This window comes from Vitis riparia, chromosome 12 (genome assembly GCF_004353265.1).
Source record: "Vitis riparia cultivar Riparia Gloire de Montpellier isolate 1030 chromosome 12, EGFV_Vit.rip_1.0, whole genome shotgun sequence".
NCBI lineage: Eukaryota > Viridiplantae > Streptophyta > Magnoliopsida > Vitales > Vitaceae > Vitis > Vitis riparia.
This window is the reverse complement of record NC_048442.1, coordinates 1,463,236-1,525,886: the sequence shown is the minus strand read 5'-3', so window position 1 is coordinate 1,525,886 and position 62,651 is coordinate 1,463,236. Positions and strand designations below refer to the sequence as shown.

The following is a 62,651-nucleotide window of genomic DNA, read 5'->3' as shown; positions in this document are numbered from 1 at the left end:
CTATTTTACGATGTTTTGTAAAATATATGTCAAAATTTAATACTTTACTTTTAATTATTTTTTATATTTATATAATTATTTTTTAAAATAACTTTTAAAAATAAATACAAACAATTGAGAATCTTTAAAATATATTATTTAAAAACATTTTATTTTTTGTTTTTAAAAACATAAAATAAAAACACAATCTTTTAGTTATTAAATATTTTTTTATATATTTTTGTTTTTAAAAACATAAAATTATTTACGAAAATAATTGCAAACAGAAATTTGTTATGTTTATTTTTCACGATAAATTCATCAAATGAAACAAGCAGGTATTTAATTAATAACATGGAGTTCAATTAGATGAAAAGAGAAAAATATGGTTGCAAGATCATCAAATATTCAATGCAAATTCACATCAAAACCTTCAAATATATTTGCATCATCAACATCTTCAAATAAAGAATTTTCCATGATGCTTTTCAACACATCGACAACTCCCATCATATGAAACGAGTTCAACATCTAATTATGAAATCTTCTATGTAGCCTCCTTCACTAGTTCCAAACTCATCTTATTAGGAGCAAGAATATGACAAAACTCATCCTATCAATTGCAGGGCGATCTTTCCCAAACTTACCTTACTAGTCCTCATGAATTTATCTTAGGAACTTGGTGAAACTTCTGAAGTACCCGTCAGAGGAGGTTTAAAATACCTGGTCCATTATCATCCCTAATTGTAGTTCAAATGCATTTCCACAAATGCCCTGTAGTCATCCAACTTCCTAATACCTTTTCCTCACATGCCCCATCAGGAATGTAGGATTAGGTAAAATCAAGATTTATCTGCAATGCTCCTTCAACTGTCATTTGAGAAGACAAAGCCCTCCATGAAACAAACCCCATAATCCAAATCTTTCATCACTCTTTTTCAGAAAAAAAAAAAAAAAAACTACTGCTTAGACCAAAAGGCAATTGCATGAGTACTTGTAGATAAGGAAGAATAACAAGCTATGCTCAGAGAAAAGGATGACTGCAGAATGTTTCACAATCAGAGTCAACTCAATTTCTGATAAAGTTTCCCACGATTTATTGGCTAAGAAGACAGAAATCCATGGCTTCTTCCATGAGGAAGTTCTGGTGCATAACTTCAAAAAGGTAAATTATTCATAAGGATTGTTCTGGTGCATATAGTAAAAAATGAAACGATTACTTGGTTCTGACCCATCATCCAAACCTTCAGTTTCGAGCCTATAGCATTTACATTTGGCAGACACTGGCATGGACCCTCAGTTTTTCTTTGGGTTCTCAGGGAAAAGCTGGCGAATGGCATCGCCCAAAAGGATTGCTTTGTCTTCACACTGGCCTGTCTTCCAGACCTTGTACTTTGAGGCATAAGGACTGGAGTCGCTCCAGCGTTTCAGCAATGGCAATGAGAATGGGCCCTTTCTTTCACCCAGAGGACCCACACAGTGCCATGCTTCACATTCAGGGGCATTCTGTGTCTGCTTCTGCTTCGCAGCCTCAGGGGTCTTTCTTCCATCATTATCATCTTCATCATCATCATCATCATCATCACTCAATTCAATGAACTTGGCTACTGGTGCCATTTGTTTTTCACCAGCAAAACATGAAGTCATCTGCCTTGACATTTTTTGAAGAATGAGGTCTGATCGACCCACAGGAGTGATAATTTGAGATTGCTGACATTGCTGAAACAGCTCTTCTGACCCAGCTGCTTCAGATGCTTCAGACAATTGCTGCTTTTCTTCATCAACTGATGAGATGCAGAAAAGAATAAACAAGATGCTAGATTAAACTTCCATTTATGTTATTGAAAGAATCTAATGACTAGAAAAAAGACAAAACGAAATTAGGAAAAGATAGAAAAAAATAAATATATATGTAGAGAAAGGAAAAGATAAGAAAAGATTATAAAATTTTTCTCTTGGTGGATTGTCCATGGAAAATTTGATGGAAAGAAAATTTAATTATTGAAAAATACACTTTTCCCAAACTTTCTCCACCTTTTCTCTAAGGAAAATATTTTAATATTTTTCTCATCTTTTCCTTGGTATTTTTTTCCTTGCCCTTTTTCATGACATCCAAACATAAAAGAAATAATTTTCCTCAGCATTTTCTTATTACTTTTCAGGAACCACACATAACCTAATGATGTTCTTGAAACAGCTCCATTTACCACAAAGTTGTTGAATTTGAGGCATTTTCATCAGAAAGAAATTGAGTTCAAGGGCATTTCTATCACAAAGTTGTCAAGTTCAACTAACATTCAATCAATGAAGTCTTATCGTGCAGATTTTGACACACACAAATGTTACATGCATACATGTATATACACATATATACACATGTTAAATGGAAGGAGTTCAAAGATATTTAGAACTAGATAGATCTCGATGACAACTTCCTGTGTCTACTTATCTTTCAGGAGTCTATTTATGCACTTAAACATATTATTGGAAAATGCAGGTTACAACAATAAATCAGTTGAATTATGAATCATTTAGTTACTATAATACATCAATAATCATTTGATTTTTTTCAGATTCGAACCAATATCAATTTTTTTGTACACAATATGAGTTTGTACTCTCAATTGACATTGGAGGGATTTCCACACATATGCATGCATAAAATATCCAACTTTGCACTTCCAAATGGAAGCTTTTGCCTCAGAGAACTCAAACACAACATTCCCTAGGCCAAGACAAAGCAATATTAGGGATATTTAAATCCTCTGTACCTTTTGTATCAGTATTCCCAATTGTCGTCTTTCCTTTCCCATTTATATCACTGGCTGAATCAGATCCAACAATCTCATCAGCAGAATGTTCCTTGTTATTTCCATCTCCTGTAAAAGCATGTACATGATAAGCTTTGTCGCAAAGAAATCTTGCAAAAAATTACAAGCCTTTCTCTTACAAAGGTATTACAAATGGAAGCTTTTGTCTCTAGGAACTGAAACATGGCGTTCCCTTAGCAAAAATAAAGGAATAAAAAGAATATCTAAACCTTCGTTATCTTTTTGAGAAGCATTTCCATCAGTGGCTTCTTTGTTCCCATCCTCATCACTGCCTGAACCAGATCCAATAATCCCAGAAGCAGAACTTTTATTGCTTATATCTCCATATCCTGTAATAATATAATGAAGTTTTTTCCTCTTTCTTTTGCCGAAAAAGAAAACATGAAAAGAAAGTTACAAGCCTTTTGCTGTTCTGAAATTATGATGGGCTCCTCCAAACAAAGACCAGGAAAATATTTTTATGAATTGCAATCAAAGAAACAGAGCCAAATGATTTTACTTTTCCAAGAGTGACTTTGGACTTTCCATTTAAGTAAAACATTTTGATGTATTTAATATCGGATCATATTTTTTACAATAGCATATATATTGTTGCACTCAGAGTGTTTTTTTTTATTCTGTAAAATAATTTTTCTCTAGATTTTTAAAATTTTTTTCAGTGATGGCTCCATTTTGTGTAATGGATCTATTCTGGGGATCAAAATAGAAACAATCCATTCGCTTGAGATGTCCAGCGTGCATTTTAGGAAAACTCTTTGTCATAAGATTTTATATCAAATGCAACAATCTATTTTATGCTAAGAAAAAAAGGCATTTAATAATGGGAATGAATATGGGTTCAAAGAGAAGGTAACAATGTAGCCAATAGAACATGAAATTGGTGTAAAGAGAAAGGCCCTGCAGGAATACAGTTTTGGATAAATATTCAGTTTGGGACAACCTCAATGTTCAACATCGGCATGGACATGAATGCAATCAGAATTTAGTTTCATAGTTTTGAATACTGAGAATGTTGTAAAAGGATTGTAAATGATTGAAAGGACAGAATCTAAAGGGGCTCCAGTCGAGTAGAAATCTTTAAGTTCTGTTATAATTTAGAAACCTAGCTAATACCTGATAGATCTTCATCTCCTATTTGATCATGGAACACAATGGCTCTATTAAATTCCAAGCAAAATAAGTTTTAGAGAAAAAAAGCAATAAAAAATAAGAACCCTTTTTGTTTTGAATAATTAAAGGAACTAATGAATAGAATTAGAATTGCGTAGCCAACCTGCAACATCTGTAACACTCATCGAAGTACCTTTTCCTTTCAATTTATCACTGGGTGTTTTAGTAGTCTCAATGAGGATCGTTCTGGGTGAGCCATTATCTACTTGTTTATCATCTGCAGAAGAATCCCCAGAAGCAGGTTCAAGCTCTTCTATATCTGGAATTGCTTTTGGAACCTCATTTAAGAGTCGGGACTGTTCTGTTGATGACATTAACAGCTGCTTTCTATCTAAGTACTCAAACAGCGTATAGCACCACACAGGTTAAGGGGTACATTGCCTTTTTGTTGAGGTAAATACATTTGATGAGTGCTAAAGACCAGTACATGAATGCATAGGGACATACAGATGTTAAATACCTATGAGTGGGTGCACACAACAGGGAAGTAACCCAAGAAAAGAAAACAATACAAACAGATATTGAGACTCGAAATTCATTAAGTTTGACTAGATGGACAGTTTGCACTGGTCACTTCTTTGTCCAACTGAGAAAGATAGTGTAGAAATAGGAACTAACTGGATTTTGTAGAGCAAAAACAAATTTGGCTTTTGTTGTCAGAAGCTTGTCTTCACCTGGTGCATACCATTAACTGAATATAATTGGTCAGAGCTTGTTCAAGAATGTTCCACTTAATTTAGAGGTGTTTGTGGGTGCATTTACAGAATAAAATCCTGTATAAGCATTCAGCATATATTAAAATCTAATATACACATTAGTTGTATATTGCTAGTTCCAATTCTTGAGTTACAACTTACAGTACAACATCAAAGGATATTCTCTCCTCCATCCCTTCTCATTGGCTCGATCAATTAGGTTTTGTAATAGAGAAATCTCTTTTCAATCCACTGTCATTAATATTTCCATACAATGCAAAGAAAAACAGAGAAAAAAAAAAAAACAAGTAAGAAACAGATATCCAAATAAATGGAATTGCTACTGCATATAAGGATACATTTAGGTATGAAATGGAAACGAAACGATTGCTTAATGTTTCAGCTAGCATTTGAACATATATCGGCTTTGAAAGTCTTCATAATCAACAAAAATCATATACAGTATAGAAATAAGATCATTCATTGAAATTCTAAAATGACCTAAGAGAAAATTTTGAAAGAACTAAGATTTAAATGCTAGGAAACAAAATGGACTCATTTTAAATACTATGTATTGTGAGATAGGAACATTTTATGTCCATGGAACATTCAAATGCTTCCCAACTCAACGGTTCAATTCTCTCCACAATTGTGTAAATGATAGTATGGAGTATTGACAGTGAGAGACAAGAATACTGCCATTTAACAATAGCACCCAAAAACAGAGAACTATGAATATATGTGACCTTTTAGGATTTCAGACACTTCTTTAACAATTTAATATGTCATCCAAAAACAATATAAGATATAGAAGGTTACTCTATCTCAGTAATCCAGTAGGCACTCCAGGCATGCAAGTTTCCTATCCATGTTCTCAAGTCCAACTGTAGGACAATAGAGAATAGACCAATGAGCACATCAGTAGCCCCATTGGGATTGCTTCGTCAACTCATATGACATATTCATGAGTTTTTTTTTTCCCTTTTTGAGTTAATTTCGCATGGGCACTTGGTGGTTCATTTGCTAGACTCCTGAGTAATGATTTTGACACTTAGAACCATTATGTTCTTCGAGAAATAGGTAAAACTATAAAAGAACAAAAATAAAATAGAAAGTAGTGTCCCTTGAGGTGTTAAGGAATCATTATATCAGGATAACATATTTACATGCTTGGTTATATCTTCATGCAGACTTCTGGCCTTCTCTTCAAGCTCCACCTGTCAAACAAGAGATTCCAATTTTTTCAATAAAAAATGTTAAATAAACCATTTTCTATAAACAAATATGTACTTGTAGCAACATTCAACTAAAAGTCATACTAACCTAAGAAATTATCCAATTTTTTCAATAAAAAAGTTAGGCAAAATTCTACCTAATGCAACCCAAAAAAAGCATTTTAATCACAAAAAGACAAGCCACCAATTTTTTTTTTATTTTTATTATTTTATTTTTTATTTTTAAAAAATAGACTTAAAAACTATTCACAGGACAGATAATACAAAATAAGAGATTCGTCTTCCTCATTTGTTACAGGCAAATTTTTTTTTTGGATGGATTGATATTTTCCATCCTGGTACATGTATTCTGAACTGTTAAATGCTTTTTCACATTGCTAGGTAATTGTGCTTGTTTGAGGAAGTAAGTGTAAACAGAAAATAGGCAGTGATTCAAGTTCTAGGGGGTGATGCTAGCAAGAAGGCTAGCATATTAAAGTAGGACAAGGACATTGTCTTAAGAGAAAAGAGCAATGCTTAAACGGGTGTCACTTTGGTAAACCAGTTTTGCTGATGTCATGGCAGAGAAAGAAGTTTAATGGATCTTCCATGCTTTCATTTCTAATTTTACGTTATGTAAAAGGAGATTTTCTTAGGCATCAAACAATTCATTAAGACCACTATAAACATGGTTGACTAAATTGGATATAGTTGTAGTAGAAGTGATGATCTAAATGCCCCTTCAGCTGCAATCTTAGAAAATCTGAATTGGAGTTTAGTATCTTGCAAAGGAGTCTTTCCATGTGCATGAATGTGTGTCGATGCAAATGTTTGGGGACTGCGCATGTTTAAAAGAAAAAATATATGTGCTTCCTACCCTTCTCTTCTCTAACAATGAGACAAAAAAATATAGCAGAGAGAGTAACAGGAATATGACTGTAGCACTAGTTCATATTACATAGGAGGATATTTGAATTTCTACAAACTCCCAGAAAAGATATTAAATTGTTCTGCATGAGAGGTCTACAAACTCCTAGAAAAGATATTAAATCGTTCTGTATGAGAAATCTACAAACTCCTAGAAAAGATATGAAATTGTTCTGTATGAGAGAACTTACAATAGTAAGTCTTTTATACAAGCCCTCTTTCACTTTCTGTCGATAATCTTCACATTCTCCCTGAAAAAAGTACTACTGTGAGTAAAGAATTATCTGCTTGGAAAAGGACAAGATGTAAACTTACCAAATCTTTCAACCACTTGAATAGGTTTAGTTTCTGATCCAATATGCTTACCACTAAAGGCGCAGTAATGTATTTCAAACTACGGATTATTTTGTTCTAGGAAATATGAAGTAGTTAATTCTTCACAAAATATGGTCAACAAGTCAGGAAACTAGGGAATGAAATGCATGAGCAAAAAAGTAATCATGTTATAAAAGTGAACATATTTTTTTTTATTCAAGAATAATGCTTGTGAGAAAGTCATGTATTTTTGACAAATATAAGGTAGTGGGCTATATACCGTATGCATGAGTGATACTAGTTTCACTATAAACACAAAGGGAGCAAAAAATTCAAGTCTCTCAAAGATTCATATTGCAATTAATTACCAATGATGATAATTCTTACAGAAATCAATCTACTCTTTAATTTTTTTTTTTTTTGATAAGTAAATAAGATATGCATTAGAAAAGGCTAAAAGCCACAAAGCATACAGGGAGTATACAAGGCGGCTACAGCCTCAAAAAAGAACAGGACCAAAAAAAGACTACCTCCCCTTAAGTGGATGCTACCCACTCCAAAAGGCCTATAAGGGAGAGAGACTCCTCGCCTAAATACACTTTGGCCCAGCTCCATAAGTTACAAACAAAAGAATTCTTTAATATCTGGATATTCAACACACCCCCCCTAAAAGCTAACCTATTCCTCTCCTTCCAAACCGTCCAAAAAACACACAACGGTATGGATTTCCAAACCTTTTTCTTTTTCTTCCCTACAAATGGGCCCCTCCAGGAAGTTAAGACCTCCTTTACAGTTTCTGGGAAGACCCATTTAATATCTACTAACCCAAAATAATATCCCACAGAGCTCTAGTCACTATACAGTGTAAAAGAATATGATTTACATTCTCTTCTTCACAACCACACAGAAGCAACAATTAGGAGTTGCACCCCTCTTATCTGGAGCCTGTCCAGAGTGAGCACCTTCCCCCACGTCGCCTCCCAAGCAAAAAAAAACAACTTTAGTTGGCACCCTATCCACCCATATGCTCCTTGAATGAAAAGCTGTGGCATTAGGGTTGTCCAACAGCCTATAAGCTTCCTTGACCCTGAATAGACCATTTCTTCCTCGCCTCCACATAACTGAATCTTCCTCCAAAGAAGGCCTATGACCCCTCAAGGTGTGGAGCAACTCCCCAACCATATCCAGCTCTCAATCATTGAAGTCTCTCACAAAGACAAGGTTCCAATCTCCTTGACCAGAATTTTGATCCCACATCTCCTCAATCGTTGCGTCCCTATGCGCGGCCATGACAAAAAGATGATTGAACAATGGGACAACGGTGTATCAATGCACCAAGTATCTTTCCAAAATTTGATTTTGGAGCCCTTCCCAACTAGAAAAAACCAGATTTCCCCAGCACCAATCAGATTCTTTAGAATCTCCTTCCAGACCCCTACTCCAACCGCCCCACTAGCCTTCTTTGACCTCCATCCATGATCCTCTTGCCCATACTTCGTAGTGATCATTGCTTCCAAAGATTATCTTTTTCACAAGCAAACCTCCAAATCCACTTGCCGAGCAAGGCTCTATTCAGAATGACTATTTCCTTAAGCCTAGCCCACCCTTGTTCTTTCTGTGCAGACCACATCCATTTAAATGAGATAACAAAAGAGCAACTGTCAAATTCTGAAAACCATATTTGAACAAAATGTTTTAATCAAGTAAATGGTTGGAAAACCATTCTCAAATTTCAATTCTTGACAACAGATAAAACTTATTGTCTAATTGATTCCAGAAACAAGTCATCCTGGTAAATTTAGAATGGGGCATTTGTAGTTAGTATTTGGTTTAGAATCTCCAACACGAGAATCCATTACCTCAGTCAAATCAAGTTCGGCCAGCATATTAATACGGATATCTTTTGCATTGGGACCTGCAGGAGAATTTCTGCATTGATTTCTTGAGTTTCTGAGTTTTCTTTATGCCTGTGAGGATGCAAAATAACAACACAAAGCAAAAGGTTAAGCACCCAAGATGGAGAAGAGTAGTTGAAAAAAAAAAAAATGGCTTTCCCATGAAATCTAAATGGAATAAAAGAACAGATTTGAAAGCATTTTCCCTTCTAGGTTTCTTCACAATGTCATGAATTGCATTCAAAAGCAATTTCGAGGAAAACTATTATCATTCTCACCAGAATAGATACAAGATATCATGTTGAGGGGGAAAATGAGAGTTAAAATATAGTGCCTAGACAAGTTCATTAGAAGCCATTAGACATCATTATTTGAAGCATCTGCGAATGAACCTAAAAAAACAAGGAAAATCAAATCTTTCCTGATATAGAAAGCATACTATGTGTCTAAGCCTACAACACATCTAACTATCATCAGAAAACCGATGGGCTTGGATCAGCTCAGGGTCCCACCTTCATATTCATCCAATAATTAAATGCAGCTGTGAAGGTGCATTTTTTCCATTTGAATAAAAAAAATCAAATACTCAACCCCCAAAAAGTTGATAAACCCATGGTTTGAATTTTTAGGGAACCTGGAGCTGCCCCATTGTTTCCATTATATAACTTCAGTAGGGAAATTAATTCTTTATGTTATCAAATAAAATGGTCAGTGGAATTCAGATTTTTATTTTTTTATTTTTGAATAATTCAGAATTATACCTCAACCAAAGCAAAGATACAACTTGATATTACTATTTAACATGAAGCATCCATCCAGACAATTACCTGTTACTTGGAAGAGCTGATGAGTCTGATTTTGAGAATACCAATATGAGTCTGCCTTCACTTTCACAAAGCTACCCTTCACTTTGCTTTCAAAAGTGTCTGGTTGCTTCAATAACTCCAGCATTAAACTCCTCTTCAAGTAGATAAGTTTAATATTTTTAGGAACTATAGCTGCAAAACGGCTCTGAGGTATCAATGGAGTAAGTTCCTTTATCTGAGGTGTCTCTAAGTTAGATTTTCTTTGCCTTTTACAGGCCATCAAGACAGTCTCATCCTTGTCTTCTGAACTGTATCTAGCCTCATCATCCTCTGACTGCTCCAAGTTCTCAGCCAAATGCCCTTCCACAATGTCATATATTTTATTTTTATTGACTGATTTCCTCCCCAAAACAGGTCGCAACCTTTCATCACAAAGAACCTTCCTCTTCTTTTGCGGATGAAGAAGATTGTTGTCATTAACATACCTACTAATGATGGATGTCACATCATACTGTGATAATTTTTGGGTTGTGTCTTGACCGATGGATGCAAGGAACTCAATAAGAACTTTTGATCCCCACCCAATAAACTCTCTCTTCAATGGTGTGGCCTTACCTTTCACTGAGCTCTTCCTTCTAACCACCCGCTTGTGTCCCTCGGTATCATCCATATCATCACAATCAGATAGTTCTAGCTGATCTTCTTCATGACCTTTATAAAGCTCATCCGAATCAGAGCTGCTTCCATAATTCTTACCTTTCTTTAATAGGCATCTGCAGAATGGACATTTTCTGCAGTTATGCCTTCCTTATCCTTTATTATCTCATAATACTCCATAAATAGGAATTCATATGTCTCTCGGTCTTTAAAATCTACCTTGCCCTGCAAACCAACAAGTACAAAATAAACAGCAATTCCAGAACCAAAATTTCATAATTCCAAGCTGGAATAATGATATTTGGGAAAGAAAACCCCAAATAAAGAAAAACATGTAGTCAAAGGAGTTTCAAGATTCTTGACAGGACCGCAAGCAATGATTCATACCCCATCAGAGTCAACATCCATCTCATCTTCAATAAGTACTGCGAGCTTTAAACAGTGACTACAGAATCCTTTCTTCCCTCTTACTTGTGCAAACTCAGAAACACTGAGGCAGGATCCACACACAGCTTTTGGACAAACATAGCACTGAAATTTTGAGGCTTTTGACAATTGAAGCAAGAATGCCAACCTGAATATAAACATTTTGCAAGTACAACAAGTACTTATTCGCCAAAGTGTGCAAGCAAGATCAATGAATAACACATTCAAGGCATCTAGATACAACATGTGCTTCAACAAATGGTAAGCTGGGTAAGAGTCCCAGCTCTCATATCTAAAACAACAAAATTTAATGTAAGCATGGTGCTCTAAACACGTTTAACATGCTTTTCTGTCAACTGCAAACTGAGGTGTAATGATATTTGGTTACCTTTTCTGCTCTCTTTACTAAACTTTTATGTATTATGATTCTTCATGGTAGGATCATTAAAAAATCCATATTTGGAATAGATCTCATAGGTGTAACATATCAAATGATGGATCAGCTACCTTTATGCATACATGTACCAAATCTACAACCATGTTTTCCTCTGAAAGTAAGGATGCTATTAGAGATAATAAAACTTTATGCAGAAGAAATCATGTTTAGACAAAAGTGAGTGACTTACTGCAACTCCAGCTTTCGTCACTCTCCAAAAATGAGTCCTCTTTTCCCACACACTGAGGATGATATGCTTTTAAACAATCCCTGAAGCAGTAAATATGATGAATAAACAGAGTAAACCATACATTTGGTGCATAAACAAATCATTGTTTTGAACAAACTCAAGAACAAAAATATGAAAAAATGAGGGGTCTGGCAACTAACTCAAAAGCAGATATATTTAGCAAGGCACCGTAGACCCATTCACGTCATTGGGAGTTATTCTTCAATGCATAGTAAAATCTAGATGAAACTTTCATCAAAAGCAACAGTATCACAACAAACCCCCTCCCATTCCTTCTTTTTTCTCCCTGGGATGGAATTGCAACAAAAAGTCACCAACGTCCCTTGATCAGGCATAGGCATGGACTGTGAACAGAGTACAGGGCTACTTGTGTAACACAGGTTTCAGCATTGGGCAGAAGTGGATATTGAACATGTAGTTTGATATGCTTTAGTGGTTGGGACAAATGTGCATGTTAATGAATAGCATGCACAGAACACCTCTTGACTTCCATCACTGAGACCTCTCTTCCCACACTGCTAAGTGGTTATCTTCCAAATGAAGCTCATACCTACCCTTACAATCCTAAAAGCTAATTCACTCCAAGACACAAACTTTATGAAAGGGAACAGTGTCAAATACCTCTCTAGTCCATGTTTCAGATTGTCTTTCAGAGCCTTCAACTTTCTAGCAAAGGACAAAACTGGAGAGACCCGTAAACTGATAGCTAAACTACCAATTTTTAACAACTCCAAACTCATGCACTGTATGCACTCGAAGCCTTGTGTTCTCCAACCTGAAAGAACCTCTCCATCTCCAAATCCTAGCCCCACCACAGTAAAAAGAAATGATCAGAAAGTGGTCTAAGAAAAATGCACTAGGACACATTTGGAAACGTTCCTCCCTATCAACCGAATGGAAAAAGTAATCTAAGGAAATAACAGATGCATATCTCAGCCACAAGACCAATTAAAAAGCCTCATCCACTGTAGGAATACCTAAAGCTAAACTCCTACATAATCAAAGAAAAACCCCTCATTGGTGAAGAACTCCTCTGAGAATTACAACTGTAAAAAAGGAACTGGACCACATTACATGTCTGTTGAGTTTATCACTGCTTTAGTTTTATCAAACCTTGAGTGAGAATAGCATCTTTTTTCAAATGTGAGGGGAGATCACTATAATTCTAACAACAAACCTCAAGGCAAGTTAGTGTTATTTTCCCTAAATAGGATTGCAATGAAATATGAAAGGCGCAAGGCGCAGAAGACTCCTAGTGCCTAAACTGCAAGGGACAACACCCAAGGAGCACCAAAGAAAAATGAGGCACAACCTAAGTTGCAGGTATAAATTTATAAAATATTGTAAATTTGGACATGCAAACATTTGTTATGCACTCATGTATCATCAAATATGACCAAAAATTCCATTCCGGGCAATAAAAAAATGAAGATTTCAAGCATTTAAAGGAAGCATCCAACCAAAAACAATGTAATAATATACAATTTCAATATACAATCAGAAACTTCATGAATAAAGTGAAGAAAAAAAACACCAAATACAATAGTACCAATTCTGCATTTTTACTGTTTGCGTGCTCAGAAACTAGAGAAAAACATAAGCACCTTTTTGGGGCACATGAAATGCAGAACCCAGTCATGGAATTCAAGGCTTGCCAATACAGGAATAAAATAAACCCATGTCAAAATCATCTTGACCATTAGAAGGAAAGAAAAATTCACCAACGTAGAAAGGACACATGTCAGTGCTAATGAACCGACTAACGAATCCAACACATCATTAACGAACACCTTGCTCTACGAATGCACACTTAACAAAAAGTTTGATCATTGATCACCAAAGATTGCTCTTTATAGATCTTACTCACCATCTAGATTGTTCAAGATTCTTTTCAAATCTTGACCTTTGCCTCCTGATGAATGGCATATTCTCCAACCCCATTCTCCTCTCTCAAACTACATCAATCTCACCTCAAACAAAAACCCTTCACCCTCCACTCAGTGGACATCCTCTCCTATTAATAACAAACACTACATTGGCAATCATCTTTTCACATGCATTGCTCCTCCAACACTAACTAATATTAGTAAACATGGAAAAAAAAAAAAAGATGCATGACACCTAAAGAACAGAAGATAGTGCTAGTAAAGAGGAAAAAAAAGGACATGATACAACTAAAGCAAAGCCAGTAAGTTACTGATGTGAGCACTTCATTCCTATAACCAGACTCAGGACATGAGAAGAAAGACAAAATTACCCTTGATACCAAAAAAATGAACAACAAATAGAGGGTCAAACCTGTCTCTACACTATGAGAATTGTCCCCTCCATCAGAAACATGGGGTGCCCAGATTATTAACCCTAATCCTCTAGAGCTTAAAATCATAATTTCCTTTTAAAAAGAACTCACTTGTAGTCGCAGACCATAAGCAGACCTCCATCTTTGCAGACAAAGCAGTAGTCTTCTGCAATCTCTTCTTTCTTTATCTTACTCCTCCTCCTCCTCCTCATCCTTTAAGCTTTAATCGTCACAACCAAACGCAACCCTAGGTCTTAAACCCACAAAGAAAAACACTGTAAAACTACCTCTACATTGCTTCATTTCAGAAATTATCAAAGACCCATTTCTAGAAAAAGGCAAAAACATACCTCCAAACTCTGAAATTCAACAAACAAAGGGCATTGACAGCGATCCCAAGAGACCCACTTCAGAAAAATGGAAAAAGAACGCCCTCAAAGCTTTACACAAGCAAGAACTCAACTACTGCAACAGAAAAGATTAAAGTAGCAGGTTTTTTTTTTTTTTTTTTGGTTTCAGAGAAAAAACTCAGAAAAGAGAATGCGAGTGGGACAGATGTTGAAGATGGGTAGAAAAAATTTCTCGGAATTTTCCATAAATAAGAAAGGGAATCGGATTATTATGGAAGTGATCCATCCCATAAAGTGCTGTTTATTAAGCATTCTAAGAGTTTGTTTCTTTAGCAAATCTATAAAAAAAGAATAAAAAAATAAATAATAAATATATATTCATGCCTTTAAAAAAAATTATAAATAAATAAATTTGATCCATGGGGTTAATTATTCTTTAGAAGTATTTTTTTTTCCCTTAGAAAATAAAAAATAAATAAGAATATCAAATTTGATTTTTCAGAAAGCAGTATAAATAAATAAATAAATAAAAAGTTACTTAATTGTTCGTAATTTTCTATTATTTTTTAATTAAAATTGTTTTTTAAGATATTGTTTTATAAAGTGATAAGTATTTTTAAATAAAAATTTTGTTTCAAATTTATGATAGTAAATCTTTTTTTTTCAAAATTAAAAAATTAAATAATATCGAAACTTTTTGTAAGTTTTCATGTTGTAGAGCGGATTTTTTAAAAAATTAGAGGATATAAAGTAAAAGAGAATTTATGTACTTTTAAAATAAATAGTATAAATATTGTGTAACACTTTAGATAGGAAGGAATTTAAGGATTAAAATAAAATGAACATTTTTATGTTAAATTCTTTAACAATTCTACTTTTCTTATTGGAAGAGTGGGTTTTTTGGGTATGGAAATGGATGGAAAATTTTCAATTTGATAAAAGAAAAGAAAAAAAAAACCACCTTTAAATAACATATCTTGCATTAACCCAAGTGACATTTAGAAGGATAATAAGAACTTTTTTTGGGGTACCTGTTCTATCCTTCCCCTAACAAGAAGAATTTGGAATAAAGATAAATCTGTTGGAGAGAGAGGTGTTTGGGAAGTTTTTAAAAACTTAAGATTGGTTTGGGTGAGTTTAAGTATGACTTTGTCTCGTTCTATCTTGATTATATGTAATTTTAAATAAAAATTTAAATGGAGTTGTAGACCCATTTATGAACCAAATTTTTTTTTTCTATTTTTTACCACCTCAGGATGAGTTGACAGCGGGTTTTTGGAGTGGGTGTAACGACCCGCACCCAACCATGTAGATATTGTCCGCTTTGGGCCCAAGGGGGCCCTCACGGCTTTAAAACGCGTCTACTTGGTCAAGAGGAGTCTCTACATATATAGCGCCAGGAACTTGCTCCCCTATCCGATGTGGGACATCACAGTGGGAGATGGTTTTTGGAAGAGCCAAGATGCATGGGACGTGTGGCAAGGATGTGACCACCTTGCCATGGTGGTGGTTGAAGTAGTGGAGTTGGTGGTGACGTCTTCTCTTAACCGGGAGCAGTGGGAGTGGGTGGAGGCTTGGATTGGAAGCTAAAGAAATAGGGAGGACGTGAGAAAAAAAAATGAGGGGCAAGAAGAAGTTTTTTAGCAGCAGGGGTGATGTCTGAAGGATTGACACAGAGAGACGTGGGGTTAAAGGGGAAGGGAGATAGAAAAAAGAAAAAAAGAAAACCAGCAGGAAAGAAGGGTGAGCTGAGATTAGGAGAGGCAAAAAAAAATAAAAAATAATGAATAGTTTTTTTTTTTTTTTTTTTTTTTTTTTTTTTTTTTTTTTTCTGTGGGTGAAAATGGTGAGTTGAGCGTTAGATGAAGGAGAGAGGGTCGAATAGGGCATTAGTAGGGTGATTAGGAGTAGGGGAGAAAATGAAAAAACAGAGCAAGGATAGGGGGATTAGTTTCTTGAGATTCAGGGTTTTGGGGAATTTTTGAGAGCTTGAGAGGAAAGAGAACGGGAGCAAAGGGCAGAGAAAAGAAGTTGTAGGAGGCGAACCATGAGTAGCAAGGAGGGGTGAAGACCGAAACAGAGAGAGTTAGACTACGGCGAGAGGGTGTTTTGAAGCCTTTCTAGGTATGGTTAATATGAATCTTATTTCTTTTCATTAATGCTTTGTTTTGTCTCATTTTCTGGATATTTTCTTACTTTTGTTTGTTGTTTGAATGTTGATTGCCTGGGTTGCATTTTGGGTTGGTGGAATCTAAATTGTTTATAAGTTTTCCATGGTTTTGGTTCATCTGATGTTCATCCTATGTCATTTTATCAAATGCAAATTCTGTTGCCTGTCATAAGAAAATAATGCCAACACCAACAAGGCAGTCCTAGTTATGCTCTCGGGCTCCACCTTTGCATGGCCGTGCGCGACCACACATGGCCACTTTTGAGTGCACCATTTTCATACCCACTATACTTGGGCACCCATGGAGTTCCCTCATTCATTTGTCGTAGCTCTACCACTTTCAGTTGACGCCCACTATGCTTGCACCACCGTTGTTAGTTTCATTCCACCATCCCATAGTCATCCCACTACTCATTCATTTTGTTGATTCCTATGGAATTTGTTTATGGAGTTTACTTTTCAAATTGGATGATTTGTGTTCTCCTGTTTTTTGTTGGATTGAATTGGTTTGGTTTGAGTTTTCATTTGGGCCTTAACTTTTAGTTCTTATTTCTAAAGTTCAAAAAATTGTTTTGTTCTGTTTTTGTTTTTAAAAAATTAATTTTAGTGGAAGTCTAGAATTATTTTTAATAACAGCCCAAAGAATATTTTTAATAAAAGACCAAAAAGTTATCTTTCAATAAGAACAATCTAGAACATTATTTTTGAATAAAAATAGTCCATAATTTTTTTATTGAATAAAAAATAGTTTAGAAAATATTTTTATTAATAAAAATAGTCCAATTTTTTTTTTATATTTTATTTTAAAAGGTTCAAAAATCATTTTTCAGATAAATGTAAAGTTATGGAAAATTCATCTTAGAAAGTTAAAAAAAATGTTTTTTTAAAAAAAGTTTAAGAAAATTGATTTTAATGAAATTTTAGAAAATTGTTTTTCATAAAAATCCAATTTTTTTAATAAATTGCACAATTTTTTTTTAAGAAAACTGTCCAAGTTTTTCTAATTGAATAAATTTTTTTTTGGTAAATAAAAATAATGAATAAAGTTTCTTTTATAAATAATTTCAAATTTTTTGTTCCTATTAAAAATCCTTTTTACTAATAAAATTGAGTTGAATATTTGTGGACCCTGCATTTTGCTCGATGAGTTTCCACTCGATGGCATGATGTTATTTATTTATTTATTTTTTTTTAAAAAAATTCTTCATCTTTTGATATCAAAGTTTAATTTTCTAAAATTTCAATTTTTGGATTTAATTTTCAAAACTTCCATTTTCAAAATTCCAATTTTCAAAACTTCAATTTTCAAATTTAATGCTCAAAACTTCAATCTTCAAATAATTTTCAAAGCTCCAATTTTCAAAACTCCAATTTTCAAAACTTCAATTTCTAAATTTAATTTTCAAAATTTCAATTTTCAAAACTTCAATTTCCATATTTAATTTTCGTAACTTCAATTGTCAAATAATTTTCAAAACTCCAATTTTCAAGCAATTTTCAAATTCCAGTTTTTTTTTTTCAAATATTTTTAATTGCACCTTAGTTTTCAAATAATTTTAAGTTCTTTTTTTTTTCCTCTTCCTGCATTGGGGTTTAGAGTCACTAAAAATCCTGTTTTAAAATAAACTTGCTACATTTCCTTTTAAGTAAACACTTTCACAAATTTCTTTGATTTTGAAATAATTTTCCATTTTTCTCGATTTTTTAAATAAGCATGAATTTGATTTTCATAATTTCAAAACAATGGAATTTATGAGCTTTGGTGGGGGCCCCACATATGAGTTTTCTCTTCTAATTGTTGATTATTATGCTTAATGAATATTGCTTGATCTTTGTCTTGCTCTTTGACATGCATGTGATAATTTTATACTTGAGCTAACCTTGTTTCCATGATAACACACTATTACTTGCCGCTAAGGTACGATCTTACTCTCACTTTGCTTGTTCTCATGCTCGATTTGTTTTATTATTCGATCATTTCATTGGTATTCATTGATTTCCTTATTAATTGTCATACTTGTCTCACCTTATTTAGTAGAGACCTGTTTTTAAGGGGCTTAGAAATGTGCTATGGTCTTTCACCGTACCTTTTTGATAAGTAATCTAACCCCCGAACCCGACTATGGTTTTCCATAAACCGTTTTTTTTAAATAAGGAGTCACACTTAGGGTTTTTTTTTTCCTTTAAAAATAAAACAAAAAAAAAAATGGCTACTCCAAGTCTTTTCTAAAAATCATATTTTTCACCAAATAAATAAAAAGCGAGTCACGCTATCAAGTGGAAACGCATTGAGCAAAATACAAGGTCCACGGGAGTGTGGTGAGGTTGGTATGAAAATTTTTCATATTTGCTCCACCCCATCCCTTTTTATTTAATTTTTTTTTTTAGCTATCGGGATAATAGATATAAATAAATGAGATAAGTTGGGATGAGGTTGACCCGTCCTAAACTTGCCCCATTGTCATCTATATTCTCATTTTCTTTCTTTACCAACACACCAAACAACCCTAACCTTAATTTAATATGCCTCTTTTGTTTTTCAAGAAAATTCTTTTCCCTTCCCACTTTATTTTCTTCCAATTTTTTTTTTTACTCTTTTCAACTCTCTCCCTCCTTTTGTTTTCATTTTTTTATAGTTAATGAATTTTTGATGGGGAAAAAAAAATGAGATGATTGAAAGAGAAAAAAATTAAGCGACAAAGGGAAGAAAAGAAGAAGGTAGAGGAAAAGAAAGTGATAAAAAAAAAGAAAAAAAAAACTAAGGTTATGACTTTTGGGTCGGTGTGAGAAAAAGAGAAATATTAGGGTTATGTTTGGTTTTTAAAAATATTAAGAAAAGAAAAAAATTGTTACGAAAAATATTTTCTCTTATTTGATCATATTTTGAAAAATACCAAAAAATAAAATATAATTAAAATTAATAACAAACTTATGTATTTTTAAATATTTCATCTTTATATCCAAAAATTAAAATAAGTAAAATAAGTTTATAGTAGCATATAAAAAAAATTATTGATTTTAAATTTATTTTATTTTTTTATTTACTTTTTCTCTTTATTTTTTTTTCCATTGTATTTTTCCTCAAACTTTTTAGGAGCCAAACATAACCTAGATATTTAACATAGTTTCACATGTTTATATTATTAAAAATATATTTTAAAAATAATAAAAAATTGTAAAATTGGAAGGGAAAAATGTGAGATTGAAATAAACCCCCCACTTATTTGTCTTACTCAGTATGTCTTTATTTACTTTTCGAAGTCTTACTATTTTTTTTATATAATTATTATGTATAGTGCTTATATGCAATATTTCTTCTAATTATTGTTGTAAGAATAATATATATATATATATATTAGTAGACAAGATTAAGCCCTAATCACTATTTTCAAATCATTTTTTTTATCTTGCTTTTAGATTAGTTGTTTCACTTTGATTTAGTGTCATAAATCAAGTTGATGTGAAGGTAATGAATGGATTTCCATATTATCTATTTAATCAACACGATGGAATAGATAAGGTATAAATGATTGATGTTATATAATTTATTCTACTGAATCTACATAATTCGGGGTTAATGATAGAAAAGATTTTTTTTTTTTCAAATGAAAGACCTTATACTTTGTACACGGGGTTTTTCCTTGTGGTTTAAATAACGATATGATTCGGGTTTTGGTAAAAGATTCTCTTGAAGCAAACTAACTCATATATTTTACATGAGACTTATACTATTGTTGGAATGAACATGAATTTGGATAGAGGAGAGTTATGCCTCGGACAAACAAAATTTAGAAGATAAAATTTGGATACTTTGTATATGGGGTTTGCCCTTATGGTTTAAATAACGATATGATTCGGGTTTTGATAAAAAGATTCTCTTGAAGCAAACTAACTCGTATACTTTACATGAGGCTTATATTATGGTTGGAATGAACATGAATTTGGTTAGATGACAGTTATGCCTTGGACAAACAAAATTTAGAAGATAAAATTTGGCGAAAGCATGGTGCACTAAAATTATGTTGCATCATATTATAAATGACTAATAATATTTCATTGTCTCCTACAATTCAATTCAATTTTTCTTGGTGAAAGAAAACAAGAAAATTCTTTCAAATAACTTATGAATTTCATTGAATTGCATGTGCTATATAGAAGTCATCAAACACTTTCTTTGGATCTCTTGTTTAAGGAAGAATTGCCAAATTTTACTAATGATAATGTTATGTTTGGTTTTCAAACGTTTGAGGGGAAGATAGAGAAAAAAAATAGAAGGAAAGAAAAATAGTAAAATTTTTAGTTGTTTATGAAAAAGTCAAAGAAAAGCAACTTATATTTAGGCTATGTTTGGTTCCCGGAAAGTACAAAGGAAAGAAAAAAAATGCTAAGGAAAATGATTTTCTCATGTTTGGTTGTCCTATGAAAAATATCAAAGAAAATCAAATATAATTAAAACTAATTAAAAACTTATGTATTTTTAAATTATTTAATCTTTATATTGATGAATTAAAATAAATAAAATGAGTTTGAAGTAACAAAAAAAATAATTTATCAACTTTAATCTATTTTTTTATTTTCTTTCACTTTTTCTTTCCTCCTACTTTTCCTTTGTATTTTCTTTCCCTTGCATTTTCCCTCAAATTTTCCGGGAACCAAACACAGCCTTATGAAAATGCATTTTTCCTAAATTTATTTTCAAATTCGATCAATTATCATTTTAATATTAAATGAATTTTCAAATACCAACTACTATAAAATGTTACAAATTGTATCATTCATATATTATAATATATAATATGTGTATTATTACTTCTTATATTATTTTTAGGAAGTTTCCAATATTTTCATAAATTTTGATAAATTTTTATTGTATCGATATTTTGTGTTAAAATATTCACTAATATTTTTCAATATATTCATAAAACTAAGTTATCAATACATTCGTCAAAACTAATATTTTGATCTTTATCCTTTAAAATCAAAGTAAAGCTTATTTTCATATATGGTATTTTCATCCTTGCCCTTTAGGATCAAAGTGAGGCTTCTTTTCATATAGATTTATCTGAACAATTTCACCAAATTGATCCAATGGAGTATGAGTCCAAGATTGCTAAAGCCACTTCCAAAATTATAAATTGGATTACAAGCTAAAAAAAGAATATAAGCCAAAAAAAGAACAAACAAAACACTTTTGGTAATGGATTATGCAAATTCTACCTTTTTAGCCTTAGAACACTTTTGGTAATGGATTATACAAATTCTACCTTCTTAGTCTTTTAATAATTCCTTTTGTAGGGAAGCCTAGACTGGAACTCAGAATGGAATTCAAACCTCCTAATAATTACTGAATAATTTTACAAGTTACAATTTTATTTTTGCACAAAATCGTTAAACTTTAGCAAGAATCTTGTTTAGTTTTTCTAGGGAATCTTGGTAAACCTTTTAAGGGATTTTTATTCAATTTTTATAGCGAATAAACTTTTTACAAGGTATTAAGATTTTGCAAGGAATCTTTTAGCTTTTGCAAGGAATCTTTCAACTTTTGTAAGAAATCTTGTTCAATTTTTCATTCAAATCATGGGCTTGTTATTTGGTCATCTACACAATCTTCCTAGTAATCCAAGTTATCAAAATCTTCCTTGTCTTAATACAAATGAGTGCATCCTATCCATGGTTGAATAAGTGCTCCATAGATATACCTTATTAACCTAAATTCATTTTTTTTTTAAATCTAAAAACTATAAATTTTCATAATCTTCCTCTTGATAGTTTTGCATGTGATATGTATGGGTTGAAAATAATTGTTCAATGGGTAGGGCTATGCCTTTTTCTCCTCTATATGGCTATGATCACATAAGGAATAAGGATAGGGGTCTTGCCCTACAATTCATTAAGCCTCAAGATGAGGATGACCTCTCAAACAATCTCAAACAATCATGTGGCTTGTAATAATTGTCCTTTTATGGTGGAAAAAACTACTCTAAGCAACCTTTTTTTTTTTTTTTTTTATTACTTTATGTTATTAATGAGATTAATTAAGATTTACACGGGGAAGAATATTATGATGTACCATGGTGCGATGTATATAAATATGTTTAATTCTTTTTGTTGTGAAAATGTGGAGTGTTTTCCATGGATGTTCTAGGTTTGGATTAAGAGAAATGTCCTTATCCAAAAGATGGTTGTGCATACTATAAAATGAGTATTTCTAGGGATGACAATGAGATGAGTTTTTCAAGTACTCGCCCCATCCCACCCCTAATGAGACGGGTTTGAATTTAAGTAAATGGGTTTATGATGAAATTGGAATTTTTTTTAAAAACCCAAAACAAGTTCGGGTATTGTCTTGTCCCGCCTTAATTGTATATAAAATTTAATTTCAAAAATTAAATTAATTTCATTTTTATTTTCCTATTTTAATATATAATAAAATACTTTTAAAATAAGTTATAAAATTATAATATTTTAATTATTTATAGATATGTTTATTTTAATGTAATTTATAAATTTTAAAATATTTCTTTAAAAAAATTAAAAAAAATTCAAAAAAAAAATTAAACAAGGTGGCTATGAAAATTTCTCATACCCACTCTGCCCTATTTAATTTTTTTTCAATGGGACGGAGATGAGAAATATTTTGAATAAATAGGGCGGGGTTGGGATGGGGGCAACCTGTTCAGAACCTGCCCCATTGTTATCCTTAAGTATTTCTATAATGTGATGGAACTGTAGAATAGGAAAATGGTTTCACTTCTACTAAGTGTCTTGAAAGTACTTCATTTGTTCTTGTCATAAGAGATCACCAAACTTGAAATTCAAACCATCCCATGTACATATATGGTTGAATACCTTATAATTTTTCACGAAAATGAGCACTCTACATATAGTCTATCCCAATTTCACATTTCTCGAGTTATTTTAGATACTTCAAAGCAAATGTGTTATTCCATAGGTTTACCATGCAATGATCAACTTAGGATGAAATGTTCACATATACATTCTTATATTTCTTTCTTTATAGAATAATAATCATCTACATTGTACAAAAATATTATTTAGGAATAAGCAAGGTTGGAGGTTGATTTCCTTGGAAATTAATACTTATTTCTAACAAGGTCGACCTAATATATAAACAAAAGTTTACTTATAATAATCATAAAATAAAACTCATATTAAACTAGTAAGGTCAACCATAAAAGAATAAGCATAGAAAGACAAGCTATTAAGGTGTCATTCGGATACACTATCTGTTGATCTTCGTGCAACGATTCCTGGTGAAGAAATTAGAGAAAAACAGAAAAAACACACAGATTTAACGTGGTTCGGTGGATTGCCTACGTTCACGAGAACAGGGAAGAAGACTTTCACTATGTGTAAAATTAAGGTTACATAAAACGGTATTTATACTAACCCTCAGATAATGAAATTTCAAAAAGACCACTGAACCGTACCTCAGGAGGACGTTGCCCTCTCACACCCCTCAACCTATCGTTCGCCCTTAACAATAAAAATACAAACTTCAATGGCAAATTTCGTTATTCCACTCCAACATTTGTCTATTTTTCTCTATATATGTCTTTCCCTCAATACAAGTTACATACTACAACACTATCTTTTTTCTATTTTAAAAAAAAAATAAAAGAAATAACAACTTGTATATATATAAAACGTAATATATCTTATGTAAAATATATAAACTAATGTTATGTTCTTAAAAATTAATTTCAAAATTCTTGAAATTTGAGGTAGTATTTATTTTTTTAAATCTAGTATATCCAAACGATGACTAAATTAAAAGAAAAAAGCTAGAAATTATTCACAAGATAGATGGTACTGAGTCATAAATATGCCCTTTCACAATTTGTTACATAAAAATGGTTTTCTTGATAATTGAATACTTTTTCTCCTAAAACATGAATTCTAACTATAGGTTATGATTTTCTGATGACTAGGTCATTTTTTTTTTGTTCGATTGCTTCCAAAGAACTTTTCATGCCGACTTATACAAAGAGAGAAAATCAAAAGCTTTGCAACTTATATGAAGTAAAAGAGATTTTTATTAATTTAATGTATTTTACATTTATTAACTACATAAAACCAAAGTAGTCATTTTACCTCAAAACTTGATCAATCTTATTGATTCCCAAAACAAGTATTTTTGATAAACATAGAATATGGGATTATAATCAATATTTGCTTTAGTATCTTCTCAATTTGGTTACTCAATGCCCTTTTTCAAGATTATAGTCGTACACTTTTGGTAATTATATCATGCTTTGAACATTTTTTTTTTGGGAGAAAATGTATATTTTGACAATAATTTTAATTCATTAATTATGAAGTGTCTAATTATCAAGTGCATCAATAGAAATATATATATATATATATATATATATATATATATATATATATATATATATATATATATATATTTTTTTTTTTTTCTATTTGAACCAAAATTTATTTTTTGGACCCTTGTCATCAACAAGAAATTCCATTACCTTCCAAATTATCATTTGGGTGTTCCTTAGACCCATCAATAACACCACCTAAGAGGATTGTTTGATATTTGAATTCTCCTACATTCCAAACTAAGGACTAAAATATTGGACAAAAATTCTAGAGAAACTTTTAATGGAATAAAAATTGATCAAAACCCGTAAAAATATTGAAAAAACTAAAAATAATGATATTTATTTCATAATTTTTTCATATCTTTTAAGACATGAACCATAAGAAAACTATCAATTTTATTGAAGAAAAACATCAAAAGAAATGAAGACATACCCATCATTATTTTTAATTTGTATTTTTAACACAAGAACCATAACAAAAGTTACCATTTTTCTTTGCCATTTTGTCCATGGGTTGTCCATCTTCCTTGCTACATCTTTGGAAAATCAACCAAATATGATGGAGGATTCCTCCCCATAACCCATATTTGGATGAAAAGAAAAAACAAAACAAGAAAAATGGGAAACTTTATTGAAACTAAGACTGACGATGTTATCTCCTAAAATGCATATGAATCCTCTCCCAATGGTAAACAAAAGGTTAATAAATACTTGTCATACCAAGGAAGAAAATATCGCCGACATATCGTGTATCGATACGATATTTCATGAAGAAATATCAATTCGACGAAATTTCGAGAGAAATCTCCAAAAATCGACGATATCTCGACGATTTTGGAGATAAATAATCGATTTTTCCCAATATATCACATGGTCAACGTGGGTCAACGATGGTCAAACGTGCTATAGTGAAGTCAATGGGCTACAACCCGCTACAGTATTCGAACCCAAACCACTTGCCATCCGGGCAAACTTGCCTTTGTTATATAATATGCACTAAACATATATATAGTTAAACTCATTATATAAAGAAAATATTAAAAAAATATTTTAAAGAGCAAATTAATTATAATTATTTTTATAATTAAATTCAAAATTTTCTTTTAATTGATTACCAAAAATATAAAAATTATATAATTTTCTTCATAGTGTTTTTAATATCATTAATAATTAATTAAATATTAAAAAATTGTACATATATCATAATTTATTTTATATTGTTTAATACAATTGAATTAAATGGATCATAATTTTAATATTAATATATATTTTAAAATTAGATATATTATAATCAAATATTATAATATTAGATGTAATTTAATAATAAATATACACTTATAAAATTCATATTTTTATCGATGCATACGATATTATTATCAAATATGATAAATCATATTATACATATATCAAATTATTTAATAAAACAACTTAAAAATATCATTATACTTCTAATTACATTTTTATGAAGTTTTTCTTATATTTTTATAAATTTTGATCACTTTTAGGCTTATTGAAATTTTTTTCCAAAATATCCGTCGATATATCTTCGATATATTTGTAAAATCGAAATATCGATATATCTGTGATTATCGATATTTTCATCCTTAGTCATACCTAACCCGAATTGGAAAGCACAAAAAATGGCAAAGAAACCTTGAAAAAAAATCAAGTGTCAGAATAAAATTGACAAAGTTAATTTAACTTTAATTTTAAAAAATTATAAAAAAATTTGTGTTTAATTTAATTTACCCTTGAACTTATGGGGTCTGAAAACAATACTTCTGGTGAGGAAGGTAGATGAAGAGTTGACTTTTGAAAAGACCCATACGCCCCTTGAACAAATTTTCATATGATGAGAGCATAGATATTAATGAGGGTTAAAATAGATATATAAACAATAAAAAGGAGGCATACAACAAATAATATGAACTACCTGTATTAGGGTCCACCCACAGCTTGTCAGCTTCTTGTAAGAGTAAGGCATGGTTGGGAAGCGAAAAACGACCATTGGGATTTCAGTGGAGAATGCCAGTGATTTCGACACTAATGATCTCAAAGGCAAATCCAATCCTAGGGAGCTCAATGTGGATACCGACCCATGTCAGTATATATTTAGCTTGAATAGTTAAAATTTTGAAAAATGTATAAATCTTAATTTATTATTATTATTATTTTTAAATCTTTTGAGTTATAATTTTAAATTTTTATAATTTTAAGAGTCAAAATTTTCAATTTTAAGTATTAAAATCTTATCGAACCAATCTAACCGGCTTCGAACCATTGCATGTGACTCACATGTTATTTTGAAAGAAAACCTAAAATATCTAGATTTCATGTTCGGATCTTATTACTATATAACCCGAATGAGTTATAATCAACCTTCAAGCTCCAAAGTTATGCTAATGCATAACTAAGTTTATGTTATAATTAAAATTGTAATTTGGACGGATTAATGACTAACCCAAATCTAATCTGAATTAAGAAACAATTAATCCGAACTCAATCCAACTTGAAATCTAACCCGAGATACTCAATCTAAGTCCAACTTAACTTCAATTTTTTGAGTTTAGGTTGTTCAAGTTAGATTCGGGGTTGATCGGATTAGACTCAGGTTGATCAAATTGCATAATTTAAAATCCATTTAAAATATTTTTTAAAAAACTTTTTAAATATATTTATATGAAAATTGAAATAGTAAATAAGACAATTTCAAGATAGTAACAAAAGAATAAACATAAACTTATATATTTTCTAAAAAAAAATGAAAAATATATGATTTAATTTAATTTAATATTTTTTCTTAAAGATAGAAAAAGAAAATGAATATTATTATATATGATAATATACATTATAAATATTATAAAAACATTAAATCGAGTTTGGGTTGTCCAAATCTTAGCCTGAGACTAACTCAAATTGAGATCGGGTTAAAAAAAACTTAACCCAAATCCAATATGAGTGTTGAAAATGATTGCCCAAACTTACTCAAACGTTGAACCGGGTTTAGATTGGATTGATTCAACCCATTCAAGTTAGTTAATATTTTAATCTATACAAAATTATTTTTGAAAGAAAATAATATATGCAAGACACATGTATCCATATCTCCGTGTAAATAATCATCCTGGTTGATTTTATATTATTTTATTTAGTTTAAATGGAGAGTTGTATATATTTTACAATATTATTAACAAGTTTATGTCTTTGAGAAAGGAGTATTTAATTGTAAATATCAAAAAATTATTCTTACATTAAAGAAAACATCTCCAAGGTTTATAAACTTTAAACCTGATCTTATTTGACAAACAACTTTTATCAATATTTGTGTATTAAAGTCGCACCTAAAATATTTTGGAAAGTGAAATTTAGTTTTTATTTGAAAATTATATTATCTTTTTTGACAAATATTTTTGAAATCACTCACCGTAAAGCCGAAGTCAAGCCTGACCCGACCATGTAAGCATATATTTAGCTTATATAGTTAAAATTTTGAAAAATGTATAAATCTGAATATTTTATAGTCTTTTATGTTATTTTAAAATAAAACCAAAAATATCTAGATTTTATGTTAGAATAATTTATACGAAAAATATAAACAAGTTTGTAAATCTTTTTAGCCAAGGGGGATTTGGGTTTGATTTTATCTGCCCCGATTATATAAATAAAAATTATTTTAATTAATTTTTTGACATATATTAAATATTATTTTTCATAAAAATAAATATAAATATTTATTAATTTTATTTATTTTTAATATAATTTAAAATGAAAAACAAAACTGAAAGTTTTGAAAAAAATATATAAAAAGCTAAATGGGGCAAGACAATTCTCCCACCCACCTTGCTCGGTTTAAATTCAATTTTTTGGATAGAGATGAGAATGTATATAAATAAAAAGAAGGTTGGGATGGGGTGACCCATCTTTTGCCTCTTGTCATCCATAATAAAACCCGTAAAATGAATTAATATTTTAATCTATAAAAAATTATTTTTGAAAGGAAATAATATATACAAGACACCTATGTCCATATTTCTATGTGAATAATCATTGGGTTGATTTTATTTTATTTTATTTAGTTTTTATAATGAAATACCACAAATATGATATTTTACACTTCAAATTGAAGAGTTGTATTTTACAATATTATTAGCAAGTTCATGCCTTTGAGAAATGAGTATTTAATTGAAAGTGACAAAAAATTATTCCTACGTTAAAAAAACATCCCCTAGGTTTATGAACTTTAGATTTGACCTTATTTGATAAACCACTTTTATCAATTTTTGCTCATTGAAGTCACATCTAAAATATTTAAGAAAGTGAAGTTTACTTTTTATTTGAAAATTATATTATCTTTTCAAAAAAATAATTTTAAGAAAGCATTTCCTAGGAGTAATATATATTTTGTCTTTCAAAGAAAAATGACTATGAAGTCACCATGATATATTTTTAAGTTAGTTATACTTTAATTTAGATGGTGTTTGTTTTTTGACTGAATAAAAAAATCAAAATATTTGATTTTTTTTCTATTAAACTAAAAGTAATCTATTAATATTAATTAATATAATTAAAAGTAAAATTATTATTAATAAGTTCAGTTTAGTTATAATGGTTGATATTAATAAATTATTTTTATCTGAATAGAAAAAGTTCATATCCAAAGAACAAACACTACTTTAGTCTCTCATTTTTTTTTAAACAATGTTACCTTGAAATTATGCCTAAATATTAAATATGTAATTTTGTTAAAAAAAGAAAAAGAAAAAAAAACCATATGAGAAGCACATATATATTGTTATTGGTTTTATATGGTATGTTTGAATAAACTTAATCTATCCATATGTTCGTTAGGTGTATACACAATTGAGTCCAATTTTGAGTATTAAAATTGGACTAAACCAAACTAATTGATTTTCATCTTGTAAGAACTAAGCAAACTAGAATTAGGAAACCTGGTGGTCCAATAATCACAATAACTTGTCTAAATTGGTGTACTTCACTTTGATTTGGTACAATTTGATTTAATATTAAGAACTATTTTTTTTTATATTAATTTGGGTGAAAACCCAAAAGCTTACAATTCAATATCATGGGTTAAAGAACTTAAATAATACTATTATAAGAAGTTGTCTTAAGAACTATTCAAATCATATCATTAGATTCATTACAACTCATACTAGTGCAACTTCATCGCATGAAGAGCTATTGTTATAACCTATGCTAGTAGTACTAAATAGCACAATCATACCTGTACTAAAAAAACTATATAGGTGTAGATTTGAGTCAGACCAAATATAAAAGATTTGCACTAAATTAAGAATATGATTAATAATCATGGTATATGAAATATGTATATATTTGAACACTTATGCATTCATGAGTTCATCTATTAAAGGTTGATGTTCTTTTTCTATAAGAAAGCTAAATTAAGAGATGGATGAGAAAACATAAATGAATTTTGTAATCTATAAAAGAAAAGGAAAAATGGAATTGCCTCACTCTTATTGATTTTTCCTTTGCCTACGGATGCAGAATCATGGATAAAAGTCAAGAATTGATCAGAAAGAAAGATATTGTGTGTCTTATTTTGTCATATCCTCCTTTGAACTCAGTGATCAAAGAGAGACACAAAATCTGGATTAGGGCTATCTTATGGATTACTCAGAAATAAAAGACTTGACAGTGTCTTCCATGAAGCACAAAAGAAATCTTCAACATCTGTTTTTCAGTAGCAATCATCTGCTTGATCATTCAATACATGATATTGAAGCTTATATTCCACCTGGTATGATTGAGGAGATGGAAAAGGAGACTCTGGAGAGTCGAACGCTTGAAAAGGAAGTGTGTAATCTTGCTATTAATTTTGCTACTCGCCAAATTTTAAAATATATCAAAATTCCTGAGTTTCAGAGGATTAGGATTTGAGGAGTAAATGATACAAGGCTTGTGTCAAGATTGAGGAATCTTCAATGGATGAGAAAAAAGTTTAACATTATTATTCTTGTCAATGCCTTGCATTGTAGGACTGTTGCAGATATTGAAGATAGCATTGTAAGTGAATCAGGTCTCTCAACATCAAGCACACAAGAAGAAGTAGATAAATTATTGAGAAATGAGAACTTCTTAATCATTCTAAGTAACGCTGAATTTTGTATAGGACTGGATCAAGTGGGGGCCAGGTGGTGGAACTTGAGTAAGATTCAGAAGATAGTTTCTACATATAGACTTCACAGTGTAAATGACAAACGATTGGATTTGGAGATCAGGTTGAAGGATCATCTACTATCATTGGAATTGTTTCATAGGAATGTTGAAGAAGTCCATATTTCGAGTATTGGTATTCGACAACACATTGTCCAGGTGTTGAAACATTGTTGTGGCCATTTACTGGCTATTGTTCTAATGGCAAGAGCCTTGAAAGGTGTTAAAAATGTTGGCATCTGGGAATATTCATCTCATGCATTGCAGTTGCTACCGATGTCACGAAGAGAAGATAGAATTTTGTTTAATGCATTAGCATTCATTTGGGGGCGTTTAGGTTCAGCAGAGCAGAAATGTGTAAAATACTGTGCATTTTATTTGGAGAGGGAAGGAACAAAGAAAGTTGTTTTGATTGAGAGGTGAATCAAAGGTGGCTAAATTGGAACACTTGATGAAGGAGATGAGATTATTCGAAATCTTGTCAATGCTTTGTTATTGGAGAGTTTTCAGAATGATAATTCAGTGCGAATGCGGGATGAAATTCTGGAGGAGTTGGTAAAATTGTTCATAACTAAAATGAACCCAATGCTTCTTGAACTAGGTGGAAGGGGACTAAGGGAAGCACCAAAAGATGAGGCATGGAAGGAAGTTGATCGTATTCTCTTGATGAATAATAAAATATCTAAGCTACCGAATAATCCATGTTGCCCCAAACTCATAATATTACTCTTACAAGTCAATCATCATTTGAGAGTCATACCTCCACTTTTTTTCCAAAGCATGCCTGTTCTTCAACTCCTAGACTTGTCCCATACTAGAATCAGATGTTTACCACAATCTCTTTTTAAGTTGGTCCTCCTCCGAAAATTCTTTTTAAAAGATTGTGAACTTTTCATGGAGCTTCCACCTGAAGTTGGAGAACTAAGTCATCTTGAGGTACTTGATCTTGAAGGGACTGAAATCATAAATTTACCTACTACTGTTGGGAAATTGACAAATTTGAGATGCTTGAAAGTGTCATTTGATGGGCATGATTACAATAGTAGAAGAAACCACCAACTAGATAGAGTCATTCCCAATAATGTGATAGCCAATCTGCTTCAATTGGAAGAGTTAAGCATAGATGTGAATCCAGATGATAAGTGATGGAATGTCACCGCCAAAGATATTGTAAAGGAAATTTGCTGCTTAAACCATTTGGAGGCCCTTAAATTATACTTGCCAAAATTCATACTTTTGAATGACTTGATGAGTACTAGTTTAAACTTGTCACTAGTGCACTATAGATTTACTATTGGCAGCTATATGAAGCGCATAATATCTCGACTACCAATTGAAGTTTCGGTCAAATTTGAAGAAGAAGAAAGATGTTTGAAGTATGCGAATGGTGAAGGTGTCCCAACTGAAGTCAAGGAGCTACTCCAGCACACTACTGCATTGTTCCTGGATTGTCATTTAACCCTTGTCAGTTTATCAGAATTTGGGACTGAAAATATGAAGAATCTAAAATTTTGTGTATTAGGGGAATGTGATGAGATTGGTACCATTGTAGATGCAAACAATAGAGATTTAGTACTCGAATCACTTGAGTACTTGAGTCTTTATTATATGAAGAATTTAAGGAGCATTTGGAGGGAGCCACTTGGTTGGAATTCTCTATCTAATCTAAAAGTTTTGGCATTGTATTCCTGTCCCCAATTGACTACCATTTTGACCATACGTGTCCTTAAGAATGTCTACAACTTAGAGGAGCTTTCGGTTGAAGACTGCCCTGAAATCAATAGCATACTGACTCATGAAGTTGCAGCTGAAGATTTACCATTGTTGATGGGTTGCCTTCCAAACTTGAAGAAGATATCACTTCATTACATGCCTAAATTGGTCACCATTTTTGGTGGTATATTGATTGCACCAAGCTTAGAATGGTTAAGCTTGTATGATTGCCCAAACCTCAAATCTCTTTCCCATGAGGAAGTTGGAAGCAATAATTTAAAGGTGATAATAGGAGAGGCAGACTGGTGGAGCACATTGAGGTGGGAAAAATCAGAATGTTTTCAGCCTTCTAAACTGGATTCTATCTTTTTTCCAATTGAAAGAGACACTGATTTCACGACAAGGTTAGCAGAAATCAATGATCAACTTCCAGCCCTGATGCAAGAGACAAAGCTTTCTCAACAGTCAGGTAGTTTTTCCATTTCTCTTTCTTTTGTTTCCGTGAAACAAGAGTGGGAAAGCACTAATTTCCCACAACATTTTTATTATGTGTCCAAATTTCCAAATTCATGTACATTTCTTTTCCTACTATCTCATATTTGGTATTCTTGTTGGCCATAATTGTCTATTAGAGACAGGTTCTGGAACAAGCTCAAAGCAGAAGCAAGTAGCTTAGAATTGTGAATCAATGCAGTGCTAGTTAAGCTTGAGCTACCATGGAACTGCTGCTTCTTCTAGCTGAAAAAAAGAAAGGGCCAGTACTCGGGCATCTTTCAGTGAACAGCCACTCTCCGGACAGCAACCTGCTCATTCAAGCTTGATGAATGTATGGAAATTAAGCCTCAACTTGAAACTTTTCCAGGCCACTTGTGATTGTGTTAAATATTGATGCTTGTTTCTTTAGTTCTTTTATGTTATGCTTGGTTGTGAAGAAAAGGAAACTTAGGACCTTACAACTATGTTATGTTATATAGACTTGCTGTATGCTTCTGAGTTCAGATTTCAGAAGTGATATCCCTCAGTTTGATTTGTATTGAATTGACAATTGGCTTGTTTTATGTCATGTGCATCTCTAAGTTTGATTAGTATTGAAGTGAGAAATAGTTTGTGTTCTATGTCATTTGCTCTTGTTCTAGTAGTACCACACAATCCCCCTTCTTAATTTTTTAAAATTTGAGGTAGTTAATTTTTTTTTAATATCTCAAATTTTTAAATAATTTGTAAAATTATTACTTTTTTTTTTTTTTTTTTATATCTAATATAAAAGTTATTGTTATTATCTAATATTAAAATTAGAAAACAAAAAATATATACAAATTAAATAATTTTTTTTTCTTATTTTGAAATCTACGCAAACTATTCAATCCTTCTTCCCAAAGGGAAACTTTTCTTCCCTTGTTTCTGAAGGTTCTTGCTACTTTGTCTATCAGCAGCCGCGAACCATCACACTCTTTAACCACCTCCTTAGCGATTGATTCAATTGAGGGGAAAGAAAGGAGATGGCCCGCTGTTGCCTGGAACATGTTCCAAGCATCATCAGGTGACAATCCTTCCACAAGGCTTAGCTCATGAAGTCCCATGTCATAACAAACACGATGGTATCTGCTTGCTATGACCACCTTGAAGTCATTCTGGTTATTGTGGATTCCCATTATTATTTTATCTGGATCAATGATGTGACAGACTTCATCAAGAAGAATCAAATACTTCATTCCCTGCAACTCTTCAAATGTTCCCCAAGCATTTTCCATGTAAACAATGCCTTTCTTTTTCAGTTTTAGCTGTTGCATCAAATACTTCATGCTTGTTCAAGTTTTGCATTATTGTGCTTTTGCAGCTCCTACTCTTCCCCAGATCCCAATCTTTCTTATATCATTGTCCTCCGGATAACACAGTATGTCATGTGCATATTTCTGAAATGATGAGTTGTCTTCGATTTTGAGTGCATGTATTTTCCTGAACAATTTCTTTGACTACAAAATATCTAATGAATCTGAACAATGTTCCCCAAGCATTTTCCATGTAAACAATGTCTTCTTTGGTCCATAGTCAATTTGAAACAAACAAACATTTAATGAATCTGAACAATTTCTTTGACTACAAAATACCTAATGTTTTCATTTTAGTGGTTGAATGCATAGCTCTTACTTCATATTCATATTTGTAATCCTTTTCCCATATAAACAAATAAATTAAAAAAATAAGATGAGTAAATCCTATTCAAATTAATACTAATATTAAGATGACTACTAAGATGAGAAACAATATATGATAGGGGAAAGAAGGCTGATCATGTGTATAAAAGAAATAATCTCTAGATGAAATTTTATGATCTTGTTATAAACCTACCTAAAAAGAGTGAATAGGCGGTTCTTCCTTTTTAGCCAATTTTTATCTTTATATTTCTCTAAGAATTATAGAAGAAGCGAAATTTAATCACACTAAGATATAAGTGATATACATGGAAACCACCCACAAAGTCTCTTGGAGACGAGACTTTGTGGATGTAAAAACCATGAAGTATTGACTGTAGAGCTCAAATACACATTTCAAAGGAAAAGTATACAAATTTATTTGATGGATGCTAATCTTATATCTTATTACACCCCATAGCCTACATTAATCCTCATGTTCTCGACACAGCACCACACATGCTCCTTAGCGGATACCTCAACACCTAGAGATGATGCAGATCTCTTTCATGAATCCAAGAAAAAGTCACTAACTTTATAATAGTATCAAGATAGAAAAGCTAATAATTCTTTTTCCAAAAATTTATATCCAAAGAAGAAGATTTTTTTAGGAATAATATTTATGGGCTAGGATCCTAATTTTCCAAAAACTGATTTAAAAATATGAAAAAAAAAATTAAAACAAATCACACTAGATAATTTTTGAAAATTCTGCTTAAATAATTGAGGAATTGGTTAAGGGTGCTTGAGCATCCCTTGCCAGTGCTCCAGGGTGGTGCTTGAGTGTCAAGTTTGAGCATTTGAGCACTCTATTTGTTTTCTCTTTTAAAATTCAAAAACTTAAACTCAATTTAAATACCCTAAAGTCTTAATTATGCTACATGTTAGAACTATTAACCTTTATGACCTTTCTTTACTTGTGATATCTTTGGTTGATCCTGTAACCTTGATCTTCGATAGAGTGTAAGACATAATAAATATGAAAATTTTCCAATGCTAAAATCAAATGAACAAAATTGTTAACTTAAACTAAGTAAACAACCAATGCACCCACACTGGAATTTTCAGAAGTTGACATCGTTCAAAGCAAGGTAGAGAATATAACCCAAAGCAGTACATCTCACACAAATAGTCTCAAAATAAATATAGCACGTCTCACACAAATAGTCTCAAACAAAATACAAACCAAAAAGCAAATCTCAAACAAGTAAAAACCAATGTAGCTTTGGATAGAAACAAACCGACATAGCATATCTTAAACAAATACATGAATTTGAATCCCACATTCAAACTTATGGCTGAGGCAATAACCATTCGCAATCATCTTTAAAGTGAAATTGTTGCACATAAATCCGAAGAGCTAGTTGAGGATGCAAAGAGACTCTAATCTCTGTTTAACGGCACCGTCATCCATCCATTCTAGTGCTTCCCACCATGCTTGCTGCCCTTCGATGCATCTCAATTTGGTTGCATTGGCATTGTTGAAAGGCAATCTCTTCAACATGTGACACATAGATATTTCAATTCTCTGTAAAGATTGTCACTCCAATGAATCATCAACCCAAATGCTTCTGAGTCTTGGGAGATTAAGGAGTGTTAGGGTCTTCAGTCTTGGAAGTTGGTTGGATTCTAATCCATTGTTCTCCGATTTCATTATTATCTCTTCAATTTTATCACATTCTTCAACTCTCAAGTCCTCCAGCTTAGAAAACTGTTGAATCATGCCATTAGAGAATATCTTCTTCAACTGTGGACATCTAAGTAAGACTAGAATCCTTAAAAGAGTCGAACTTCCAGCATAAACAGGGCCCTGCCAAATGCTTTCCAATTTTAAGACATTCTTTATGTGCAAATGGTGCAAATATTCAAACACATTTTTTGTTATTCCAGTGCCATTGATGATGGTTTCAATTTCATTGCATCCTTCAATTGAACAAATAAAGAGATCATTCATGTTCTTGATACCAAAATCTGATAGCCTTGAAACTCCCTTGTGGTTAATTAGTCCAAATGCATGAGTTTTTGCAAGTACCTTGGAGATTACAGGATTAATGCCTTCACCATTGATGAATTTCAGACAATTGTAGCCTGGATATTCAAAAGACTCAAGAATTTGAAAGCAGGTTAAATTTTGGTAACCAACAGCAAATTGGAATGTGAAAGAGAGATCTTCCCAAGCTGGGCTGGTGCTGACAAAGAAATCTTTCCATGCTGGGCTGGAGCTGACAAAGAACTCAAGGCAATGCACTGTAGTGAAGCAAAATTGAAGAGAAGTCAACTTTTTCAAGGTAGCCACCTCCTCCGCGATAATATTTCCATTCCCGGCCCACCATCGCAAGGACGAATCAATGTCAATACTGAACTCTTCCAAGGAAACAAAGCTTGAAACATTTCCTGATTGGTTCTGAGTTTGGCTTCCCCTGCCAAAATTAGACAAAGACATTCGTAATGACTTCAACCAGGTTAAAGTTCTAATTTGATATAAACTAAGCTTAGTCCCTCGGATATCAAGCACCTCAAGCTGCTTAAGCGCTTCTATGTCAGTTGGGAGTCCTACCAAATGGATGCAAGAATTCAGATAAAGTACTCTTAAGACCAATCAAGTTGCATAAAGATGAAGGTAATGATGTGATGCCCGTGCCATGCAAATCCAGAACTCGAAGATGGCATATTGATGTAAAGAAGAACTCAGGAATGGCAACCAAGTTCTTATTCCTTTGAAGTAACAATGTTACAAGATCACAACAGTCTAGAGCTTCTAGTAAACTGTGCAGTTCGTTATCCATCAAAGAGATGCGATATACCTGTTTCCATTCTTCAGGATTTGGAGGCTCTTTCAATCCCTCACGTGGCTTTGCTAAAAATTTGGAATCTTCCCTTTGTTGTGATATTTTAAGGGCCATTTCCCGAAGCACTTCGTTCGTCTTAACGCTTTTCTTGTTCCCACTGCTTTCTAACAATGAGACGTTGATAAGATGACTCAATATTTCATACCCACCATTATGAATAAAAGCTTCTACTCTCCAACATTCTAGCAAAGAAGGTATATAAATCTCACATCCTTCAGAAAACAGTACTTCATCCATTCCTTCTTTATTCATCACTATCCAAACTACTATAGCAAAACTCGAGGAGTTTAAGTACTTCATCCATTCCTTCTTTATTCATCCAATTTCACAAATTTCTCTGTGCATCCCTCCAACGCTGAATAACCAAACCCCCCCCCCCCCCCCCCCCTCAACATACTTTTGAAGGCTTTTGCCAATTTGTCTATCAGTAGCGGCAAACCCCCACACTCTTTAACCACCACCTGGGCCACTTGTGTAACTTTTGGGAAGTTACTAATACACTCACCTACTTTTTCCTTGAACATGTTGAGAGCTTCATCATCAGACAATGGTTTGCCTCATCAACATTCATCTCCCAACAAATGCCTAGGTCTCTACTTGCCAACACCACCTTGCAGTTCTTGATGTTGTGGATTCCAATTATATTTTCTAACTCGATAGAATGGCAAACTTCATCTAAAAGAATCTAACACTTCTTTTTCTTCAACTCTTCGAATATTATCTGTGCATTTTCCTAGATGTCAGTAGCACTTCCCATATTCAATTGTAGCCAATCCATGATTTTCTGCTGGAACCCTACCACGCTCCACTCCTTTGGGACAGTTACCCGAATGACCATATCAAACATTTTGTTAATATTATCACGAGTGTTCAAGTGTTCAATTATTGTGGTCTTCCCGGTTCCCACCATTCCCCAGATTCCTATTCTTTTTATTTTCGGATCCTCTAGAAAACTCACTGCATCTTCTACATATTTGTGCAGTGGTGGTTTATCTATTTTGGCTGGACGTATTCCCACGACACGCTTTGGCAGTTCCGCATCCAACACTCCTCTTTTACATTTTCCCTCTTCCCAAAGACTATGAACTTGCTTGCACTTCAGCCATGTCTTTGCTAAGACTAGCACCTTTCCAAAAACGAAACAATTTCCATGGGTGATTTTTTCTATCATTGTATTTGGTGTCTAGTTCTATCACTTCACTTTCATTCATCTCCACCTTAACTATCCATTCTGCTGCGTCAAGCTTGATTCTATTTTGGCTTATTCCTTCCCTTATGCCATTGCTCAGTTCCCAAAGCTCTCTAGCTTTCTGCATTAAATCTTCATGGTTTCTTTTTAGATTCTTCCAATAACCAAATTTACGACCAGACCAACTTAATAAGCTTCGCCCATCTCTATATACATCAGTCACTGCTGTTTCCACTGCTGCTGCTTCTAAGGCCATCCTTCTGGTACCAACAACATATAAGTCAGAATATCAATTGAAAAAAAAAAGAATTCAAATTCAAAACAATAACTTAGATGAACGATAATGGGGATCAAATGCTTAAAAAAGGGGGCGGGGGAGGGAAGAAAACAAAACAAAAGACACAAAGGGAGGCTCAACAAGAAATGTGGCCTAAGGCAATAAATAAATAAATGAAGATATAAATAAGACCTCTTATTACTTATCCAAATATAATTTAATCTAAAATTTATTTATTTATTTTTCATATTGAGTTTATGACAATCCCTTGGTATATGCATCAACTTTTAAAAATTCTAAAAATATTCATCTACTTTTAATATTATTATTATATAAATCTTATTACTTAATCAAAAAAAAAATTTCAGATTGAGGTTATGACAACCACTTAGTATATGCATCATCAACTTTTAAAAATTCTAAAAATATTCATCTACTTTTAGAAGAGCTGTTCAAATGTCCACATATTTTAATATAAGAGTCATTTGGTCTTGATCGTTTGCATCTCAAGTACAATCAAGTACAACTACAAAATATTTTATTTCCTTCATTAATTTTTTATAATTATATTTTTAACTTTGAAATAATGATTATGAATTTCACAATGTCAAAATATTTGCAACAAAAAGACACCAACGTCCCTTGATCAGGCATAGGCATGGACTGTGAACAGAGTACAGGGCTACTTGTGTTGGAACACAGGTTTCAGCATTGGGTAGAAGTGGATATTGAACATGTAGTTTGATATGCTTTAGTGGTTGGGACAAATGTGCATGTTAATGAATAGCATGCACAGAACACCTCTTGACTTCCATCACTCAGACCTCTCTTCCCACACTGCTAAGTGGTTATCATCCAAATAAAGCTTATACCTACCCTTACAATCCTAAAAGCTAATTCACTCCAAGACACAAACTTTATGAAAGGGAACAGTGTCAAATACCTCTCTAGTCCATGTTTCAGATCATCTTTCAGAGCCTTCAACTTTCTAGCAAAGGACAAAACTGGAGAGACCTGTAAACTGATAGCCTCCAAACTCATGCACTGTATGCACTCGAAGCCTACTGTTCTCCAACCTGAAAGAACATCTCCATCTCCAAATCCTAGCCCCACCACAGTAAAAAGAAATGATCAGAAAGTGGTCTAAGAAAAATGCACTAGGACACAACAGCATGGATAGTTAAGGTGGAGATGAATGAAAGTGAAGCGATAGAACTAGACACCAAATACAATGATAGAAAAAATCACCCATGGAAATTGTTTCGTTTTTGGAAGGGTGCTAGTCTTAGCAAAGACATGGCTGAGAAGTGCAAGCAAGTTCTTAGTCTTTGGGAAGAGGGAAAACGTAAAAGAGGAGTGTTGGATGCGGAGCTACCAAAGCGTGTCGTGGGAATACTTCCAGCCAAAATAGAATATAATTGAAAACTTGAACACTCATGACAATATTAACAAAATGTTTGATATTGTCATTCGGGTAACTGTCCCAAAGGAGTGGAGCGAGGTAGGGTTGCAACAGAAAATCATGCGTAGGCTAAATTTGAATATGGGAGGCCCTACTGACATTGAGGAAAATACACAGATAATATTCGAAGAGTTGAAAAAAAAGAAGTGTTTGATTCTTTTTAAATGAAGTTTGTAACTCAATAGGATGGCAACCATCAATGATCAAGCTTGGTACGTCGATGGTAGAGCCACTGATCTGATCACACTTTCTCAAAAGACAGTGTGCAAAGGTAAAGAGAAGCTGGTTGTAGGTAATGGTCAACAATTTTAAACCATTATTCATGAATCAGTTTACTAAGACAATAATGTCATTGCTGAAATTTACAATAATCCATCGGTAATTTACAATAATGTCATTGTTTCCATTTTTTCTTTTGGTGCTATTGTATAATTATTTAATAATACAAGAATAATAAACATAAAAAATATAAATATGGCTTCTCTTGCCATCAACCGCCACGAACTGCAAGAAAACAAATGAAATAATAATTAAATTATTATTGCAAAAAGAAACACACACATTTACGCACACACGTAGAAATAAATAGTATTAAAAATTAAGAAAAAATAAATCATAACATATATTTAAGATTAACTTCTATTCATTCATATATATTTAATAGAATTAAAGAATTTTAAAAAATGAAGAGAATTATTTAAAAAAAGAAAAAGAAATATTAAATAAAAATTTTGCATAAAAAAGAAATCGAAGTGAAGGAAAAATTTAAATACCGATTGTTTTTTCAACTATAGTGTTTCAAAGAGAACTCTCCCTTGAACACTTTGAAAGAGAAAGAAATGAAGAAAACTTTAGCAAATAAAACAATCAAATAAATTTGCTGAAAAAAAAGTTTTTTCTAAATGGAAATAAATAATAGTAAGATAAAATCTCTCTATAATAATATTTATAAAGAAAGTCTTTTTTTTTTTTCATCTTTGACATTACAAATTTTTAAAAGGAAAATAATTTAAAGATTTGATAAAATTTCTTAATATTATAAAATGTTTGGTTTTGCTTGCTTTTTTTTTATAACTAAACTTCTTAAACAATAATAAAGAAATATGGTAAGATCTTTTAATAAAAGAATTTTTTTTTTTCTTTTGTTAACATTTGTCTTGACTACAACATAATTACTTTTCCCCACGTAGTTGTAGAATATGTGTGAATGAAAAATTAAATTAAATTTTATAAATATTAAATAAATATATAATTTATTTAATGTATTATTTTATAAACTCCCCATAAAACTATATGCAATATATAACATTAAAAAAAATTTCAACCTTTATTTTAGTGTTTTTAAAAATAAATCTTAAAATCTTAAAACTTCGATAAATATTTTACCAAAAAAATGATTTTAAAATACAGTAGACATAAAAAATGAAGATAATTTATTTATTTGTCTCAAATTTTAATAAATGAATTAACTTAAATTTTGTAATAATTTTTAAAAATGATCCTAAATATAATATTTATATAGTAATTTTTTTACGAATTCAATATAAGAATGAGATGAATACAATATACATTCTTATGTAAACTTGCATACGCATTATTTTTCATCTTTAATAAATTTTTATAAGAATTGTATGATTTTATTCTAAACATAAAGTTTTTTGATATATTCTATTACTAATTTAATTTATACATAAATATAGGTATAATATATATATTGTTGCTTCAATAATATAATATTGTCATTAAATACAATCATAAAAAATCTTTAGCGGCAATAATATATTTGTGTCATTAAAAATAGGGTTTTAATGATCAGATTTGAAACATAGCTAAAACTGTTGTCACTAAAATTCTAAATCCTAGTTGAAAGACACTTTGATAGGAAAATTAAAATGCTACAAACTAATTTTGGGGGTGCGGGGCAGTGGTGGGGTGAATACCGCAATCTTAAACCATTTCTTGAACAAATATGCATACAATTCAGACATCCATGCATATACACACACCAACAAAATGGTAGGGTAGAAAGGAAACACCAACACATAGTTGAAATGGACTTAACTTTGTTGGCCCAAGCTACTATGCCCTTATCTTTCTTATGGAAAGCCTTTAGCACAGCAACCTTTCTCATAAACCACCTACCAACTCCTACCTTTGCCTATCTTTCTCCAATTGAGGCCTTATTCTATCAAAAACTAGACTTTCAATTTTTAAAAACTTTCAGTTGTGCTTGCTATCCTCACTTAAGACCATATAATAATAAGAAGCCACAATTTAGATCCTCTAAGTGTGTTTTTAGGTTATAGTACTTATCACAAAGGATGCAAATGCCTACATCCCTCTAGAAGAATTTACATCGCTTGTAGTGTCTGCTTTGATGAAAATGATTTCCATTTTATTTGGTTTTCCATGTTCCAACTCACATCCAGATTACTCTTCCACTGAAAGTTCATTTTCTCCTTGTCATCAGTGGATTCCTAAGTTTGATTGTCCAAGTCCAATTAATGTTGGCATGACAGTTTCTGGTGCACTTCAGAACTTAGAATCCACTACATCCTCACCAAGCTCTTTTGGTTCAAGTCAAAACAATAATCAAGGTAATAGTTCTGGTCTTTCTCTTACCAGTAATATTGAAATTTCTTCCATTGATTTGTCTTAAGAACTCTTTGTTAAACCTGTTGAGCAACATCAAGATCACATACAAAAACAACCCAAAATAGTCCATCCTATACCTTGTCAAACCTCAGCTCACCTTAGAACCACTAGATCCAAATCAGGCATTTCTAAACCCAAGCTCTACCTTACTAACACAAAACCCAAATTAGCATCTGTCTTAATTGAGAACTTAGAACCAATTAGTATCGACCAAGCCCTATAAAATAAGGATTGGAAGCAAGCCATGGATCAAGGATATGAGGCCTTAATGAAAAATAACACTTGGGTTTTGGTACCATATAAGGTTGGTATGAACGTTGTTGACAATAAGTGGGTATTCAAGGTTAAGAGAAATTTAGGTGGTACAATTCAAAGATATAAAGACCAACTGGTTACCAAGGGCTTTCAACAAACACCGAGAGTTGACTACTTTGAAACATTCAGTCTAGAAGTGAAGGCTTCAACAATCCAGGTTGTTTTGACTTTGCCAGTAACAAATAACAGGGATATACAACAACTTAATGTAAATAATACTTTTTTAAATGGAGAATTACAAGAGGAAGTGTATATGCACCAACCGGTAGGCTATATCAATCCATTCAAAGTAGAATTTGTTTGTAAACTCACAAAGGCTCTCTATGGATTAAAACAGGCACCTTGAGCCTAATTTGACAAGCTTAAGGTAGCATTAATCAGTCTTGGTTTTGTGAACTCCAAATCAAACAGCTTTTTGTTTGTGTTCAAGTCTACAAAAACAATTCTCGTATTGTTGGTATATGTTGATGATATCCTGATAACTGGGAATGATCTAGTGAAGATGAAAAAGATTATTGAAAGCTTGAATGCACAATTTGCCTTGAAGAATTTGGGATCATTGAGCTATATCCTAGGTTTTAAAGCACATTGAACAAAGTCTGGAATCTATCTCTGAAGAAATATATGATTGATCCATTATATAAGGCTAACATGTTGAATGTTAAAAGCAACCCAACACCTATGTGCCAAGGAACAAAAATTCACCTTGCTGATAGTGATTTATTTGAACAGCCAACTCTATATTGGAGCATCATTGGAGCTTTGCAAGACCTAACTCTAACCAGGCTAGAGATATCATTTGTTGTAAACAAACTGAGTCAATATTTGCAGGCACCAACAGTTAATCACTGGAAAACTTGCAAATGCATCCTAAGATACTTAAATGACCCTCTTGACTACGGGCCTTTCTTCTCGCCAACAACAGAAGTGACACTAGAAGGGCATGTTGATGCAAATTGGGCTAGTTCCTTGGATGATAGAAAATCTACAATAGGTTATTCTATTTATCTTGGTGGAAACTTAGTTGCATGGAACTCCAGAAAATAAAAGGCAGTATCTCGCTTAAGCACTGAATCACAATATCATGCCCTTGCTTAAGCTACAATAGAACATGTTTGGTTGCAATCTCTATTATCTAAATTGGGAATTGGCATAAATAGGTGCCCTACACTCTGGTGTGACAATACAAGATCTAAACAACTTACTTCTAACTCAATCTTCCACTCAAGAGCAAAACACATTGAGATTGATGTTCATTTTATCGGAGATAAGGTTATTGCTAAAGGACTGGAGATAAAATATGTGCCAACAAAAGATCAAACTGCTGATATCTTTACAAAGTCATTATCCATATCTCAATTCCACTTTCTTAAAGGCAAGCTTGCTATTGTTCAATCCCCACGGTCTCGCTTGAGGGAGCATCTTGAAGAGTTATCTGTATGTGGAAAATGACCTATCTTATCAAAATTAGTTACAGAGAGTCCCTCCGAACTCAAACTCTATTAGAGCTCTCTTATAGGACTCTTTCCCTCTTTGAGAAGCCACATTCTCATCCTTATCTATTGGTTATGACAGGCTTTCCCTTATTCTTATCTGTTATCATAAGTTCTATATATATTCTATAAAACCACTTAAGTAAAGTTAAAATAAACTAAGAATTGCAAAGTCTTTCGAAGCTCCAGAATCTCCTATTTCTCAACTATATGATATCCAAAAACCTTTTTAATGTAGCAGTAGAACGAACTAGATATAAATTCAATTATTATAAAGTCAAACAAATAAAATAAAACAAGAAGATAAGGCTTGATTGAGTCTTATTATTATGGGTTGTTTAGTTTGGAAAAGTCCTAGATTTTTAGGAGTTTGAATTTACAGTAACACTAGAAGATTAGGCTTGATTGAGTCCTATTATTCCAAGTTGTTTAGTTTGGATAAGTCCTAGTGTATTTAAATTTGATTTGAATTAGAGAGAATATCCAATGATATTTTGTACATTGGTTAGTTGCTAAATTCAGGGATTGCTTTGTTTATTTAAGTTCTTGATGTAAACCAATTTTTTTAATAAAGTATTATCTAGTTTCTCTTCCAAATTCAGCATGGTATCAAAGCTTTAGTGACTTTGCTTATAGAGAGCAAGTTACACATAAGCTTGGGAACATGAATAAAAAGCAATCTAAAGCTATTCGGAAGAATGACACTCCCTTTACCGGCCATTGGTGAGAAAAAACCATCAGCAATTTTAATTTTATAACTCTCAAAACAAGGTTGATAAGAGTGAAAGAAAGTTATATCAAAGGTCATGTGATTGGATTCGCCAAAGTCGATAATCCATGGGTTTGACTTTGAGAAAGCATTCAAGGCTCTAGAACATATACCTTTCCGGGCAATGGAACCTGATCCTATAGTGGAGGTACTCGAAGGATCACGTGTGAGGAGTTTCTAAAGTAGCTCCATCTGTTCTCGGTTGAAAGGAGTTTTGTTGGCTGAGTTATTGGATTGTGGTGGTTCATCATTGGTAGCACGATAACCTCGAGGTCCATTTTCTTATGTTATGTTACTTTTCCAATTGGGTGGCTTCCCATGAATTTTCCAATAGGTTTCTCAAGTGTTACCAACTCAATTACAATGATCACATCACGACCTATTGGATCATCTTCATGAATCAAAGTGTTGAGAATTTGGTCCCTTGGTGGCCAAGGCTAATCCGTCCTTGCTTAGAAAGGACTATGACAAGGTGTGATCCTTCATCATGACCTTCTTTCGACTCTCTTCTTACCGAACTTCAAAACACACTTCTTGGAGTGATGGGTGTGGTTTGGTGCTATGAACCCTTTCTCAGACTTCATTGAGATTCTTGTTGAGTCCAACCACCAAGAATGTGAAGATCCTTTATTTTTCCACAATTTTCTAATATTTGAGGCTCTCACTAGTGCAATCTCATTCCAATTATTCAAACACATTCAGTTTTTGCCAATATTGGGAGAGAATGTTGAAGTATTAGGTCACACTAAGGTCCCTTTGCCGTCTAGAAGTTGGCTTTTGATTTTGAACACTTTTGTTGCATTTTCGCTATTTGAAAACATCTCCTTGGTTGCATCCTAGATTTCTTTTGCTATCTTGTAGAATAGGAATGTCTAGCCTACTTCCGTCTCCATGGAATTAGTAAGTCAAGACAAAATCATATTGTTCTTGAAAAACCAAGTTTTATAAGATGCATTGTTCTTTGTCGGGACTGTCTTCAAGCTTGTGATGTAATCATCTTTGCCTCTCCCACATATGTACATTATTACTAATTGAGACCATTGAAGATAATTCTTGCCATTTAATTTGCGGACAGTAATGTGGTGAACGGAATTCTCAAAACTACCATTACTACCGAAATTGACAATAGCAGAATCAGAGATCACCTCCAAAGATCTTATTCGATGTTCGCCAGCCATTGCAGTTTTCACCATATTTAAGTTCAGATCGTAGGCTCTGATACCAGAATTTAGGTAACACAACAACTGATACTAATCTGATTATATTAAATGATTTGGATGTTCCTATTGCATTTTGGAAAGGGGTTAGATTGTGTACCACACATCCCATTGCTGATTTTGTTTCCTTTGAAAGGTTATCTCCATAGTTTCGAGCATTTGCTGCTAATCTTTCTGAAGTTGATATACCCAAGGACGTTCATGAGGCATTACAACATCTAAATTGGAAGACAGCTGCGCACAATGAGATTAAAGCTCTTGGGAAAAATGGAACCTAGGAATTGACTGAATTGCCTTTGGGAAAATCTACTGTAGGATGCAAGTGAATTTTCAATGTGAAATATAAAGCTGATGGGAATATTGACAGATACAAGGCAAGATTAGTGGGTAAAGGATTTACGCAAACATATGGAATAGATTATTAGGAAACATTTGCTCCAGTTGCGAAACTTAACACTGTCCAAGTTCTACTCTCCATTGCAATCAACAATGATTGGCCTCTTCATCAATTAGACATAAAAAATGCATTTCTAAATGGTGATCTTAATGAAGAAGTCTACATGGATATTCCACCGGGATTCAAAGACGCTGAAAAAATAATCAAGTGTGCAGGTTAAAGAAATCTCTATATGGCCTACAACAATCACCTAAGATCTGGTTTGAACATTTTAATTCAATTGTTAAGAAAGTTGGGTACAATAAGGAACAATCAGACCAGATGATGTTTTTCAAACATTCATCAGATAGGAAGATCGTCATTCCTATCGTCTGTGTTGATAACATAATTCTTACAGCTGATGATGAAGCAGAAATGATAAATTTGAAAAACACCCTCTCTCGAGAATTTGAAATCAAGGACTTGTGACCTGTTAGGTACTTCCTTGGCATTGAGGTGGCTCGAATTTCAAGTGAAATATCAGTCTCTCAATGGAAATATGTCCTTGATCTTCTGGAGGAAACTGGTATGGTTCGATGTAGACTAGTGGACAGACCTATGGAGCAGAATGGCAAACTTAATGACGAAGAAGAAAGCCCTTTTGTTGACAAAGGTCAATACCAGAGACTTGTTGGAAGTTGATCTATTTATCCCATACTAGGCTAGAGATAGCCTTTCCTGTTAGTGTGGTTATTCAGTTCATGCACACTCCCATTAAAGAACATCTTAGTGCAATTCACAAAATTCTTCGATACTTGAAAATGACACCTAGAAAGGGGTTATTTTTTTGGCAAAAGTACTAGAAAAGGAATCGAAGTATATCCTGACGCAAATTGAGCAGATTCCGTGAATGATAGAAGGTCCACCTCAAACTACTATAGCTACGTATGGGAATTTGGTCACTTAAAGAAGTAAAAAGCAGTCCATAGTGGCTCGGAGTAGTGGAGAAGCTAAGTTTTGGGCTATTGCACTTGGTGTATGTGAAGGACTATGGCTAAAATGTGTGATGAAGGAGTTGAAGATTTCGAACAAGTTTCCGATGAAAATGTTTTGTTATAATCAAGCAATCATCAACATCTCCCATAATCCGGTTCATCATGACAAAACCAAGCATGTGGAAATAGACCGACATTTCATTAAGGAGAAAATTGATAATGGAGAGTTTTCACTGCAGTGCATGCCTACAACTGCAAACATTCTTACAAAAGCTCTACCAAGATAACATTTCAATTCTCTTATAAGCAAACTGGAAATGATCAATATTTATTCCTCAGTTTGAGGAGTGTTGAAACCATAAGTTTTTTAGGAGTATGAATTTAAAACAAAACCAGAAGATAAGGCTTGATTGAGTTCTATTATTCTGAGTTGTTCAGTTTGGATAAGTCCTAGATTTTTAGAAGCTTGAGTTTAAAATAAAATCAGAAGATAAGGTTTGATTAAGTCCTGGGTTGTCTAGTTTGGATAAGTCTTAATGTGTTTAAATTTAATTTTATTTCTGATTTGAATTAGAGAGAATATCGGATGATATTTTGTAGGTTGGTTACTTGATAAATTCAGGGATTGCTTCCTTTATTTAAGCTATGGATGTAAACCAAATTTTTTTAATAAAGTATTACCTAGTTTCTCTTCCAAAAGCAATACACCTATTGCAAGTGGAGGCACCTACTCTACTGGATGTTGATTTTCTGCTGAATTTTTATTTCAGAATATTAATTTTCTATAGATTGTTTGTTGCGGGGGAACCCAATATATAGGCTTGGATTAATCCATCAACATTTGTTAAATATTACCTACTTGTTTTCTCATTATTAGCTTCATATAATTTGTTACTACTTTTATAATGATGATAATCAAACAAACATATTTTTAGATATATAGTTAATATGATTCCACATCCATTTATGACATACTTGTCGACTATTTTATGTTTACCTATTATTTTAATTTTTTTAGATGAAGATGTTGGATTAAAAGACCTCAAGTGGAGAGGTTTTTTAGTCACCTTAAAAAGACAATAAGCATGTCTATTCAAGGCTTTGGCTAATCAATGTGTCAACTATTGCTAGAACAATTTTTTTTTTTTTCTAGTCCATCTTTTGCTTAGTATTTTCTACTATTTACAATTGATATAGTGGCTTTAGTTGTATTCAAGGGGTTTTTTTTTTTTTTTTTTTTTTTATTTATTTTTTTAAAAGTTATGTTTGATTTCTAGAAAGCATTGAGAAAAGGAAAAGAAATATTGAAAAAAAATTATCCTTTTTATGTTTGGATTCTATAAAAGAGATAAGGTTGCAATTTGACCAAATTGGGTGAATTGGTCAGAACAAAAAGCCTATAATGGAATCTGCAAGTTATGTTTGATTCCCAGAATGTTTGAGGGAAAGAAAATAGATAACAAAATATAATGAAAGAGTTTAGGAAAATTTATAATAATTTTTTTTTTCTCGTTTGATTGTTCATGTTTAATTAAAAAAAATTAAATTCTGAAGTATCTCATCATGGTTCTAGCTTTGGTTAGATGTAAAATATATCGAATATCAATAAATGAGAACACTTACATTTTCATTTTCTTTGAGGCAGTTGTGGCCACAAATGCAAGGGCCTCCATGAAGCCACCAGAACCTGTCACTCATAGACAAACAGCCAACAAAACAAACCAAATATTAGACAGTGAATTTCGAAGGGCACATGGAGTTGGAAATTAGTATTCCCCCACCCTGTTTTTAAGTATGCAAATGAGTAAGAATACCCATCTTAAGTGTTAGAAATTGTAATCTAATGTCCATATGAGAATACCTGATCCAAACCTTAGGGGAGTTGGATAAATGAGTTATACATTCAGTGATACACAAACATCCCAATAGATGGCAGTATATCACCGCTAGTGCAAGTGTGCATATACCTTTTCCAGCAAAAGAGTAAATGTTTTTTTAACAAAAACCAGCAACATGTGCACATGCTTTTTTCGATTCAACCTGAAAATCTGTGTATCCTACTGAATCATTTATGTCAAAGAATAGATCCAAAATGCAATGAATTAGGCAATGTACATACCAGTTATAAATAAAGTGAATAAAATGGAGATCACATCTATCTATGGAAAGGAAAAAAAGACATGAAAAATAACCTAACCTGACTGTTGAGAAGGCTTTCTTTCTTGCCTCTCAGCTTCACCTGACTGTTGGGAAGGCTTTCTCTGTTGCCTCTCAGCTTCACCTGACTGTTGAGAAGGCTTTCTCTGTTGCCTCTCAGCTTCACCTGACTGTTGAGAAGGCTTTCTTTCTTGCCTCTCAGCAAGAAGCTGATTCTCAATTTCTTCTATCTGAGTTGCCAAATCTGCATCACTTTTAATGGGGACAAATACATTATGCCACTGAGCAAGTCCAAAATATGAACTCCTCTTCAATGTACTCCACCAGTCTGCCTCTCCTATGATCACCTTTATACCATTACAACAGACTTCCATATCAGACAGAGTTTCAAGGCGTGGACAGTTATAGAAGCTCATCCATTCTAGTTTTGGTGCAATGCGTAAACCACTTGAAATGTTGACCAATTTAGGCACGTAATGAAGTGATATCTTCCTCAAATTAGGGAGATATGTTCTCAAGGGGAATGGTCTATGTTCAGCAGGATCTTCAAGGGTCACTATGCTGTTGATTTCAGGGCACCATTCAGCCACAAGCTCCTCTAAGCTGTTGAGATTTTCAAGCAAACCCAAAGTAAAAATGGTAGTCAGCTGTGGGCATTCATGCAATGCCAAGGACTTTAGACTAGATAGGCAACCCCTCCAAACTGGTCCCTTCCAGATGCTCACTAAATTCTTCATATAATGAAGCCTTAAGAATTGTAGAGATCCAAGTATATTTTCTCCATAAACATCTCCATCATCTTCTTGTTGTTTACAATTTTCTGCTCCATCCACAATGGTTTCAATCTTGTAACATTCCCCCAATACACAAAATTCCAGCTTCTTCATATTTCCAATCCCAAATTCAGATAGCTTGGTGAGAGTTAAATGGCGATCCAGGAACAAAGCGGTGCAATGCTGGAGTACCTCCTTGATTTGACTTGGAATGCCTTCACCATTCACATACTTCAGGCTCCTTGCCTGGAGTTCAAATTTAATTGCAAGTTCATTGGGCAATCGAGATATAATGCGGCTGTGATGACTGCCAACAACAAATCTAAAGTGGACTAATGATGTGTATACCGACGAAGTTCCATTCCTCATAAAGTGATCAAGCGGTGCAACTTGTGGCAAATAAATTTTTAGAGCCTCCAACTGTTTTAAGCTGCACACTTCCTTTACAATATCTTCCATGGTCGCATTCCATTGTTCATCATCAGGGTTCACATCTATCCTTAACTCTTGCAATTGAAACAATTGTTGTATCACATTCCGAGGAATGAGTGTGGATGACTGATTTTTTCTGTATCCATGAAATGACACGTTCAAGCATTTCAACTTTGTCAGTCTTTCAACATCTATGGGTAGGTTTATAATTTTAGTGCCTTCAAGATTGAGCACCTCAAGATTCCCGAGTTTTCCAACTTCAGGTGGCAGCTCCATTAAAAGTTCACAGCCTCTTAAAAAGAAAATTCGAAGTTCGAATAACTTAAAGAGAGATTGTGGTAAAGATCTGATTCTAGTGTAGGACAAGTCTAGAATTTGGAGGACAGGCAAGCCTTCAAAGAATATCGGAGGAATAGCTCTTAAAAGGTGATTGGACTGCAAAAACAACACTTTGAGTTGTGAGCCATGAGGACTCGTTGGTAGCTCTGAAAGTTTATTATTCATCAAATGCATCTCACTGGCCTTTTCCCATGCCTCATCTTTTGGTGGTTCAGTTAGTCCCCATCCACCCAGCCTAAGAAAGGGTGAACATGATTCAAATCTTAAGAAGTTTAATAACTCCTCATGAATTTCCCTTCGCATTCGGACAAAATTAGAATCTCCATACTGAAAACTCTCTAACAAGAAGGCATTGACAAGATCCCCCACAATCTGTTCACCTTCATCAAATGTTCCTACCAAGCCGCTTGTGATCCACTCTTCAATCAAATGCACTTTCTCCATCTGTCCCCAATTCTCCATGTCTACACAGTATTGTAAATACTTGTTTGTCGAACCTGAATGGCCCCACATGAATGCCAATGCATTAAATAAGACTCTATCTTTTGTCTGAGATCTGTGCTGCAATCCTAGTGTATAAGATGCATATTCCCAGATCAAAACATCATTCACGTCTTTCAAAGCTCTTGCCATTATAACAACAGCGAGTAAATGGCCACAACACTTTTCAACCACATTTATGGCAAGGCGTTGGATCCCTGAAGAGTGCACAACTTCCCCAACATTCACACAGAACAATTCCCATGATAACAGATGATTCTCCATCCTGATCTCTACACCCACTGCTGTTACGTCATCAACATGCTGAGAATTAGTTGTATAAACTATTTTTTGAATTTTCTTTGAGTTCCACCAGTTGGTCCCCATGTCATAAAGATTTACCCTTTCACCAACCTCATGAAGAAGGATGAAGAAGTTTGTGCCTTTCAGTGTTTCATCTAATTTCCGTTCTCCTGATGTGGAGGGAAACAACTCCCGTTCAATTGAAAATCTAATCTCTTCAATGGTGGAACATCTTGAGACCTCAACATCAATGACATGATCAAATATACAACATTCCTGTAGTTTGCCCCACAATTCTGAAATAATTGTTTCTCCATGGCTTCCTGAAATCCCAATCTTCTGAATTTTAGGGTATTCTATATGTTGTAAAATTTCACGAATAGCAAAGTCTACTGCCAAATCATACATTCTTTTTGGCGTAGGCATTATTTGGCCATGCCTTTCTACATAAATCCCGCTAAAGCTCTTCGCAATCACAACTTGGGGAAATAAAGGTTCAATTTCATCCATGTAATGAGTCATCAGTGTACTGATTCGATTCTCTAACTTAAAAGCATCGATCTCTTTCTTCTTTGAAGGTGCTTCCATTTCTCTCACCACATCATTGATCTTCAAAATGTCCCGAACCCACTTATATTGATTCCGCTTGTAGCTTTCTCCGTTCACCAAGCTCATAGGAGGATAAGATATAATAAGGCACACAATATCCTTCATCCTGTTCAATATCTCAACACTCTGCTTGATTCTTTCGTGGACAGTCCTGTCATCTTCTAACTGTGTGGAAGGCCCAGTTATATTGATTTTGCTTCTGCAGAAATTGAAGGAAAAAACATTAGATTGAGTTCAACTAGAAAGCAATTTCAGATGACTATTTGTAGTTAACCTCTTATGAGTTGTGACAAGCATGGACGATATGTACAAATACAAGATTGTTTGAGAAAAATCTCGAGCAAAACATAGTGGTAAAAGAAATATAGAAACCATTTGCAGATAAAATGATACCCTTAAGTGATTTTTAGAAGAATTGCTTTCAAAAATTGACTTTCTCATACGACTCCAAGATGAATTCTTAAACCAATGTTTGCTTAGTGTAGGGTGCCTTGGTGAGAAGGACCTCAAATCCTAGAGTATACTAAAAAGATGTGGGGCCATTTATTTTTTAACAGAAATTTCTTTATATTTTTGTTTCCAAAAGCTTGCTTTTGAGAAGAGAAAGTCTGGTTTATTTTGAGTGATGTATCATAATAAATATTAGGAAGTGGTGGTTGATTATATTTATTCGAGTTTCGGAAAGGAATTAAGTGTTTAGGAAGCCTCACGGTTCATTGGTTTTCTCACAAGTTACAAGTTGTTGGGTCACTCACAAAATATATGAAATTGTTGTGTTAGTGGAAGCTTTAATGCAAATAATATTAGTTCAAGAACACAAAGATAAAAATAATTGACATAAAGAAATACAAGGTTTTAACATAGTTCAAACAATCAGGCCTATATCCACGGATGATAGAACAAGATACAAATGTTGGGTTCCCAAAATATCTCATATTTCCTCACTCCTTGTATCAATATCCTAAACCACGAGTCCCTCACTCCATTGAGTGTCATCTATTCTTCTTCACATCTCTATCCTCCTCCAATAGTTTTTACAAGCTCATCTCCATTTCATGATTTTTCTCTTTATGACTTGAGATATCTATAGAGATATTCCTAATAACTTTCCTTATTATATAAGAAAATATAATATTTAAATAAGAAAAAAATGGGTTTTGACTCACTAATGTGTAAAAATATAGAAAAAAAAGCTTCAACTTTTATAAATGAGTTTTATATTCATTTATTTTAAAATATTTTAAAATATATGCACTCTTTCATATCTTAAATAATTATTTCCTAAAATGACCCTATTACTTGTGATGTTAATAACACCAATCAACAATTTTTTTATAGTAAGAATCGATTTGACATTAATAAAATAAGAAATTTTATAAATTAAAAATACAATTAAAATTAAAAAAAAAAACTTTAAAGCCAAAAATATAAAAAGAAAATATCATGCTTCTTTAAATTTTTTGGTTTTTAATTGTATTTAATTATTATTTATTTTAATTTTAATTGTATTTTTTGTTTTAAAATTTCTTATTTTATTGTTGATATCAACTAACAAAATTTTTATTCAATTTTATTAAAAAAAAAATATGAGAAGACGAGGGGATTTATATAATATAGGACATAAAATCATTATAACTATGGGATTAGAAAGATTAGAAAGATTTTATTTATTGCTTAAGGATGTTGGAGAATTTTCCACAATGATTTGTATCTCATATTATATAATAAAAAATTTATAATATGTTTCATTATAAAACATTTTATCAAATTAAAATGATAAATGAATTTTGGATAATTTTATTTAATATTATAAAGTAAAAGGATATTTCAGGGAATAATTATTTAACTTGTGAAAAAGTACATGCATTTTAAAATATTTTTAAATGGATGAAAATAAAATTGATTTATAAAAGTTGAGGTTTTTTTTATATTTTTTTAAATCTCAAAACCTATTTTTTCCTAAATAATATATCAACTTAAAAAATATACTATACAATATTTTATACGAAAAGGAATCTATACTAATTAGGAATTATCTATACTAATTAGGAATTTGGGACACTTTCCAACCATCTACACACTTTGGATCAAATTCCGTTAAGTCAATCTATCATCTTTTTATGACAAACACTTTTTTGTTTGTGTCACATCCATAAGAGAACAATCGAATCCACCTTCAACTAAAATTCTTTTTGTCGTCATCTTCTGTACTCTATTCTCTTTGCCTTCTCCAGAAATCTTCAACCCAAACTCTTATACCAATTTATTATGTCAACAAAAGTTTTAATGCAAACAATGTTAGTTCAAGAACACAAAGATAAAAGCAACATTCCACACAAAGGAACACGAGGTTTTAACGTGGTTCGGCTAACCATACCTACATTCATGGATAAGGAAGAATTATTCTACTATACCATAAAGAATATTATAAATGATAGAACCATTCTACTACATCATAGAGAATATTACAAAGGACAGAACCAGATACAAATATTAAGTTCCGAAACATTTTATATTTCCTCACTTCTTGTATTAATATCCTGAACCATAAGTCTCTCATTCCATTGGGTGTCTCTTATTCTTTTTCACATCTCTGTCCACCTCCCTCACTCCATTGAGTGTTTCTTATTCTTCCTAATATTTCTATCCACCTTATATAGTCTTTACAAACTCATCTCCATCTCACAATTTTTTTCCTCATGACCTAGAATATTTATGGAGACATTCCTAACAACTTTCTTTATTTTATAAGGAAATTTAATATCGCAATAATATATCAACTTGAAAAATATTCTATATAATATTTTTTTTACAAAAAGAAATCAATATCAATTAGGAATTTGAGACACATTTTTAAAAAAAATCAATGTAATGGTGTGAGTATTTATCCAAAGAAGCTAGTGTTATTTTTACAATGCATGGGATCGAATGGAGACTAAGTGTGTTTGGGAGTGTGTCTATTTGAACTCTTTTTAGTCGAATTACTTTACCAAAAATGTTTTTAAGATAATTACTTATCAAGTGCTTATTTAAAAAACACTGTAAGTGATTTTTTAACTTTTGAAATTTTTCCAAACAACAGATTTTTTTTTCCAAAAGTACTTTTTATGCTAGAAGTATTCTAAAAAAGACAAGGAATAAAATATTAATGAAAAGATGAGGAAAATATTATAAGATTTTAGTTTCCACGTATGAATACTTTTTAACAATTAATTTTCTTTTCCTCATATTTTCCATGGACAACCAAATAAAAAAACATTATTTGATTAAAATAGATGAAATTATCCACACTTTGTAAAACTAACCCTTCACCTATTTTTCAACCTAAAAAATGTTCATTTTGGACAAAAATACCCTCATTTTTTTCTTACAAAAAAAAACCTTTTTTTAAAACACACATGTAAATAATAGAAGTGTTGAAGGGCATTTATATCAAAATTGGGTTACAATTTAAGTTAAAAAAAATGGAAGAAGTTAGTTTTATAAAATTGGGATCTTTTCACCCATTTTAATCAATTAATCCAATAAAAAAATTATAATTTTTCTTACTTTCCTTTCTTTTCTCCCTATTCTCTTTCAATCTTTTTCCAACTATCAAACATAGCCCAATGATTCTATATTATGTCAATACTCTTATTCACGTTTTCTTAATAGTTTTGTTATTACTAAATGCCACCTTGCTTCAAAATTTATGATTTTATATATGTTTACATCTATATGAGTTCCCTTTCAAAGAAAAGCTGTTTAAATGTCCACATATTTTAATATAAGAGTCATTTGGTCTTGATCGTTTGCATCTCAAGTACAATCAAGTACAACTACAAATATTTTATTTCCTTCATTAATTTTTTATAATTATATTTTTAACTTTGAAATAATGATTATGAATTTCACAATGTCAAAATATTTGCAACAAAAAGACACCAACGTCCCTTGATCAGGCATAGGCATGGACTGTGAACAGAGTACAGGGCTACTTGTGTTGGAACACAGGTTTCAGCATTGGGTAGAAGTGGATATTGAACATGTAGTTTGATATGCTTTAGTGGTTGGGACAAATGTGCATGTTAATGAATAGCATGCACAGAACACCTCTTGACTTCCATCACTCAGACCTCTCTTCCCACACTGCTAAGTGGTTATCATCCAAATAAAGCTTATACCTACCCTTACAATCCTAAAAGCTAATTCACTCCAAGACACAAACTTTATGAAAGGGAACAGTGTCAAATACCTCTCTAGTCCATGTTTCAGATCATCTTTCAGAGCCTTCAACTTTCTAGCAAAGGACAAAACTGGAGAGACCTGTAAACTGATAGCCTCCAAACTCATGCACTGTATGCACTCGAAGCCTACTGTTCTCCAACCTGAAAGAACATCTCCATCTCCAAATCCTAGCCCCACCACAGTAAAAAGAAATGATCAGAAAGTGGTCTAAGAAAAATGGACTAGGACACATTTGGAAACGTTCCTCCCAATCAACCGAATGGAAAAAGTAATCTAAGGAAATAACAGATGCATAGCTCAGCCACAAGACCAATTAAAAAGCCTCATCCACTGTAGGAATACTTAAAGCTAAACTCCTACATAATCAAAGAAAAACCCCTCATTGGTGAAGAAATCCTCTGAGAATTACGATTGTAAAAAGGAACTGGACCACATTACATGTCTGTTGTGTTTATCACTGCTTTAGTTATATCAAACCTTGAGTGAGAATAGCATCTTTTTTCAAATGTGAGGGGAGATCACTATAATTCTAACAACAAACCTCAAGGCAAGTTAGTGTTATTTTCCCTAAATAGGATTGCAATGAAATATGAAAGGCACAAGGTGCAGAAGACTCCTAGTGCCTAAACTGCAAGGGACAACACCCAAGGAGCACCAAAGAAAAATGAGGCACAACCTAAGTTGCAGGTGTAAATTTATAAAATATTGTAAATTTGGACATGCAAACATTTGTTATGCACTCATATATCATCAAATATGACCAAAAATTCCATTCCAGGCAATAAAAAAAATGAAGATTTCAAGCATTTAAAGGAAGCATCCAACCAAAAACAATGTAATAATATACAATTTCAATATACAATCAGAAATTTCATGAATAAAGTGAAAAAACACCAAAAACAATAGAACTAATTCTGCATTTTTACTGTTTGGGTGCTCAGAAACTCAGAAACTAGAGAAAAACATAAGCACCTTTTTGGTGCACATGAAATGTAGAACCCACTCATGGTAAATTTTCAGGGAAAGAAATAGCCTGTTGCTTTCCTTTCCAAGATGGAAAGGCTGATCGTTAGATGTATCTCTTTCAAATCTAATGTATAGGCTGGCTCTCAGCCATGAACCCTTTCCTTGAACCTATGGTAGAGGGTGTCAACCCACATCTCAACTGCCTAGGGGGACATCATCTTTCCTTGGCCAATTTCTCGAGCTATAAGAGTCACCTTATCTCCTTAGATCATCACCAAAAGTTTCCACTAGGTACAAGTTCTTGATGTTGTCATGCCTTTACAAGTCAAAGAAAGGTGTAAGGGTCCTATTTAACCTCCCATCACCAAGTTCCTAGGAGTTGGATGGATTTAAGGGTCTTAGTTTGATGAATGGAATTCAAGGCTTGCTAAGACAGGAATAAAATAAACCCCTGTCAAAATCATCTTGACCATTAGAAGGAAAGAAAAATTCACCAATGTAGAAAGGACCCATGTTGGTGCTAATGAACCGACTAACGAATCCAACACATCATTAATGAACACCTTGCTCTACGAATGCACACTTAACAAAAAGGTTGATCATCGATCACCAAAGATTGCTCTTCATAGAACTTACTCACCATCTAGACTGTTCAAGATTCTTTTCGAATCTCGACCTTTGCCCCCTGATGAATGGCACATTCTCCAACCCCATTCTCCTCTCTCTACTACATCAATCTCCCCTCAACAAAACCTTCACCCTCCACTCAGTGGACATCCTCTCCTATTAATAACAAACACTACATTGGCAATCATCTTTTCACTTGCATTGCTCCTCCAACACTAACTAATATTAGTAAACATGGAAAAAAAAGATGCATGACATTTAGTGCTAGTAAAGAGGAAAAAAAAAGAATATGATACTACTAAAGCACAGCCAGTAAGTTACTGATGTGGGCACTCCATTCCTAGAACCAGACTCAGGACATGAGAAGAAAGACAAAATTACCCTTGATATAAAAAATGAACAACAAATAGAGGGTCAAACCTGTCTCTACACTATGAGAATTGTCCCCTCCATCAGAAACATGGGGTGCCAGATTATTAATCCTAATCCTCTAGAGCTTAAAATCATAATTTCCTTTTAAAAAGAACTCACTTGTAGTCGCAGACCATAAGCAGACCTCCATCTTTGCAGACAAAGCAGTAGTCTTCTGCAATCTCTTCTTTCTTTATCTTACTCCTCCTCATCCTTTAAGCTTTAATCGTCACAACCAAACGCAACCCTAGGTCTTAAACCCACGAAGAAAAACACTGTAAAACTACCTCTATATTGCTTCATTTCAGAAATTATCAAAAGACCCATTTCTAGAAAAAGGCAAAAACATACCTCCAAACTCTGAAATTCAACAAAGGGCATTGACAGCGATCCCAAGAGACCCACTTCAGAAAAATGGAAAAAGAACGCCCTCAAAGCTTTAGACAAGCAAGAACTCAACTACTGCAACAGAAAAGATTAAAGTAACAGGTTTTTTTTGTTTGGTTTCAGAGAAAAAACTCAGTAAAGTGAGAATGCGAGTGGGACAGATGTTGAAAATGGGTAGAAAAAATTTCTCGGAATTTCCCATAAATAAGAAAGGAATCGGATTATTATGGAAGAGATCCATCTCATAAAGTGCTCTTTATTAAGCCTTCTAATTTCTAAGAGTTTCTGCCTTCTAATTTCTAAGAGTTTCTTTCTTCAGCAAATCTATAAAAAAGAATAAAAAAATAAATAATAAATATATTTTCATGCCTTTTAAAAAATATTATAAATAAATAATTTTGATCCATGGGGTTAATTATTCTTTAGAAGTATTTTTTTTCTTCAGAAAATAAAAATAAATAAAAATATTAAATTTGATTTTTAAGAAAGTAGTATAAATAAATAAATAAAAAATTACTTAATTGTTTGTAATTTTTTATTATTTTTTAATTAAATTTGTTTTTTAAGATATTGTTTTATAAAGTGATAAGTATTTTTAAATAAAAATTTTGTTTCAAATTTATGATAGTAAATCTTTTTTTTTTCAAAATTAAAAAAATTAAATAATATCCAAACTTTTTGTAAGTTTTCAAGTTGTAGAGTGGATTTTTAAAAAAAGAGAATATAAAGTAAAAGAGAATTTGTATTTTTAAAATAAATAGTATAAATATTGTGTATTGTGTATCACTTTAAATTGGAAGGAATTTAAGGATTAAAATAAAATCAATATTTTTATGTTAAATTCTTTAAAAATTCTACTTTCCTTATTGGAAGAGCGAGGTTTTTGGGTATGGAAAATTTTCAATTTGATAAAAAAAATCCTATCGGCCGTCTCCGACACAATATACCGATTATAATTTTCGAACACAGACACCGATTATAATTTTCGACACACGGATTATAATTTTCGAAATATCGCCGATATTTCGGAATTTTTACCCATTTTTTATGGAAATTTCCCGATATTTCCTACCAGTCCAGCCCACGCAATACAAAATCTGTCCGACAGTCGACGGGAATTTTGGTAAATTTTCGAAAATATCGCCGATATTTAGGTATTTTACCGATTTTTCGGGAAATTTCCCGATATTTCCTACCAGTCCAGCCCGCGCGATACAAAATCTGTCCTTCTAAAAAAACATAAGATGTTATTTGGTAATCTGATCATGATTTGCAGGCAAAGGTTGTGTTTTTCAGCCTGGCTCAAAAATCGTGGATTTAGGGTTCGTGAAATTTAAATCCAATGGCACAACAGCAAAGAGACCCCTAGAACAGATCCAGAAAACACAGGGAGCCAAAAAAAAGCAATTTTTTTTGGTTTTTCAGGGGTTTTGCATGGATTTTCTCGGAAATCAAACGAGGATGAGTTTTCCCGGAAATAGAATGGGGGATGGATTTTCTGGGGAATCAAACGGGGGTTGAAAAAAAAAAATAATAACATGATTAGATTAGTACCTGCGAGGATTGAGAGTGGCAGAGGAAAATAGGGCCTTTTTAGGGATTCTCTTTGGAGGGCAACTTCAGAAAAGGACTTCTTGATGCCCGAGTGAGAGAAGTGGGTGGCCCTTTTTATTTTTAGATTTAGTAGAGATCAAAAAGGAAACAAATCATGAGAACAATTTTCCTCTCTCAATATAAATAATTATTAATTATCCATCTTTATTTTGATTATATCACTACCATTGAAATTTCGATTTTTAAAGATGATATTTTATAAATTAAAATTAATTTAATAATATAAATTATTAATAATTTTAATTATTTAAATAAATTAATGTTAATAAAAAAAAGTTGTTACCACATATTTTTAATAAATTTAATAAATTAAATCTTAAATAAAATATTTTATGTAAATTAATTTATTTTTTCATTTAAAAGATAATAAAACATGTTTTAATAAAAATATTTTAAAATATTTTAAATAAATATTATTTTCAATAAAATGGACTCCCTTTATTTAACAATATAATAAAATCACATCGATCTTCGTTTTGATATTAAGGATTATTGTAATGTCATATGTATTATATTTATGTATAAATTATTTTTATTCAATAAAATTAAATATTTTTTTAACTCAATTATAACTTTATACACTTTCAAAATTCATATTTATTATTCTTAAAATTCAAATATCGAATCTACCGATATATCTCTATCATGATGTTTTTCTTCTTAATCATATTTATGTCAATTATAATTACAAAATAACTTTAAAATGTGTATTCTTACTTATTTTATCATTTTTTTAGTTTTTTCAAATATTCTTATGAATTTTAAATAATTTTTGCTCCATCGATATTTGTGAAAAATATCAACCGATATTTTTATGATATTTTGATATTTTTATGATATTTCCTATTAAAA

The 62,651-nt window shown here is 32.4% G+C and overlaps 5 protein-coding genes and 1 long non-coding RNA gene across 12 annotated transcripts; all 6 read right to left on the bottom strand.

Moving 5' to 3' along the window:
- Positions 1-945: 945 nt before the first annotated feature.
- On the bottom strand, positions 946-4,927 carry LOC117926139 (nucleolin 2-like). 2 transcript variants are annotated; one of them, XM_034845216.1, is made up of 5 exons: positions 4,858-4,927; positions 4,084-4,328; positions 3,020-3,139; positions 2,751-2,858; positions 946-1,763 (listed from the first exon to the last, which is right to left on the bottom strand). In XM_034845216.1, the coding sequence occupies exons 2-5, from the start codon at positions 4,292-4,294 to the stop codon at positions 1,276-1,278; spliced, it is 927 nt and encodes a 308-aa protein (XP_034701107.1). In that variant the 5' UTR covers positions 4,295-4,328; positions 4,858-4,927; the 3' UTR covers positions 946-1,275. The 2 variants fall into 2 exon arrangements, with proteins under 2 accessions (XP_034701107.1, XP_034701108.1); XM_034845217.1 differs by having other exon boundaries at positions 4,114-4,328.
- Positions 4,928-9,018: 4,091 nt separating this feature from the next.
- Positions 9,019-11,016, bottom strand: LOC117926797 (uncharacterized protein At5g08430-like). The gene is made up of 4 exons (XM_034846087.1): positions 10,961-11,016; positions 10,709-10,714; positions 9,854-10,605; positions 9,019-9,098 (listed from the first exon to the last, which is right to left on the bottom strand). Exons 1-4 carry the CDS (start codon positions 11,014-11,016, stop codon positions 9,019-9,021), a joined length of 894 nt encoding a protein of 297 aa, XP_034701978.1.
- Positions 11,017-11,035: 19 nt separating this feature from the next.
- On the bottom strand, positions 11,036-14,553 carry LOC117926329. Its single transcript, XR_004653111.1, has 4 exons — positions 14,251-14,553; positions 14,012-14,153; positions 11,542-11,621; positions 11,036-11,063 (listed from the first exon to the last, which is right to left on the bottom strand). It is a non-coding gene; the product is annotated as an uncharacterized LOC117926329 (long non-coding RNA).
- Positions 14,554-33,396: 18,843 nt separating this feature from the next.
- Positions 33,397-34,487, bottom strand: LOC117926796 (probable disease resistance protein At5g63020). The gene is made up of 2 exons (XM_034846086.1): positions 34,127-34,487; positions 33,397-33,488 (listed from the first exon to the last, which is right to left on the bottom strand). The coding sequence occupies exons 1-2, from the start codon at positions 34,485-34,487 to the stop codon at positions 33,397-33,399; spliced, it is 453 nt and encodes a 150-aa protein (XP_034701977.1).
- Positions 34,488-36,417: 1,930 nt separating this feature from the next.
- LOC117926795 (disease resistance protein RPS2-like) lies at positions 36,418-37,780 on the bottom strand. The gene is made up of 2 exons (XM_034846085.1): positions 37,519-37,780; positions 36,418-37,430 (listed from the first exon to the last, which is right to left on the bottom strand). Exons 1-2 carry the CDS (start codon positions 37,778-37,780, stop codon positions 36,418-36,420), a joined length of 1,275 nt encoding a protein of 424 aa, XP_034701976.1.
- A 363-nt stretch (positions 37,781-38,143) lies between these two features.
- Positions 38,144-60,390, bottom strand: LOC117925828 (disease resistance protein At4g27190-like). 6 transcript variants are annotated; one of them, XM_034844935.1, is made up of 6 exons: positions 59,919-60,037; positions 57,802-57,961; positions 50,798-53,766; positions 50,098-50,161; positions 40,136-40,295; positions 39,092-39,175 (listed from the first exon to the last, which is right to left on the bottom strand). In XM_034844935.1, exons 1-5 carry the CDS (start codon positions 59,947-59,949, stop codon positions 40,181-40,183), a joined length of 3,339 nt encoding a protein of 1,112 aa, XP_034700826.1. In that variant the 5' UTR covers positions 59,950-60,037; the 3' UTR covers positions 39,092-39,175; positions 40,136-40,180. The 6 variants fall into 6 exon arrangements, with proteins under 6 accessions (XP_034700822.1, XP_034700821.1, XP_034700823.1 ...); XM_034844931.1 differs by lacking the exons at positions 40,136-40,295; positions 57,802-57,961 and adding an exon at positions 60,150-60,390 and having other exon boundaries at positions 38,144-39,175; positions 50,672-53,766; positions 59,919-60,051; XM_034844930.1 differs by lacking the exon at positions 40,136-40,295 and having other exon boundaries at positions 38,144-39,175; positions 50,672-53,766.
- Positions 60,391-62,651: the final 2,261 nt, after the last annotated feature.

Excerpts from the sequence above, each read along its gene's own strand:
- LOC117926139 (XM_034845216.1), bottom strand. The coding sequence starts at position 4,294 with ATGTCATCAACAGAACAGTCCCGACTCTTAAATGAGGTTCCAAAAGCA. Across the intron at positions 3,140-4,083 it reads GAGTGTTACAGATGTTGCAG|GATATGGAGATATAAGCAAT; the intron begins GTTGGCTACGCA and ends ATATTATTACAG. Across the intron at positions 2,859-3,019 it reads TTCTCAAAAAGATAACGAAG|GAGATGGAAATAACAAGGAA; the intron begins GTTTAGATATTC and ends ATGCTTTTACAG.
- LOC117926797 (XM_034846087.1), bottom strand. The coding sequence starts at position 11,016 with ATGTTTGTCCAAAAGCTGTGTGTGGATCCTGCCTCAGTGTTTCTGAGT. Across the intron at positions 9,099-9,853 it reads TCAGCTCTTCCAAGTAACAG|GCATAAAGAAAACTCAGAAA; the intron begins GTAATTGTCTGG and ends GCATCCTCACAG.
- LOC117926796 (XM_034846086.1), bottom strand. The coding sequence starts at position 34,487 with ATGAAGTATTTGATGCAACAGCTAAAACTGAAAAAGAAAGGCATTGTT. Across the intron at positions 33,489-34,126 it reads GGTGGTTAAAGAGTGTGATG|GTTGCTGTCCGGAGAGTGGC; the intron begins GTTCGCGGCTGC and ends TTGAATGAGCAG.
- LOC117926795 (XM_034846085.1), bottom strand. The coding sequence starts at position 37,780 with ATGGCCCTTAAAATATCACAACAAAGGGAAGATTCCAAATTTTTAGCA. Across the intron at positions 37,431-37,518 it reads TCGAGTTCTGGATTTGCATG|GACTCCCAACTGACATAGAA; the intron begins GCACGGGCATCA and ends TCCATTTGGTAG.
- LOC117925828 (XM_034844930.1), bottom strand. The coding sequence starts at position 59,949 with ATGGAGGTCTGCTTATGGTCTGCGACTACAA. Across the intron at positions 57,962-59,918 it reads CTTATGGTCTGCGACTACAA|GATTTGGAGATGGAGATGTT; the intron begins GTGAGTTCTTTT and ends TGGTGGGGCTAG. Across the intron at positions 39,176-50,097 it reads GCCTCAAAGAAAATGAAAAT|AAGGATGGCCTTAGAAGCAG; the intron begins GTAAGTGTTCTC and ends TGTTGGTACCAG.